Source organism: Ostrinia furnacalis, unplaced genomic scaffold (assembly GCF_004193835.3).
Source record: "Ostrinia furnacalis isolate ACB-3 unplaced genomic scaffold, ASM419383v2 OfSCF3085, whole genome shotgun sequence".
In the NCBI taxonomy this organism is placed as follows: domain Eukaryota; kingdom Metazoa; phylum Arthropoda; class Insecta; order Lepidoptera; family Crambidae; genus Ostrinia; species Ostrinia furnacalis.
In genome coordinates, this window is record NW_021133324.1 from 249,359 (window position 1) to 321,447 (window position 72,089).

The following is a 72,089-nucleotide window of genomic DNA, read 5'->3' on the forward strand; positions in this document are numbered from 1 at the left end:
TTAAATGTGTAGTAACCATAAAAGTAAACCTTTCGAAAAAATACACAGTTATATTACGTTGTCTAGGGCGACGCGACATTTGGAGGATAATAATGGCTACCTGTTGGGGAATCAGGAGACCGGATCAAGGCCGCAAGTAAGTGCTCCGCCAACGAAAGTGCCTGGAAAGCTGCAGTCTGCGACGAATCGCGCCGTAATGCAAAAAACATCACTCATCGTGAATCACAATGATGACTACGACCACTCTGGCAAGAGTGTACAGACCGAGAGGAAGATGGGCTTGGGAAATATTTANCAAGTGCCTAAGTTTAGCCGTTTAGGCTGTGCGTTGATCTGTCACTAAGTCAGTCAGTTTCTCCTTTTATATATTTAGATTCTTTTTTAACAATGTCGTTTATAGAAATTACATTGATGTTTTTTAGTTCTTTTTTGTTTCTTTGAGTAATATTTGATTTTAATATTGATTTGATTTTAAAGGTGGAAGAAAAAACGTAAGAAACTATTAATATGTCTAAGTTGTATTCTTCATCTTCGAGTTCTGCGATATCCACCTCGAGCTGTTTGTCTATCAATTCCATGCGAATTTTAGCCTTTTGTAACGCAGCTTGCATCTCCAACCGTTTTTTTCTCGTTTGTATGGAGGTGACGGATGACTTGCCAGATTTCAAACTTGTGGGAGCGGGTGGCGGTGGTTCCGATTTGACACTGTTCGCAGGCTCGATGACGTTATTTTTTACCGTTAGTACGTCGATCGATGCACTTTTTCCAACACCATATGCAGCACAAAGTTCAGTTCTATCATGCTGAGGAGGATTGTCCGGAACGCATTTATGACTGTCGCCATTTTGTTCCCGTTCGAGCCGCGTAGTACTCCGCGTTCGCACCATTTTTACCGGTGTGTGGATCATTTAATCCGCTGATGATCCGGCTCGAAGTTTTGTTGGCGATCGTAGGTGCGAATCGGAGAAAAACGAACGTTTGTATGAAATCGCGTTTATTCTTAGGTTTTACAACTGTGGCGGCGTGCGGTGCCGCTCGTGGATCGGTTTGAACTGACGGTTCATTCTCAACTGTCGCTTATGACAGGCAGAAATAGGGCCACAAAAATACCCTCCAATATTTAATAAAAACAAACTTATAACTACCGCAGTTTTACATACATTTGCGTGATATGGATTTAAGCAATGAATACACTGAGAAACAATACAAATTAACACTTAAAAATAATATTATGAACGCGTCGCTAACAGTGGTAAAGAACCTCGATGCGATTGAGGTCAAATACGAATCTCTTGGAGTAGTGATGCGATTACTACCAAAATACCAAAAATCGTGAGAAAGAACCTCGATGCGATTGAGGTCAAATACGAGTTTCTTAGAGTAGTGATGCGATTGCTACCGAAATACGGTTCACAAGAACAAGGGCTCGCTGCGTGCCTCCGCACGGCGCGCCTGCCGTGGCTACTGGCCCCGCTGCCCCGTCGTCTTCCCCGTGCGCCCGGGTGGGACCCCGCCGTGGCTCAGTTGCTCCGCAGCTGCCCTTCGCGACCTGTGTCGCCCAGTCCGAGAAACGGTGTCGTAAGGTGAGTGCGTCCATTGCTATCATAGTTACTATTGAATGTGGCTAGGTTTGCTTCGCTGGTGTATTTAAATACAGGGCCTGCCTATCAGGTTTTTTGTTTAAGCTATTTAAATAAAATAAGAAACTATAATATTCAATTGTACTAAAACAATGATTTCGAATAATACCATCAGCGAGACTACAAATATGTATTTCCTTGAGTAGTGATGCGATTACTGCCGAAATACCATAATCGTTATGAAGAACCTCGATGCGATTGAGGTCATATAACTATTACCTATAATACCAAACCGAACCGAACCGAAATACCAAAACTGTAATGAGCCTTTATTACCACTGAAGTCTAAGAATCGGATGATTCAACACAAGGGGAATTTCAGTCTGATAAACCTGCAAAACCGGATATAGAGGTTGCATGGGTAAATTGTTTCAACTTCAGACATGGAAAAGTGATCCCGTTGGCCAATAATGTTTTGGAGGGCTTATGTCAGCTTAAAGGGTAAAACTGGGGTGTACGCACTCCAATTTGGAGATGGGATAATGTTCTGAACGCTTGGGCGAATCTTGGCTAATTGACTGAGGGACGAGTCGATCCAGAGGTTGACTAAAAATGCCTACACATGTTGTCACGTGTCTCTTACGCAAATAAATTATTTGTGTTTTATTCAGTTCATTCTCCAAAAAACGGGGGCTTATCCCTCGAGGTAACTGCTCGAGGAAGCGCAGAAATAGTGATGAAAAAGAAAAATTTGTGTATTAAGATGTATTTTTTATTTGAATGAAACTTTTATACAAGTCCATAAATTAAAATTAGAATTACAATAGGAATAAAGACTTTAATCTAAATCAAGAAAATGTTATTTAAATGTTCAAATATTAATTTAGAATATTTGCCTCGGTGTGGGGTGACCGGTTCACGCACTTCTTTTCCTCAACACCATCCGGTTACTGTATGGGTGCGCGTGTGCAAACATAACCCTGTTGTGCAACAGTTGCGTAACTCTTAAGTCAAGTGATGGAGANAGGTGTTGTGCGAAGCGTGAAGGTCAAACGCTCAAGGTCATTGAGGACTCTAATCGCCTTAAACCAAATGCTATTCAAGAAATCTACGAAGAGATTTTTTTATCAACAACGAGGAAGTTCTTGGCCTGCGTCTCGCCTGATGGAAAGTGATGATCAGTTCAGGCTTACGGTAGAAGCGAGCTTCACCTGGAATCCTCAAACCACAGATATATTTTCTAACTATTCTATTTTAAGTGATTCATTACTAAATCTAGTTTTCATAGTCACAACTTCTCCTAGCCTCTATTTTGTTAAAGCAATAACAGAATTCAAAACCCTGACGGGATCATTACCACATTTCATTCGCCAGAACATGTTCGAACCTAAATTGGCTGTCAAAATGGAACTGAGACTAAAATTGCCCTGAGAATTTGAATTAAACTTGAATGAGTTTACTAATCGTGATTGATGACAAACTGTAGATTAATATTAAGCTGACCAGTTTGTGTACAAAGAAAATATTTAATTTACAAAACTGACGGCCTACGTACGACGCCTACGACGTATTAGGAAAACTGACAAAAAAGAAGTAAGTAGAGGAAATTCTTTTAAATTCTCTTTCTTTACTCCTAAAGTGTAGGAGTGACCTACTGTTGTTCCAGTTCCAGCTATTAAGAACACAATGTAATGAGTTGCCATAGACAAGTCCCTGACAAACCAAAAAATAAGACGTCCTCAACGATAGTACATTAGTCAGACTCTACCATTCATGTCGCAAATGCTGTAACCTACCGTCTGTATAAATTATCTAATTTATAATTCAGGGTAACTTCCCGCATCCTCCATGGACCAAAATAAAAAGGTGGAAGAGTGGCGGCTTGCCTAATGGGGTTAACAAAATAACCTTGCTGTCTTGTACCCCCCTGGACCCCAGTGTAATGGTTTAAGAGTGGAGCTGTCAAGTCAAGACTCGGAAAGTTCTGTTCAATCCCTAATAACTTTAATGGATAAGATATTTTACAGAAATTAGGTCACTGTAAGGTGAAAATGAATAGTTATTATTGAGAATGTGATAGGATCTTTTAAGAAAACAATGAATGTCTATGGTGATTATTCTGTCTGTCTGAACTGCTTTAAGATTTTTGTCGCAAAAACTTTGAAGCAGTTAATAGAGAAAGAAAACGGTTGAAATTTGTACCTATCTACCCATGTAATAAAAATTCAAGTTTATGCTTTAAATCAAGACTTTGATTTGAGCAAATAATAAGCGATAAAAAAGCTTTCTATGGGACGGTTCGAAATCCAAGCGGAAAAAAGTTGAGGGCAGAAATTAGTAGCTAGTACGATCCTAACATTTTTTAGTATTTTGGAGTAGTTATGTCCATTGGATAGATGGAGTCTATAGAGATACTACTACATGTATTTCTATTACGATGGTTGACCCAAATAGCGATGGTGTAAAGATCAAAGTTCATGAGGGCCGCCCTGATCCCCATCAATAATGGAGGTAAAGATATCACAAGTCAAGTTTTAGTGCTTTTATAAAATAACTTATTCTGGATGTCTAGTTTGAAAAAAAATTAACAGGATCGATTGGTTTCAAACATGTCCAGTTATTCGGTAGTTGAGGCTGAAAGCATGGTAGGTACTATTACTTATTCTGTGCTGAAAGGTATCTGGAGCAGATAGCTTCTGATTCTATACAAAGATCACCTTTTTATAATTTACGCGGTATAATACAAGGCACATCAAGCTACTTCTTCTATCTGAATGATAAAACTACAAATCGAGAGGATTTTATCACACAGAATCGTGAAACAACGTCTTTTCAGAGAAAAAGGGTGGAATGGAATCCACACAACGTATTTCGTTGCATCCACTTGAAACTCAATTGGTCAATTATCCTTTTGACTGGAGAACATCACAGTCGACAATAGGCTAGTTTCCTAAAAAAATTTTTTAGTCCGTCATGTTTAATATCAAAAAATATTGGACACATATTATTTTTATTTGTCAATCTAACAAATAATTACATAGTTATGGTGCGTTGAAGTTCCGCACGACGTCACAACGTGCGACACTTTTATGCACGCATTGACGTCACGGGCCTCTTCTTATGAACTTTGGCGCGCTTTATCTCTTTAAATTTTCATTAGTTTGAAAAAGTGAACAATACGTGTAGAGTATTTTTTGATAAGTTAACTGACGGACTAATTAAAACTCTTGCTTTTTGACCCAGGAAACATCCCTATTGTTTCGTAAATAAAACAATGTATTTATTGAAAAAGTTAATAACCTATACTACTGTTGATATAGCTGTAAAACTCTACTGGACGTGACAAAAATCACATTTACGTAAAGATATCGATTGATGTCATGACGTCTGCGACAGCTGCATAACACCACGAAGACTTAATTAATTACTAATTAACAAGCTTCTGAGTACTAATGAGTGCGTTATCATTAATTCTTGGCGCTGTACTTTTCAATTAACATCAGCATGTTTACGTATTTGAGGTGGGTTGAACAGGCCCACTTATTTAAGTACCTGAGGGCTTTAGTGTGAGTTTACATCGTCCTCACTAGTGAGCGCGTTAAAAATGAATGAAAATTTTAGTTCTTGAAAGTTTCCGCTAGGGGCGTTGTACAATCCGTAATCACTAGTGACGACCTTTGATGTAAACTCACACTCAGCCGTCTTCTTCTGAATATCTAGAGCGGGTTCAACTCACATTGGGGGAAAATGTGAATTGCTAATAAAATTATTTTGTATGTGTGTGGCTATAACTAATTAATGCCCGTTTTCACCACCAATCCCTAATTTTAAAGTGAATGAAAATAAAATTCCTGTTATGTGTTACTTACTTAAAAATTAGGGATTGATGGTGAAAACAGGCATAAGTTCCTTAAGTTTACAAATACAAAATCTAGTTGCCTTGAAACTTTAGGATATTTAGTGTTACTTAAAGTAAAGTACAGCAGTTCAGACTTATACATTTTACAGCAAAATATCCCTAACACGTCTGCATAAGAAGCTACAGTATTTGGCTTGATGTGACATCGTGAAACATACCTACTTCGAGGCTGTGCGTGTTACATTTTGTGTAAAATGGATGACATGCGTGAGCCACGTTACACCATACTTAATGAGACACTGCTGTATACATTTGTAGTGTGGCAATATGTTCATAATCAGTTTATTACATCACAACGATAATTTAAAAGTAATAACAAAAAGACCACAATGAATCTACTAATTAAACGAGAAAGTAGAGAAAACGGTATTATCTACGTATGTATAATTTATTTCACGTAAACGTGTTTCGTAATAATAATTTATGTAATACGAATTCCTCATTTGTCACAAGCAATGAGAGTATTCTGTCTAAAGGATTGACAAAATATCAGTAGGATAAAAACTTTTGTTCTGACAAGAAAGGTCGGATAAGTATTTCATTTGACCTCTACCGAGAAGACTTCAATCCAAACAACGTAGGCTAGACAAATAAAATAAATGCCCACTTGGATAAAGTATTAGGCCAAAATAGGCTCAAAATATTATATTTAATGGCTCCAAAACACTCATTTTTCAGTTCCATACACTAAGAAATCATGGATTCTTTACCTGGGCTTTCTAGAATTTCTGCACGAAAGCTAGCTCCTTCAGTCCTTTTAAGGGTCCAATCGATCTCTAGATAATTCTTAATCTTTATAGGGCCGATTTTTCAATCATCAGATATCTTTTAACAGAAGAATAAACTNTTACTACTAATTACCTTGAATTCTATTCTTAAATTTAAAGCAAGACCTTCTGCTTCGCATTTTGATAATGCTTTACTTAACGATAATATTATGTATAAATATTATTCCTTATAAAGGAAAGGTCTTATTTATTTAAATAACGTATTTATCATAGTTTTGATTTCGCTAAAGCTCTCTAAACATCTACCTGGTAAATATGAAAATCTCGAGGATGCAGCGACGAAGTATAATTTATGGTTAAACAAACTTACCTTAAGTGAAGTTTGACCGTAATTATACGAGTCGCTGCATCCGAAGAGATTTTCATTCCCGCCCTACCCCTAAGTTTACACTTAACCCTTACTTAACTTTAGCGAAATCATACTCTGAAATGAATGACGACTCGACGGTTGGAGGGGTCTGACGTAAACGTGCCCCACTACCGCCGGATATCGAGTCATAACAAGTATTTTTTTTGTATTGTATGCTCTAAAATGTTCGATGCCTAGTACAATGAGAAGTGGACTACCTGGTAAATATGAAAATCTCTTCGGATGCAGCGACTCGTATAATTACGGTCAAACTTCACTTAAGGTAAGTTTGTTTAACCATAAAATATACCCGCATCGAATCAGCGGACTAGCTTCGTATTAATGATCGGAAAAGTATATATTTTTCAATTTATGGCTTCTTGCGGTTCGCACAACCATGCAGTGTCAAGTAATAATAAAATACGATTATATAAGATTCAGATGATATTATAATTAATGATAATGATGAAATCACCCCTTTATGAGCAAATATTGTTTGTTTGACTTCTGTGAACTGGATTTTATAGAGTCACTATTGAAAAGCTGAAGGTAGTGATGGAAAATTAAAGCGTTTTTTCATAATAATTCTATGAATAAACTAGCGGCCGCCCGCGACTTCGTACGCGTGGATCCCGTTTTACCCCCTTAGGGGTGGAGTTTCGTGAAATCCTTTCTTAGCGGATGCCTACGTCATAACATATACCTGCATGCCAAATATCAGCTCGATCCGTCCAGTGGTTTGGGCTGTGCGTTGATAGATCACTGTGTCAGTCAGTCAGTCAGTCACCTTTGAGTTATATGTAGTTAGATGATGAGGCCGATTCTTGGATAATTAAGATATATTAAGATAAGATTAGTTTTAACAAACTTCTCATTATTTTTCGCAGTGTATTCTACTTTATTTAGTAATTTGTGGTAAAGTACTTATTTCCAAACGCAGCAACGACATAATTATAGCCTATTATTGCCTGAAAGTTAATATTATGTATATTTAGTTGATTATAAAGATCTACGAAATAACTCTGTACAAAAGAAAATATCTCTCTTTATTAAGCTTAGCCGAGGTTGTAATCTGAACCGTTTTGCTGGCACAATACTAATATAGCTATTTCTGAACGACTGCCGGAGGCATTTTTCAAATACAATCCAAAGTAGGGATTTTAGCTTTGCAGGTATTCGTATGTGGGAGTTTGTACAACAATTCAATGTATTTATTTCAGTAAACTACAATGCCTAAGCTAAAAACACTTTGATATTTAAGACGTTTGAAACGCTCCTGATTTTGTTATAAAAATATTTAATACACATTTCATTTAATGTGTACGTTATTATAAAGTCGTGAAATGTTACGTTACATTGTATATTTTATTTTTAAGAATTCATTCCCTCATAGAAAACATTTAAAAGAGTCCGTTGTTTTTCTTTTTTATGTTTGTAATTATTTACTAATGGCTTCGGGCTATTTTTACATTGCAAGATAATTTTTAACTGCAGAATAATATAACTATAGTTCAATACCATTTCCCACCGAAACTCCATCGCAATACCCTGAAGATCTTAAATAATAATGGCCAGTCTGTAAATGTGCTTCGCGCATCCAATCCACCATGTCGTGCTAAACGGCGAACTGAAACGATCAACCTGTATACATTATTCAGAAGACATAGCGGGCCCGGACGCCACCCTGTATATTCGACCTTCTCCAATATTTAAATGATGAAAATCCGTATACTAACTACTTTTACAGACACGAAAATGGTAGGTACAGGTCGCGCGAAAGTTGAAGGTTGAGGCGAACACATATTCATTCATATTCATGTAATATTTTAAAACAAAACACAGAAATCGGCCAAAATAAAAATATGCAACATGCAAACTCAAACAGGTACCTACATTGCTTGTGTGAAAACCTCAACTCTTGCTATAATGCGACAAAAACTCAATTGTTCGTTAGCCAACAGTCGTGGAAAAGTTTTACTTTTTGCTCCAATAGTGCTTCATTATCCATCACCTTCTACTCCCTTGAGAAAAGAGGATTCATTACTCAGAGTACTGCATCAATAGACTTTGGCAATAGTAAATACTCTTAAAATGTGACACAAATCTAATAAAACAAACATATTATTATTCGATCACAAGATTTTCTCCTTTATAAATTATTTAGAATCTTTTATTGTACTTGTATGCAGAATACTACTTACAGTATTTCTGGGTTCTGCCCTACAGAATGACATACTGCTGAGTGGTTACCACTTAGGTTTAACTATGTAGTTTTGCACTGTACCTAATCATCCTGATGAATCAAAAAACGATTATTTCATTATTTCGTTTAACGAAAATGCCGTTCTTATTGGCTTTATTGGTTTGCAAAATTGCCAGTTCCTATCGGCATGGTCTCATGAAGCACTCTTTTCTCAATCTAAAACCTAATAGATATGCAGGCCACACTCGTCCAGCACCACCGCAGTCTGATTGAGCCGGGACGTGTGGCGGTATGAATAAAGTGGATCACACCTCGACGCCGTAACTCTGCTGAGATTGCAATCGAAAAATCTCGTGATATATTTTCTTGAGTTAAATACTCACATTTATCTAATAGAAAAAAATAAGTTAATGTTTACTTTTCTTTTACTACTTACTTCACGATCAGTCAGTGGTGTTCATGCAGTTTCCAAAGGGTGCCTAAGTAAGTAAAAGTACCTACTCTAAGGATTTGTTTATAGTGTCTGGGTAGTTGTAGGGAAAACAGTATAATTTTTTTACCAAGAACAATAGTAACAAACTTGTCTGGCCAAAATATAGTAAATCATCGGAAACTCTACGGGGGAGGGATGCTCTTGTTTATTTCTCACAATATTCCGTAATAAACATCAACTATGACATTTATGACAAAACTTATTTGCTATTATCTACATTTGTATAGAGTTACAAATCTTGAAATAACATTTTTGTTTATTGACTCATAACATTAAAAGTAGGTAAGTCTATACATAATATTTAAGATAGGTATGCATATTATGATAAAAAAATATGTGATCGCACTTAGGAAAACTAGCGTATTTCTGTGACTCGTTATAAAAATAAAGATTTGTATCTGTAGGTATAATGTCTGCACTCAAATTATACCTAAATTAAAAATGTCCAAACCTTATTATTAAAATATGAAGCAGGCTCTATAATTTTCTTTTTCCCGTCCGCGTGTAAAAGCTCCGCTAAGGTGATTTATAAACAAACTTGATAAAATTGCGCAATTTCCTTCAAGCGACAAGATTTTTATTTTCTCTTGAAAAATCAGTTTAAAGTGCACTTTGTGGCTATTTCCTTTTTAGTGGCAATGCACTTTGCTCACGCGTTTAATGTAATTTTATTGGAGAACAAAGCAATTGCTTGCGAGCGGCCATACCTACGATGCTTATTACGTGGTCGGCTTATGCAAAATGAACATATTAAAGTGGATTGTGCATGTTATGTCCATTTTGCTAGCGTAAGGCGTTTACTGTTTTGCTTAATGTGGTACTTGTGGAGGTTTTCAAAGTTTATGTCAAAGATAAAATACAGTAAAGAAAGAAACAATAAATCATTTAAAAAGGAATACGATATTTTGTTTAAGTTTTCAAGTTTAGGTAAACTGATAGACGTGTCAATCAACGTATAACTTCAATAGTTAGATAAAATGTATTTTAAAAATTACTTTTAAATATTACGCAGCTCTTTTTATTGGACACATCTTACAAAGAAAGATAAAATTATCACTTTAAAACAACTAGATAATGAAATAAAAGTTGAATTACCTATATGAAAGTCATTTCATGAATATTCTGGAAATGATGCAGTAATTAGTTTATTAATGGACTCTGGAACTTAAAATTGTAATTTCGATGGCTCCTACGTATACTGGCGTAAGTGAAAAAAGTAAATTTTACAGGAGAGCCATTTTAGTGGCCAGAACCATATTTTTGGGTCATATCTTCTGACCTACTAAAACGAATTTAATGAAATTTCACATTTAGCCTTAACATGTAATGCTTTTGCTACTGCTGTTATCAATTTTTATATTTTTCTTATATATTTTGAGATTTTACGCATTGCCCTTTTACGTCGTCACATTTCTATAATTTCATGTATATTGTTCAACGTAAAGAGACTTAAATGACAACATAAATAGAATATTTTAAGCGATTACTCTCTTTATTTATGCATGTAATTATTTTAATTGTTATCATGTGCTATATCAATAATAAATCAGTTAGAAAAAGTTGTTTAATGTATCGTTATTACGTTTTAACGCAAATACGCCCATATACTGTGTTCGAGATTTAGTTAGGTCTTTTAACACAATGTGTCCTATTTTTAAAAATTATAAATAACTTGAAAAAATCGAACTGCCTAAGCGGGAATTGAACCCACGATGCCTTAGGCAGTTCGATTTTTTCAAGTTATTTATAATTTTCAAATTAGTTTGAGATGCGACTCTTAACGCTAAAAATTAAATAACTATATAATGTGTCATAATTTATAAATAAAACAATTTGCTAAATATTTTCATGGCTTTATTTAAGATTTGGATTATAAAAAATATATATTTATGTAAGCAACTACTCGTATAGATTGACGAATCGTATGATTGGGCTTTATACGTGGCGTAGTTTTGCACATACGCCTATTTGCCTAAAATTTTATTTTGTATCTAATGGAAAAATTTTTTTTTTTCTTACTGACGTTATAGATTAGAGCAAAATGAAATCATTGCTTGAATAATTGGAAAAAGGCGTAAGGGGCAGTTTCGCCTTTATACGTAGGAGCCATCGATTTATGGTCCACCTAGTAGAGACAAATTAATTTTCGGACAGCATTCAATTTATTTTTATTTGGATGAATAATAAAGTTTTTTTCTTAGGTACCTTAATATAAATTTAATATAGCATTTTGTTTCATCAACAAAATTGTTTTGTCACCAAAATAGTTCATTTACGCTGCACAGTGGGAACTATTATTAGTGAGCAGGCCAAAGCGTTTTACTGAGTATTCTCACCTTTGCAAAAAACTGTAATTGCTCGCCTACGTCAGTGTATTTAAAAACTCAGGTCTTTACTTGTGCAAAAGTTCACTGTTCTTAATACATTATTCATGTCTGATTTGCATGCCAAAGTGGTGACTTTGTAACACGCAATACTTAGCGAAATTACTACGTATGATGAACAAAGTAATTTAACGTAAAATTTTCATTAAGTACAATACTATGTAATTTCAAAGAAAATTGGAGAGATTTTGGGGAACAGTTGTCTAGAAATGAGATAATAGGAAAATATAACTTTACTCAATAATAATAAAATTTAATGAATTCAGGCTAAAGGCTATATTTCACCGGGACACCATGGCGGCGCAACCAGTCGCCGCTACCAACAAAATGTATGCAGCTTTGCGCAACCAAACGGACTCTCTAAGAGCTGTATACATTTTATTGGTAGCCGGTGACTGGTTGCGCCGCCATGGTGTCCCGGTGAAATATAGCCCTAATTCACCTGGTGTCCGTTTGGTTGCGCAAAGCTGCATACATTTTGTTGGTAGCCGGCGACTGGTTGTGCCGCCATAGTGTCCCGGTGAAATATAGCCCTAACTCTCTATAGAGCTATATACATTTTGTTGGTAGCCGGCGATTGGTTGCGCCGCCATGGCGTCCCGGTGAAATATAGCCCTAAAACCCTAACATAATATTTCGTTGCTAAATAGGAAAAACAATTCATGGAAATAAACCTAGTATTCCACTTTATAACATTTAATAATTCGATGAACTCATTGCTCTAAAGATCCCATTTTGTACAAGCTTTTAAACAATTGCTTAAATCTGTCATTTTAGGTAAAATATTTTTCAGCATAAATGAATAACTTCTCCTCAAATCTACGATTTTGGTAGCAGCTGAAAACTCGGGCTAGGATATGCTAAGGTTTTCTTATATTTTCTCTGAAAATCCTGTGTGTAACTTATTTCCAAATAAAGTTTTTACAACTTTACAGTAAGTATTGTAATCATATTTTTGTAAGAGATACCTACATCCAATTAGATTCATTTTAAAAAATCTTTATATTTTATATTAAGCATTTTATGAAGCTGATCAATATTGTATCATTGCGAATACCTTTATGATAACCACTATAGTCAGATTGATATTAAGTATACCTACAAATTTCCATTCATAATTTCCAAATTAATTAATCTGTGTCAGTTATACCTGCTCCACTAAACACTGGCCTAGTTGTGTCGCCGACAATAGATTATAGTACAATATCTACATACCTTCATCCATTAGATTCCAGCCCATAATCTTGGGACATGTAGGTATATCTCTATAGTAATTATAGTAGCTCCAAGATTTCAATCAGGAGCCGCATATCTATGTCCCAGACCCAATATCTCAAGACTATTCATAGATGACAGCGTTAATTACCTCTTTATTCCAGGTGAATTCTGATTCATATAAGGTACGAGCTTTTTCCCGCGGGAAATTTAGTTTGTCACAGATCGTCATAAATATAGCCTATATGTTATTCTGGGTTATAAACAATAATATTGTAAAGTCATCAAAATCCGTTCAAAGTTTTTGCATGAAAGAGTAACAAACATCCACACAAACTTTCGTATTTATGATATTAGTAGGAGTATAATATTATTTATAGTATTACACCTTTTGTAAACATTATGGAAGCAATAAACTATTGAGTATTGAGTAGGATATAAGGATACACCACATCGGGCTATAAATCCGAATCGCAAAATAGGTCTTATTAGTCTGCAGGCAAAGGCAAACAGGACTGACTATGCCCGGTGGCAAGTGAAGGACTTATTCTACTTAATTATTGTGTTTTGTTATTTGGTTTTTATGTATCGTTAAGTTTTGCTACGCTGAAAATTGTGTCAACTAATGCTGTAAATGCATGTGCAGTAAGTATTATCAATAATATAATATTTATCCTATTTTATCATTCATATTATATATCATATTATTATTTGCTATTTAATTTATCTCTGTATATTGCCTCTTATGAACCTCGAAATCTTAGTGCTGATAACTATTGCCTCTTTTGCTTAATCAGTGGTTTTGGTTTCTTATGTGCTCATTTATTAATGTCATATTATCATGGATTGTCAGACCGGGTCGCTTTACGCATACCACACAAAGTTACCGTTTATTTAGTATCTCGCAGGAACAATGGCAAATGATATAAATTTTATCAGCACTGACATTGATACCAATGTCGGTGTTGGTCGAGCGATTCCTGTCGACAATCCTGATATGTGTAGAAACCTGCTAGACCCGAACTCTGGAGCGCTTAACGTAGTGGTTCAAAATATTCGTAGCATAGCATGTAATTTTGATGGCTTCATAACTTATATAACAAGACTTAATATAAAATTCGATATTATCGTTCTGACGGAGTGCTGGCTACCTCATGCGCCTAACTTGCCTAGTCTTCCGCACTATACTCGTTTTGCATCATCTAAATACATAAACCAAAATAGTGGAGTTGTAATATATATAAGCGAAACTATACAGGCGTCTGTATATGAACCTAAATTAGCTGATGCCGATGGACTTGTTGTGAGGATTGGTGACATTTGCGCATTGGTAGCTATTTACAGATCCCCATCTGTACATAATGTTGATAATTTTGTACAGTCATTACATGAGACACTATATGAACTTAAAAATGTCAAAACGCTGGCTGTGACCGGCGATCTTAATGTGGACATAAAAGATGGAAGTGATGATCCAAGATCTTCTAATTTCCTCACTGAGATGTCTATACATGGTCTTTTACCGGGTCATACACTGCCAACACGTGGATTGAACTGTCTTGATCATTTCTTTCTATCTGTTGGTAACGAAGCTGTAACACTTGTATGTGAACCCACCATAACTGACCACTCTCCTGTAATAGTTTCACTAAAGTGCAAAATAAAAGCAAATGATAGGTGCAAAACAATAATCAAAACTGATTATGGTAAGGTACCAATTCTGCTGTCTGGATGTGACTGGGAGGAGGTTATGCGGGAGTCGGATCCTGAGGAGGCCACTTGTAAATTTCTAAAGATTTTGTCAACTGTCTTAGCCCGTTGCACGACAAAATGTGTAATAAGAAATAGGAAGACTATTATCAGGCCTTGGATTACACCTGGCTTGCTCAGATGTATTAAATGGAGAGACAAACTACACCTTAAAGCAAATAAAGACCCTGACAATCTTATTTTAAAAGTAACATATACAAGATACAGGAACTTTTGCAATCGTCTGTTACACAACATAAAAACTGAATACGAAAGGTCTCAAATAAATAAATTCAAAAATAATGCTAAAAAAACATGGGAAGTTATACGACAAATTTCTAACACTGTTAGTGACACAAAGTCTCCCAAAGAATTGCTATCTATAGAGGGGACCCCTTTAGACTCGGTTAATCACGTAAATGGATACTTTAGAGATGTTGGAAGGACCCTTGCTGATAAAATAATCTCAAAATTGAACAAAAGTCAAACCGAATTAGCTGCTTCGATCACAGATACTTCTAGCCCACTGAAATCGTTTATGTTGCTTCCAACCGATGATTATGAGATTATAAAAATCATTCGAACTCTAAAGTCTACTGCATCGACGGGCTGGGATGGGATATCATCGATCTTTTTCAAGATGGGAGCTGAACACCTAGCGACACCGATATGCCACATCTGTAACTTATGCTTCTCTACCGGGACTTTTCCTAGGCTGCTTAAGAGATCAGTTGTTGTACCTGTCCATAAGTCCGGAGATAGAGACAGTGCCAAGAACTATAGGCCGATTTCACTTCTCCCAACCCTAGCAAAAATATTGGAGAAAGCAATTAACACTAGACTGGTCAATTACCTGGAAATCAACAAATTGCTTTCCCCAAACCAATTCGGGTTTAGAGAAAAGATGTCAACCACAGATGCAATTGAAAACGTAATTAAACACATTGTTAATAAACTGGACACAAAAAATAAGTGTATAGCTATTTTCCTAGATTTAGCTAAGGCGTTCGACACTGTCTCTATTCCCATCCTGACTCGCAAATTGGAATGTATAGGCGTACGAGGGATTCCGCTTAATTTATTTCAATCGTATCTTCGTGAGAGGACTCAGTGTGTCTGCATTGATGGTGTGCGGAGTGATAATTTGACTGTTGACTATGGCGTACCTCAAGGTTCAGTACTTGGTCCTACGCTATTTTTGATATATTTGAATGATCTTAGTCAAACAGTCCTAAAAAACTCGAACATAGTATCTTTTGCTGATGACACTGTGCTTCTGTTCCACGGATCAACGTGGGATGAGGTTAGGGAATCGAGTGAGAGCGGCTTTGAGATGGTCTTGAAATGGCTTGAAAACAATATTCTAACTTTGAATTTAGACAAGACAAAATATATGACTTTTAGTATCTATGCCAATACTCAACCAACGAATCTCTCTATAACTGCACATAGTTGTACCGACCGCACTTCATGTCACTGTGGGAAACTTTCTCCGGTGTCATCAATAAAATACCTGGGCATAACTATAGACAGTAATCTCAATTGGAAAAGCCATATTGACACGCTCGGGAAAAGAATTCGAAAATTAATCTGTATCTTTAAAAAAATTAGACATATAAAAGACCCAAACACTATCAAAACCGTATATTACTCATTGTGCCAATCACTGTTAACCTATGGTATAGTGGCATGGGGCGGAGCCAAAAAATCTAATCTCATCAACATAGAGCGTGCACAGAGGGCCGTTATTAAAGTTCTACATTTTAAACCTTTCCGTTATCCTACGGCTAAACTTTATCAGGAATTCGAGGTACTTACGGTAAGGCAGTTGTTCATAAAGGCTGCGATCCTACACCAACATCGATTACCACAACCTACAATTATATCAAGGAGACGTGTGCCTCCTGTTTTTAAGGTACCGGAATTCAAAACTTTGTTCGCACGCGATTTTTTACCCTATCTGGGCCCTTGGCTGTATAACAAAATTAATTCTGCTTTTACTTCTATTCGGGATGTAACGTACATAACATGCAAAAAAATTATAACAACCCTACTATTAAAACTAGATTATGAAGCTACAGAGAAATTATTGAAAATATGAGGCATATTACTGACTATATATTTTATATTATCTACATTATATAAAACTTTATTAATTATTCTATGTACGCTATGATTTAAAATGGCGATTTTGTAGGTAGGTATATTATTACGTTATCATATTATTAAGTATTAAAATATCATACTAAAAAAAAGTATTTTACTTTGGCGTACTCAAATATAATAAATAATATGCATTTATTTCGTCTTACAAATATTTTAATTAGATAAAAATACTATACATAGACCCTAAATTATATTATCATTATATCCTTTTGCTCATAAACTGCATCATTTGGTTGACACAATATTTTATTTTATCACAATAACTAATTTGTTTATAAATATTACACATTCGAGTAAACCTAGCGAATGTGTACTGTCTGTTTTGATTGTGCTATGTGGCTATCATGGACGACGTGCTGTCACTACTCTGCCGCAACACAGTTTTATTACTAGCGCGGAGGGTAGTTGTCAATCTCGCCTACCAATGTACTACATAAATTTTTAACATGTACCTTATTTAACATCACGATTGTGTTTTGGACAAATAAAGTTATTACCTTTTGGCGAAATCAGAATTTTTACCTATTTGCCATTTGATTTACGCAAGTTATAAAAGTTCACAGATTGCTACATGAAATAAATAATGTGCCAAGGTTTAAAGCAATATATAGATGATTAATAAATACAAACGAGGCTCTAAAATTATTAAAATTAATTTTGAATGATGCATATTTTTTAAAATGATTAATAAACTTTACAAAGATGTTACATGCTAATAATCTTTGAGTAGGCACTAGGTAGTTTAGATCTTTTACAGATAAATAATAAATCCATTAAACATTACAAGTAAAAGCAGAAACTTTAATTAGACTTTCTCTTCCAAATATGTTTGATTTATCAATTTAAACTTTTTAATTTAATGGAAGTGAAATTACGGGATTTGTTCCAAACATGCACTCGCGTATAGTTTTTTTTCAACTGTACATACATTAACTTAAGTTGGGCTCATACATTACTGCGGCAATATGCGTCACCGTGCGTTGGTTTTATGAATTCGTAATGGATTTATACAGATGTAATATTAAAAGTGATGATGATGTAGATTTAATACTTGCTTCGTCATTCATCTTAGGGCTCGCTAATTCACACAATTTAGATACAAAAGATAAACGTCCAGGTCGTTAGTGCGAGTGGATCTTGACCTGCAACGTCCGTACTGCAGATTGAGGATTGAAGTAGGAGCTGGCGTCTCGCCAAACCACTGTTTGCAGCATCTAGTATGGACGGACCATCAAGCTGACTGCGGCATCTTATCTTGGTAGAATAAGAGCTATTTTTCAACAAAAAAGTTTGTGACGCTTCAGACTGTAAATCGGACATTATAGACCCGAGTCTTACGCCCGTATTCACAAACGATGCTTGCTTAAGTGAAGCAGCAAATCAAACGCACAGCGTTGAATAGAGCTCTGTGATTTGTTCGTGTGTCACCCTGTGCATTCACGCGTACTGTGAGACCTCATAGTAAGCACATAATGTAACACATTAATAAACGTCGCGTTAAGACCCGTGTTTTAGTTGAAATGGAACGCGAAAGTTTAGAATCTTATATCTCATAGTAATGTTTGTGAATACGGGCGTTAAATTCCTACCACTACTCGTATTTATCAACTTCTCCGTACCGTAAAAAGTGCTTTTTGCACAGCAAAGTTATTAAACGGTCACTGATTTTAGGTACGTTTGTTCTGATTACTTTTTATTGCGCCATTTAATAATGTGGCTATATAATTTGAGCAGTGTAGTCAACTTCATACAACAAACGGGAAAACTTTATAGACATAAACTTAATAGACGTGAAGACCTAGATAGATCGGATAATCATAGCCATAAAGCTTAGACTAAGTACTTGTGCTCTTGTGCGGTTGAAGAAACTTAAGCACCGAAGTAAAGGGTTGTAAAAATAAAATCTTTTTAGTGACCGGATGGTTTTATCCCTTCAGTCTTAGGTTTTAGTTGGTGTTTCTTTTTATTTACCATCTAAGTAACTAATGTAAAACTAATAATATGTATGTGAAAACAAAACGAATTCATTTTCAAATCCTTTTGTGTTTCTAGCTCAGTGTTAGGTATATTATTAGGTTGTAATGAAGATATTTGTATTCAAATACCGTGGCCCATCTGCACACTCGATTATGTTATAATAATATTGCCTTTTTCCCTACATTGAATCAGGTATTTTCAGTAACTTTAACCGACCGAAGAGAATGTAGGCTGAATTTTAATAATACATGATAATGTGGGCTTAATTTTAATAATATCTTCTTTAAATTGTTATTTTAAGAGTCTTTCTCTACAAAAGCCTTTTTTAAAGTTTTCAGCTACAATATCAATTGAAAATGTTTCTTATTACACAGGTACCAAGTGCTATTCTTCGTGGTCACATACGCGGTCCCAATGCTGGGCATGACGTTCTTCTACTCAGCAATGGGCAAAGTTTTATGGGGGTCCGGGTCCATCGGGGAACTGACGCAGCGACAGGTGGACTCGATACGATCGAAACGAAAGGTTAGTTAAGCCTTGGGCAGACCAAACGCGGGGCAGTAGCAGCGCAGTTTGAATACGGGCCCGCGCAAGTTGTAATACAAGAAATTCTTTGAAGTGTGTCACACCAAATTTGAACGCGGGCCCGCGCTCCAACCGCGCCGCACTGCAACTGCCGAACGACAAACCAGGCGGTGCGGGAGCGGGACAGAAGCGGCGCGAGCGCGGGCCCGAGCTGTTGTATTACTATGGCGGCCATATTAGCATGACACACCGGAGGCAGGGCGGTAGCAGCGCGTTGAAAGCGGTTTTCGAATATTGAAATTTTTGACAACCGCCCGCGTTGTAACTGCTTTGAAACTGCGCTGCTTTCAGTGTGCCTACTGCCGCGCTGCAACTGACCCGCACTGCTTCTGACCCGCGTTTGGTCTGTGGAAGCCTTTATTGTTTGGTACAGTTAGCGTCAAATAGTTTGTGATACCCAAAGTGGCCAAAAAGTTGACCTTATTCCAGTTGTAACAAAGACGTGTTGCGAACTTTTTGGCTACTTTGGGTGTCATGAATTATTTGACTCTGACTGTAGTACTATGTATAGGTACTTTAACGGGCAACATCAGAAGGTCGTTTGCTACATCAGTTTTAAACAATAGGGATAACATCAGAGGGATGATTGCAAATTTTATTCAGAGGAGTTGTTGAAGCTTACGTTTTCTTAATAAAAGTTGTGTTTTTCGTGGCTCGAACGAATATTAAATATGCTTTTTAAAGATAGAATGCACAAATTACCACATAATATTTGAGAACGTTTATTTTTTTAATAAAGATGTTATATTTTGTGAATGTTCACGCACCTATCTCAGAAAGTAGAGTAGAATATTTGATTGAGAATGAAATCACCACTTTACGCAGATTACATTTAAATATTACCTACTTGCATTTAGTTGATCGAGCATACACTAAATATATTCACACTAGTGATGCTACATGCCTTTAGCAAGTGGGCAAGTGATACCACGAGTATGTTACCGATCGGATATTGCATCTACCCCGGATATTGGCAGCAGCTCAATTCACCGTATAACTCGTTAGGTATGTGAGGTATGTGTGAATTTGGATAAACACAGGTGCTAGGAACATTCGCTAAATGTTAATTAGTGAATTTACTTAACAGTAACAATAGATTCTGTCTTCCAACCTTGATAACATTATATTATAGTCTTTTTAACCATTTTTTCGATCCAATCGATCAATGTGGAAAGCATTAGGGGAGGCCTATGTTCAGCAGTGGACGTTCTATGGCTGACATGATGATGATGATGATGATGAACCATTTTTTGTTCGTTGATATTTCACTCTTTGTTGTGTTCATTTGTAGTTGTCCATACGCTTAAATTACTATTAATTCAATAATTTTGAAAATCTTACCAAACTGGAGCGTATGTTCAAAGAGTGCGTCTCACTCTATTACTTTGAAGTTATAATATTGAGATTACTTTTTGTTATTATGATAGCAGACTCTGTGTATGTGACATATCAAAGTCAAGAAAGTAGATTGCGTGGGGTGTAACAACCGAATTCAATCCTCGTGCAAAATTTAATGAGTTACCATAGGCATTACGCATTACTAGAGAAAGCTGATTTGAGTACTTTTAACAAGTCATTTAATGTGAAGAACGGAAAATATTTTAATTAAACCAAGAGCGATAGAATGAAACGGGAAAAGGCAGTTATTATCGGAAAATGGACAGCTATTTACAATTCGTTTGGAGACATGGACCAATTGGAAGCTGAAATAAAAGGCATGTGAAAGGAAATACGGAAAGTACCTGTGCAAAGTAAATCACACTGTTATTTGAAGATATTATGAATCTATACCATAATATCAGTATTTGTGAATAAAGAGGTTTTCCGCAGTAACAAAGTCCCGTCAAGTCGCTCGAGTGAGACTCATTAAGTCGTTAGTAGATTTAAGACCCTTTTGTGCAAAGCAACATTTCATTTTGTATCAATAGACATGTAAAATCAATAGTGAAACTTTGTAATATGAATGAGCTTCACGCCAAGCGCTATGAATTGAAAACTCGACACCACCTTTTATTAATTTCTGAATAATATGCTCAACTTTCCACAATATAATATGAGCAACTTTGTATATATTAACTTTATCTACTGTATGTTAAAAATCCTGGCCGCTCCAAAAAGAAGTTATTTTTATAAGAAGTTTTCTATTATGGAAATCGAGATAATGTCCTTTGTTCGAGTATGATTCTCAAGAATTTCTTTTCGATAAATAATGCAAATCAGACCCTAAGCCTTCTTTATTCATATTTTATCATGTTGATGTTATAAATCTAGACATACTCATACTCCTGAGTGGATCAGCTTTTAAATACGTAATAGGCCGATTTATCATGTACCAATAAAATAAGGCTTTATCCTTGGCTTTATTTTATTACCATTCTTTCTGCTAGTATCATATTGTTCGTAAATCTATTTGTACGACTTCTTTTTTTAAGTCTTGTACTATAATTTTATCATTTTTTGAGTCTAAGATACTACTAAATTTAATGCATTCATGGTTTAAGGTATAAAGTGAAAACAAATATGTTTACTTTTGACTCTCAATCCTAATCTCATATGAATATTATGTAAATAAAAGCCATTATAATACAGCAAACAATATAATCGCATTTCGTATGTATACCGTCAAGCTTCTGACACACAGCTATAGTTCCAAAATACTGTACCTCTAGTAGGACCTAGTAGTCCCCCTAGGGCGGCTATAATATAGGGGGCGCTGTTTAATTTTTCATACAAAATTTTTCGATGACACTTTGAATACGCAACGAAACGAACTCGAAAGTTTTTCCTACTAGAGGTACTGAACTGTCCTATCGATGACATTGACAGCGGGGCGCCACCGTCAATACCGAATCGCTGGTTCCGATTTTTGCCATGTTTGAAACCATATAGTTGAACGATGGTAGCGCCCCCCTGTCATTGAGTTTGGCGGGACAGTTCAGCGTGGGTCATCTATAGCGTGACTTTAGCTTGACGTGAGCAAACAAATTGTTTTTTTAATATTGTGTTTCACAGCTTGGGATTTGGAATTATCCTTCTTTAATCCCATTTTATCACAATATGCTCTGTTTTTTTACTGCATCGTGTTATGATTCTTATGGACCCACGACCTCATAAAGGTAGCAGAAAGGCGCGGGATGCAGGCCACCATCAACCGGCCATTGTGGAAATCATTGGGGGAGGCCTATGTTCAGCAGTGGACGTTCTATGGCTGAAAATGATGATGATGATGGTGATGATGATGATTCATATGAGTTAAAAAATCCACCATTGTCTTTTTCTTTTGCCGAAGTCATCAAAAAGTTAAAGCAATCCAAATTAGAAAAGACATCATGCCGCCTACACGCCAGCTGTCTTCCATTGGCTTTACTCATGTGTAAAGTTTATCAACTCTAAAGTTACCATGTTCTTTGTCAACAGGTAGTCAAGATGTTCATCCTAGTGATAGTGATATTCGGAATCTGCTGGCTGCCGTATCACAGCTACTTCATCTACACGCATTTCAACCCCTCAATACTGTACATGAAGTACGTCCAACACGTGTACCTTGGCTTCTATTGGCTGGCGATGGCCAACGCCATGGTCAACCCCATCATCTACTACTGGATGAATGCCAAGTAAGTATTTTTAATTCACTTCTATGTCAGTTTGTTTGCTAACAGAATGTTACAGATCCGCGGTCAGCGGAAAAAATTTGGTGTGCGGTTTGGCAAGCGATTCTCTTACTTCGTTAATGAAAATGTTCTATTTAACTTTCGCGAGTCTAGATTGTGCCTACCCGTGATAAGTCACGTCTAGACTCGCTAGAATATGAAAAGTTTCCTTTTTTTTGTCGCGTAGGAAATTCTTTGCGCACCGTTACCACTGCCGGGGGACAGGGTGGTGTGTGGGACTCCCGGCGCCCTAAAAAGGGGGCTGATCCGTCCTGAAAAGGACGGGGTATACCCACTAAAACTTCCGCGGCGTTCCGTCATCGCCCGAGTGGGGATGTCGCGAGTATCCAGCCATAGCCTTAGACTTCAGCGGATGAAAAGTTACCTGTTCTAACTTCAGCAACTCCAATAAAAAATAAAGGCTCTGTAATCGTTTGAAAATATAACTCTGCAGATCCATTATTATTGATTCTAGTCTGCAAGAACAGTAACGAGATTTATTTTAGGAAAAAAGCATGATCGAGATTTCAATTTTCTTGCGATCGGAGTAGGATATTGACTGTTAGATTGAATTCAAACAGATTTGTTTTTCGAAGAGTCATTTGAAAGTTAAAGTGAGAGACTTTATTTCATCAACTAAGTTTATCCTATAAGAAAATTTTGACTTGCCGATTTAGGTATGACTTAATTGATTTTATTTTGATCTTTGTTTTTATTACACTGTTTACGGTTACGTACTTATTACTTACAAAGTTTTTATTATTACGGGACTATTTCTACCTCTTACTCCCATCGCTGCAGCTCCTGTGTAGCCAGGATCTACTTACATCTTGACCGGCAATAGGAACCTAATCAGTGAAGGTCAAGATTGTCCCGGGGGAAAGTTAAACTGTCATTGGACCCGCAGTCGAACCCTTAACTTCAAACTCCTCCTGTTCATCTGATTAAAGTTTTTATTATTGAGTAACTGAACTTGAAAATATTTGATTGTGTTTATACGAGTTGTTTCCATCTGATAACTTTGAAATTGCGAAGGCAGTCATCAGCCGATCGATCTATTTCCAGTATCAGTTTTCGGATTAATCTTAACGCGCAATCTTTCAGGAAGTCACGAGGTTATTTCTCTTAGTGAAGATGTTATTCCAAAATACAAAAAGATTAAAATGTAAGTACTTCTGTATAAACTTTTCGTCAACCATTTTTGGGCTTAAAGTAACATAGTGTTAATAAAATTTTATTAAAATAAGTAATATGGTCGCACTCACTCAAAATCCTAAAAGCACCCAACGTACGCAAATTTTCGCGTACGTAAATGATGTTAAAACAATATTCCCCAACGATTCGAGCACGTTCGGATCATATAAGAAGGCTGACTTTCATAAATCTACTGACAGGATGTGTATTGGACGGTTCAACCGAGCGATAACGCGAATCGACAGAAATGTCGGCTTCAAAAGTATCCAGTGCTATTCCTACAGGTGTAAGGGACAGGTTAACAAAGAGGTTGGTAATTGGTAATAGAGATCCGATCATGCTTCTCAGAAATTCCGGTGGTTAAAAAATAGTTTCCAAGAAAGACTAACCAACCATGGAGATATTAAAAGTAACGAAAATTTATTATGGTATTTTGTTCAAGTTCTTGCTTAACTGTCGCTAATAGTCTATAATTTACAAGTTTGACAAGCGACAAGGGACGAATAAGAACTGTTCTACGAATTGCTAAAATTATAACAATCGAGATATAAGTCTACAAGTTGTTTAGTCGTGTTATTCTGTAAATAGAGCTCAGATGGCTTAAGGCAATTGATTTTATATTGTTGTCTTACTCAATGATTAACTTAGGGGATAAATTGGATCTTAATTTATTGTGAATAGTGTCTGGCTGAAAAATAAAATGTCTTAAAAAGCACTGAAGTAATGAAAGTGGAATTGACGTCAGTTACAAACCCATGACCTTTTAAGTTAAATTGAATAGGCATCTCCTAAACAAGCTCGCTCATCGATCAAACAAACTTCGTATCTTCGAATGAGATTGTGATCAAAAGTCAGATTCAATACATAAAAGGAGTTTGATCTATCAATGCTTTCGTTGAGATTGATTTGAGTTTACACTTTAACGATCAGGGTAAAGAGGGCTCTATAGTTTATGCAAAAAATCTATACGAGCCGAAATGGACGATTCTGGTGCTCAAACAGAAACGTTCTGATCGTCGATAATAATATTAAATAGTTGATTCATTCTTGCTGATGCAGATATTACAAATTGTACCTACATATGAGAGGTGACATAATTTTGCTATTTTGTAATTGTGATAGGTATTGGTTTGGTCCCTTAAAAAGTACAATTGTAAAATAACTCCTTTTCGGGTCAAACAATAGGTCTTTATGTACACCGTGTATAAATAATGAAATTCTTATAATGTTGACTTCGAGTGTTTAAATAATCCTCGTAACCCACCGAGTCCCGACGTAAATAAACTAAAAGGGTTTCGTTCAGGTTCACGTACCTACAGCTTAAAACGGTTTATTGACAATTTGAAACCGAATAGTTTTATATGAGTGACCTAGTTCTTTCTGCCGTTTGTAGTTTAATTTACGCAGGCGGAGATTAGGACAGATGTAGAGATTTTATTTTCAGAAAAAGTACTTACTTTTACCACGCTACGTTTTCCAGCCCGTAAACGTAGCGTGGGCAGGCCTCCTACTAGGTGGACCGACGATCTGGTAAAGGTCGCGGGAAGAGCCTGGATGCGGGCAGCGCAGGACCGTTCATTGTGGAAAACCTTGGGGGAGGCCTTTGTCCAGCAGTGGACGTCATTTGGCTGAAACGAACGAACGAACTTACTTTTACAGGTTGGGTTTCATTAGAAGTCATATAGGAGTGGCAGTGGTGGGAAAAAGATGTAAAAGAAGTTAGTTCCGTTTAATCCGCGAAAATGCTTTAAAGTTTTTGAAGATGTACGCTTAAACCACTCAACCAATTTGTGAATGAAATTTGACACAGACCCAGGAAATAGCAGGCTAGTTTTTGGAAGCAGGACCCACACGCATTTAATTAAGGCTTTCTGTAATAGATCGGTTTTCTTATGCCTAAGGAAACTTAACCTCATATTTGTTACAGGTTCCGAGCGTACTTCCGTACGGCTATCCTGTGCCGGTGGCGAGAGGCGTTCCGGCGGCGCAAGCGGCCGCTGCCCGAGTCGCCGCCGGACTGTGTCTCGCAGTCCGGCAGCCGATCCCGATCAGGTTTTTACTCGTTAACGTAATTATGAAGTGATATCTTTGGTATCGTTATCAGTGCACGCGTCATGATGTTGTCACTGTTTTTGAGCTAGGTTTAGAGCGCTTTCACATATAGGTGGTTTTGTCGACTGTAGCGCTTCTAAGTCGTGCCGCAGTAGCGCGACTCGTATCCATACATAATGTGTAGCGCAGCTGCAGCTGAAGCAGCTGAACGCTGAGCAGAAGCACTAAAGTCGCGCGACAAAAACGCCTATACATATGTGAAAGCGCTCTTAGGCCTGGTTCAGATACGCGATAATTGCGCAGTTTCTGGGTGGTTTTCATTGGCAAGACACTGAGATGATAACCGTGCGGTTACTGTTTGATTAAAATGTACGAGAACTGCCCATTAATTGCCCATCAACCGCGCAATTATCACTGTGTCTGAACCAGGCCTTAAAGCTTTAACATACCAGCGTTTTGTCCAGCGATTTCCGGCGAGTTATTTAGAAACAACAGTGGATAGAATTTTCAATTGTTTCGTTACACGGCGTATAAGCCGCTTGCATTCTGTAAAATCACCGGACTAATCGCTAGTATGAAAAGGCTTTTACGTCCGGAGTCTGTACTAGCTGATAAAGACAATTGTTTTGGGCCTTTCACAGTACCTATTGTACAAAGGTACAGTCACTACACACCAGACACAACAAAAGTATGATATGTATTTTGTTTTCATAGCATTCAGTAAATGTTATTTATTTTAAACTTGAGTGAATAAAGGCTAACCTTTAGATCTATGTAAAAAGGCCCGTTGTTATTTAATCGACTCTTTGAGCTAGCTCGGATACCGGGGTCTGGAATAGTAATAACATTTGCAAAAAATAACTGAAATACAAAGGGTTATAACGAAGTTTTTGAAGATCAACTTCTGCCAATATTATTACTAATTCTATTGGTAACGTACTTAAATAATACTCAAAGATTGTTCTTTCGCGATTTATTAAATAACATTAAATATTATGTTATCATGATAAAATTAAAAATAAATGCTGAACTAAGAACCGAAGTAAAAGTAGGCTTGTCACATTTGCAGCAAAATGGACGACTGGTTCAAAAAGTTCTTGAGTAAAGACAGTCTTGGCAGGTGTGACATGGTACGACGAGTTTGCGAACTTATAAAATAAAAGTAAACCGAGATTTTTATATTGGAGTTATTTATATGCCGCGCAGGCATGAATTGTTGGAAGCCTATATCCTTCTAAAAGTATATGTGAGCGGCTTCTTGCATAAAATATTAGAATGAACCTCATTCCAATAAACATTAAGACCATGTTTCGTGATTAATAGTGACGTTCGTTGTATCTATTTCGAAATCAATAATTGATGGTCGCAATAACATGCGATAACAAAGCTATAAATTTACAGAAGCTTTACATTAACGTTCAATAACATGTGGGAATCATTTAGGACCAAGGAACTTTGAGTAATATTTTAGTATGCAGATATACTTAAACCTAGCTCTACAACTCATGCGCGTCTTATAGGTTAAATGGTTTTTATTATCACATACAATGACATTTGAGATCGATTCCAAAATGCTTACTATATTTTCTATAATGATGAATTGAAATTTGTAATACGTTAAAAACGGCAAAACCCAATCACTAAGGCTGAGTTGCACCACCTAACTTTGACAGTAACGGTAACGATAGCCGGTGTTTTTTGTATGGAATTTGACAGATTGTTGACGTTTGTCAAAGTTAAAGTAAGATGGTGCAACCCAGTCTAAATGTTGGCGATATTTAAAGTTTGACCTCGGTATTTTTCTTTTAAGAACGAAAACACTTTAACGATCCACATGATAATAAAATAGTAAAATTTCGGAATCGAACATCAACATCATTTTCCTGACACAAAAATAAAATCATAATATCTGTTTTTCCCTGCAATCTTAAAAGTCATAATAACAAAATTATGTATCTACCATTACTTTTTGTATACCCACTGAAAATATATTGTAACTGGTATTCGTTTGCCTTTTTTAAAATTTATTATTCTGTACTTAACCTGATCCCATTTACATAATCCATACTACTCCTATTTTAAATATAAAAAAATCTCTTATAAGGCACAAAAACAGTAACGGATCAATATCAATCACATTTATAGTTTGTGGAATACGATACTTTTTACCACGAAAAAATTCTCAATCCCACGGGAAAATTTAAAACAACACGATCGTAGCGGGCTGATAGTTGTAAGAAAAGAAATACACATACGGTCTTATTCATAATAAAATGCTAATATAGGTTTAAAACCTACATTAGCTAAAACGTTTGATAGGCTTAAAACACTCTTATAAACCTCTGATAAAAAACGTTATTCATAATCGTTTATAAACCTTTGATAGCTAAAACAGAGTTTAATATTTTCTTTCCACAGACTATACAAAAAGAATGAACGAAAACAGCTTTTTTGGTGATTTAACTTGATGGACCATGTAAAATCATAGACAAATCGCAGAAAAAAAAAACAAAAAATTGGCAGCTGTGACGTTTTACTTACTGACATTGACATTTGGCACGAAAATTTAATAAAGTTTTCGGTTTTTTCGATCAACTCCCAAGTTTTATCAAACTTTTATAAAACTTGGGATTGTATGTTCTGGATTCTGTACCTCTTACCCTGTNGATAGTATATTTCTTTTTTTTTGTATCAAAGTGATCCGAATTATTAGACTCATGAGTAATTATTTTAACAAACTTTAATGAACTCTCCAAAACGATAAAAATATAAATATAGGTACCATAAGACTCTAGTTAAGAAGTATCATTAAATTAATAGAAACCACTTGTTGATAGAATAACAGATGACTGTCTTATAAATAAAATAACAAAAAACTTAGGTATATCCGTGTTTCCTAAGCTAATTTAAACATGATTACTGATGGGGTTACAAAAAAGGCTCAGTAATATTTACAGGCATGTTTGCCCATAAACGCGGGTCGCCGGGATGAAAGAATGAAGGGAAAATGCGAGCTGATATAAAATACAAGACCCTAAACTCCTTAACATAAAACATCCAACAAAATATCTTCCGGCTTATATGATCGGAGGCTGTAATGTATCCCTAAATCATGATGACTCATCAGAAACTCGGGGTTTGCTTAATAAGTTTATCTGAAAAGGGTTCCCTGTAGCACGCTTTATAAAATCCCCAAGAAATGCATCATTCTGAAGTAATAAGTCATACCAGATTTTAAGTATCATAATGGTGTGTAAATAATGGTTCGGTATCCTCACTACAGCTCTCCCTGTTTTCGTTTTTCTTAAAATCAAAACCAACACTATTACTGTATATTTTTTTAATAGGATTTTGTTGTATTAAAAACGAAAGGAGTCGTAACTCCAGAAAAACAGCCATCTGACACACTCTCTGGCACACTTTAAGAGGAACATTTTATTTTTATTTGTTTCGAATTGTTTTTTAGGTCCATGATCCGAACAGACAATGTTAAATCCAAAAGAAATGATTCAATGTTTACCTTAAAACCTCGCACCGTACACAAGTTGGATTGTGTATACATTTTTAATAAACAGAACGGGCAATAAAAACAGGCATGTAACAACACGATTGCTGAATCGTAGTATTCCAAACAATACTATTGTTCGTAAGCGCCAAACAAAAAATATCGTTTCTATATCCTTGCAAATAAATGGGAAAGCTTAGGTCTCGATAAATCCGGACCTGAAAAAGCTTTCGATGGCTAGTCAGCAAAACTTTTATGTATTGTTTTTCGTGGAAAACGAGTTTTGGCGTGCTTTGGTGGAAATACAATAAATGCACACATGTTTTTGTTAAACATTTATTTTATATGTAGGTAGGTACTAACTTTTGCTTACAGTTCCATCTCGGGAACTTTTGTTCGTGAAAGAAAAGCTTTCGTTCTGAGAAATGCCCTAGAATAATTATAAAAATGTCACTGGTTTAAAGCTGAGTAATATTGTAAACTTTTATTTAAATTTTTAAACACAGAGATTTATTTGGTTGTCACATTTTTGTGCTTTATACCCTTTAGTTAGACCTTGAACTGAAACTGTAAGGTCTGAAATCTTGCAGTCTTGTTGTACACATAAACAAACTGAAGTGGACACAAAGAAAATAATTACTTCATATTCTGGTTTGAAAAATATTTTACTTTTATAAGTCCGTATAAGCTGAACTGTGCCAGTTTTTTTAACAATCAAAAGCATCACAAAGACGTCTGCACTCCTACAGTCAACATGCCAACGCCTATTCATTCACGCCTGCTGCTCTTTCACAATTTTTGAATGGACGCCAATGAAAAGAAACGTACCGTTCTACTGCAATATCATATAGTAGCTAGAGTAGATCTTTAACAGGCATATTATCGAAAAATAAAGACATTATATCGATAAACATATCCATAGTTCTTTGTCTGGTAGTGAAATTAACAAAATCTATCTATCAAAGTTTTTACCTGAACCAAAAAAAATTATTATGAGTAAAAATATTTTTGGAGAAAAAATAAGGCATTGTCTAAAAATGCTAAATAGAATGGTAATTTCAAAACGGTGTCATTTTTCAATCAGAGATTATCGCTAAATATAAGAAATAATTTAGAGAAAAAATACACAGTTAGGCTGAGTTGCACCACCAAACTTTAACCGTAGCTATAACGATAACCGGTGTATTTTGTATGGAGTTTGACCGATTTTTGACGTTTGTTAAAGTCAAAGTAAAATGGTGCAACCCAGCCTATATGTAACAGATTAATAAAGCGGATTACTATCTATATGCTTGTTCGCTTTCTACAGTAGATTGTTAATCGGCAACCCTAACAGTGATTCAGAGTAACACTGAGCTTAAATAACAGAGGAACAAACTGAAAATGTAAACGTGGCTACTGGCTCTGGATTGAATATTGATTTATTTCAGTTATGTCGATACACTATTGCAGGTATCGCGAAAGTGGGTTGATCATTGCCGAGGGTTAGATAACCGAGATTGCTAACGTTTTGAGTAAAAATACATGGTCTATCCAATATAGCTTGATTAGAATGACGGCTGTCAAACGAATGTGACTAGTGCTGGGTATGTTTCGGTAGTTTTAGAAAAAATGTTATAAAAAAATGCACCCAATTTTTCTTCATATCTTTATTCATAAAAATGACAATTATGATTTAAATTTAAAGACAGTAAAATTTAAAATTCATGTCAAGGGTGTACAACCTAAGTCGTAGTCATTTTATCATCAGTGTTCTTCAGTGGTTTTTTCCTCTCGCTAGAGGGCGGTGGGCATCTCTTCTAGAGCAACGGTGCTATGAATACCCAAAAAATTACCGGTGATTGATTTCCGATGTTTGATTATTTAAGAATGAAATGTTTTTTGGTTTTTAATAGTGAACATTTAGAAAAACGTATAACTTGACTTAAATATGTTAAAAAATTAGTTAGAAAAAAAATTTGTTAAATATGTTAAAAAAATAGTTTTAATTTAATATGACATTTGTCGATATGTCCCAACACTAACATTTTTGTAACTCGAGATAACCTTGTAGAGACGTCGTTAATACTCTAGCTTGATTTTTATAATTTTGGGTTTGGTTCAATTTTAATTTCTGTGATGGGTCTGGGTGTTAATATGTATAATAAGTTTGTAAATACAAAAAAAATGTATTTAAGTATGTTTATATCCGTTTTCTAGTGAGCGGATACTGTGAATGTACGTCACGCGGGGTCACGTGACCGTCAGCGGCACTCAATATTTAAGCGAACTTTGAATGCCTATAAAATCATAACTACTGGGTATTTTTGAATGAAATAAAAACTAATGTATTTGTAAATGTAAAAGCCTAACTGTAACATAGGTTTCAAGTGATTTTGCATACCTAGTAACATTCTCAATTTCGAATTACTACTTATTGGTGTAATTAAACGCTGCATTTACACGAAATTAACATTTTTATTGGAAGCACTGTCGTCGAAAATATTGTTTGTAGGTCAGACGTGAATTATTTCTTGTCCGCCAATATTTAGCTCTCATTGATCGCTACTACAAAGTTATGTCGTTACTTTTGATGGCAGCTGTCATTCTAATCAAGCTATATTGGATAGACTATAAGAGCATTGCAGTGCTCTCTAAATTTTGCTTAAAAGTATGTATTTGTTACAAAATCCACCTAATCTTGAAATGTGATATATCATTAGGTACAAATACAAAGTTTTAAGTTCCCTATTAAAGACTAGCGGCCGCCCGCGACTTCATACGCGTGGATCCCGTTTTACCCCCTTAGGGGTGGAATTTCGTAAAATCCATTCTGTGACGTAGGCATCCCTACATCATAACATCTATCTGCATGCCAAATTTCAGCCCGATCCGTCCAGTGGTTTGGGCTGTGCGTTGATAGATCACTATGTCAGTCAGTCAGTCAGTCAGCTTTGAGTTATATGTATACCTACATATATTTAGAGACTAGTTGTCGAATTACTCAAGAATAAAAAACTCCACTTGAGTAAAACTGCGGGAAAATACTAGTTTAGAATCCGAAAATTGAATCCATGAGTAGCTGTTATACGATCTAGGGTAACATTTTCCATCTCGTTAGACGACATCCCTTGATAACGTTAAATTAAATCGGGTGTCCTATTCTCAAATAATTTATGGCTGCTTTCCTTTTTATACAGAATAATGTTTTTGCTTTGATCTTTTATATTTTTGGGTAAATTCGATATTGATAGCCTTGCGTGTCACTTTATAAATGAAAAATAATCGGCGTTATTTATAAAATAGCAAATCATGTTGCAAATTGATAATGCTATTCAAATAAAGACTAACTTCAAAATGTTGTGTATATAAATTTTATCCTTTCATCCTAAAACCTTTAACTCGCGTCCGAAAATTACGTTAAAATCAATCGTCATAAATCCCTAACTCATTCACAAACGCTACACATCTGGCAGCATTTAAATCTTCGTGCGCTGGTTATATTCCGAAGAACTAGTCTAGATGCTGTTACTACACCATCCTGCTTTAATCTCACTAAACCATGTTTATTCTCTCGGAGTGTATCAGGGCGTGAAGCAAGTTTCCGTGCGCAATTTCCTCTGATACATTGCCATGTTTGATTTTATTCGCCTACGCTCTTGCTTCAAGTCTATGGTAAGCTCCACATGAACACGATAATGGTATATTCACGTTTGTAGCGTGTGCAAGGCGTGCTCCGTACGTGTTAGTTGTTGAGACCACTAAGCGCGCTTTCAATTTAGACGTTTCGTGCCGCGAGCCTGCCGCGCGTCTGCAGTAGGTACTGCGTCGGAATAATTGATAATTACCAATAGTTGGACTGAATTGCACCATTGCTTACCTACTTTAAACGGAAACTATGACAATAAACCGTGTCTTTTGTATGGAGTCTGACAGATTTTTGACGAAAGCTGAGCTAAGGCTGAGTTGCACCATCTTACTTAAACTTTGACGAACTTCAAAAATCTGTCAAACTCCAAACAAAAAGCACCGGTTATTGTTTTTGTTACGGTTAAGATAAAGTGGTGCCATTCAGCCTTAGTGTGCGATCTGGCGAATCCACGGAAACGCGCAGCAGGCGTCCGACACGAAACGTCTAATTGAAAGCGCCCTAGGAGCGTATTATTCAGAGGTTCAAGACTTAGTTAAATTTCGTGCATAAACTGAGACTTTTGATTGATTAAATTTCAATATTTAGTCACGGGACTAAATCTATTACTGAGATCGAATCGAGTTTTGAAAGTTGTTTTGTAACGGAGCTAAGAGGCCCATGTACACACCAATATCACTTTCACATACGGGACACTTGTCGCGCAGGCTACGTGACGTGATGCGTTTGTGAATAACTATTATAATAATCCCCTTAAAGTATTCGGTTCTACAGGTATCGAGGAACTCAGAGACTCAAGAGGAAATGCAGTAGCCGAATGGCCGCTCTCGTCGTCTCGGACTCTGCTCGACCACCGATCGCCGAGACAGCCTTCGCTTGCTAGCTGTCCCAAGTGCCCCCACAGCATGTACTACGATGGTAAGTTACGTTAGTTCACTTGATTCATACATCAGCATCATCATCATCTCAGCCATAGTCCACTGCTGAACATAGGCCTCCCCCAATGCTTTCCATACTGCCCGGTTGGTAGCGCCCTGACCATTGCCACTCGATTCACACATGAATATTTTAAATTTCTGTTGGAGTTGATTCAATTTTCTCAATTTAATCACATGTAAGAGTTTTGACCGAACTATTACTAAGGCTGTGTTCCACCATCTTACTTTAACTTTGACAAACGTCAAAAATCTGTTAAAATCCTTACAAAAAAACACCGGTTATAGTTACGGTCAAAGTGAGGTGGTGCAACTCAGCCTTAATGTGAAATGTTTTTTTTAACAAAAACAAGCTATCAAAACTTTACAGGATTGGCCTCCTGTGGGGTATTTACACAAAACCTCCCTTAATGCGTTTACATAAATATACTTTACGAATGAGTGACCCTGTATTAATTGAGGCAAAAGCTTCTCATTATTTCTTTCGTACACGCTTTTACCTAAAATAATTCAAGCAACAGATAATGAATGGTCCGGTAAGAGAGAGTCCGTGAGATCATTTGTGACTTTTTTACCTAAATGATTATAACTTTTGCAAAAGTTATTGTGTTATCAATTACTTCAATTTTGCCGTGTAACACTATTGTGTAAAGGTAAAATGGTAGCTAAATAGCTTTGTTCATCAAATATTGCGACTATCTCAGATATCCTTTTTATAGCACGGGTTTTGTATAACATAAATATTTGTTGCGGAATCATAAAAGAGCCTGCGTACCAGCAACAATATTAGTAATATTCAGAATTCCACTGTACCAAATATAAATTTGAGCGGTGATTCTAAATTGCTATTACAGTAAAATTGCTGCCATATTTTGCAGGAACCAAAAACGAATTGCCTCTCTTTTTTTATCCGTGGCCTATTTGTAGCAGACTTAATTTAGAAAGTCATACTTAGTTCTGGTGGTGGTGGTAATTTGAATTAATTCTAAATATTTGCTTTTTTTTTTAAAAAGAATATTAGTAATGTGTATTTAACAGATCATAGTCCTGAACCCCTGCCTGTGTTACTTGCACTTTTGCATTCTAGATGAGGTTGTAAACTATCTCTCAAGAATTGTATTCTTGTCACAAAGTAACAGTATAGGTTTAAATAAACAATTCAGTAAAGTAACCTTTATCACACATAAATCTTTCATGAGTGGCCCCAAACACGAGCTTCTGATAACACAACACCTTTGTTTCAGCGTACATTCACGGGAGGAAAGTGTAAATATGAGAAGAACAAACAATCCGAGGTACTAGGCACAGTGAGTGTTTGGTTTTTGTATTCATTAGTGAACACTTCTGTATAATGAGTTTTATAAAATCTTAAAAATTGAATTGTATATTTGAGGAATAATGATATTAATTGCAAGATGATCTTTCTGTGTATTAGACTATGTAAAGGAAACTTTGTAATAATACTGTAGATGTACGAAATGTATATTTATTAATCTTCAAAGATTCATTGGTGTAAATAAGTATTTTAATAATAATTACTAGTATAACTTTCCGGAGACCAGGATAATTATCTTCTGAAACTTAACTACTGCTTTTAAATGAAAACAAAAATGTTTCCCCTGAAAGGGCTAATTTGATTTAGATGTAGTTGGCGTAGTGATTGACATAAAATTTGTTTTGAGTCACAAGAATCTTTGATTTAATTTCTGTTCTGAATGTTTTCATGATTTTAAAGTCAATTAGCAAAAGTCTTTGTTACTTCAAAATGAAGGACATCTTCACAATAAACACTTAAATTGTCGTTTACGATTTTGAAAGCTCTTTTTAGGCGAAGAGTTCTGCGTATTACAAGTTGTATACCTGGTAACAGAAATTTTCTTTGAAAATGTAAAAAGGTATATTTTTGGACTACGAAGCTCGCAACAAAAAGTGGGGTTCGTTATCATTTTGCGGTGCTTGACCGGGTAAGTATTCCGGCATTTCAGAAAGTTACCTATTGAAAACTTTTTCGGGTCGTTTGCAGTGAAGGTAATATTTGCCAATTCTGAGATCTGTTCTCTACTTCGCGGAACTATCTAGGTGTGATAATATGAAAGAGGTATAGAGTCTATTTATCTAATTTATCATGCGGAGTAGATAGATTTGTAACACAAGAGAACCTTAGCAAGGTACGATCAGTAGGTACATTAATTGTATGGCATGACAGAACTTTAATAAACCTTGGTTTCACAATCTCGGTTGCCGCATAGTTAATAAGCACAATGTTTACTCTACATTATTCAATCTACGATAGCAAAAACTTTCGTGGAAAATTCTTTCCAATCTAATTATTTAAAATTCGGGTTAGGAAATTTTTATACTGCGAGGATTTGTTTTTCGTTCTCTAATTAAGTTATTCTGAGCTCAATTCCAGTGTTTTGTGGCAGCTTGACCTTGCCTTAATGATTTGTCTGAGACTTTAGATTTAATATTTGCAATTGTTTTGTTCTTCAAAAGGTTTATTTTGTGGTAAAAATAATGAATTGCGGGCTAAGCTCACAATATTTCAAAGTTTTTATTATTAAATTTCTTCGCAGGTTTTACATTTTATTAGTAAAATGAATTGAGTGAAAGCTAATTAAGTTTCATATGGCTTCTTTCGGCCTACTTTGAACCGTCTCTACTATCATCTATGCGTAAACATCTTTTCTATGTCAATGGCTGTTACTTCCTAATTAATAAAGTACCTACTTAATTCTATCTTTAATATAGGTATTAATTTTCTGTATACTGTGTGAGAGACAGCTTTTATGAGTATTTTCTTTGAGGTCAACCTATCATTAGGTATACTAGACATCTGACAAGGACATTATACTTATACGTTAGGTCCATAACGAATACTTATGGTCGTCATGATAGATATTAAAATTTATGGCTAGGCTTTAGAAATCCTATTTCAAATTGATTCACAATCGTGTCACGCTGTTGGTTCCAATATTCAATACTCTGCCTGTACTCAATAATTTATTGAATTCACAAAACATTCATTAAAAAGACAATCTAATACATTATCTTGTCAACTTTAGTGTTTATTGGTAAATATAACTTTGAAATAATGTTTTATTAGTTCTGCTCACAGCTGCGACTACATGATATATTTTATCTCTCGATATTCATATCTTAAATACTTAATAGGTTTAATATTTGATAAGTTACAGTCTGAAATAAATTTCTTTGTATTTTTAAAGCTCTACCGTCTGCGTTTCTAAACGTGTAGGTGGCTGGAATAAGGTGTCAATTGGTTATATGGCTTAGGTAATTTTATGTGTACTACTCGTTTAAACATTAAATACATTAACATAACGATTGAACTTTTTTTACCGGCGTAATTAATGTACATAGTAAAAATTACCAGTTTTATGATAAACTGGCATCCTTAGCAGTGTATCCTACTATCCTACTTCCTACTATAATATTATAATTGCGAAAGTTTGGATGTCTAGATGTCATGATGTCTGGATGTTTGTTACTCTTTCACGCAAAAACTACTGAACGGATTTTGTTGAAACTTTACAGTATTATTGTTTATAACCCAGATTAACATATAGGCTATAATTTATGACGACATGTGACCAACTAAATTTCAATAAATAAATAAGACGTGGGTAAAAAGCGCCATCTATCGTCATTGGTTAAAATCTTCAGCGCGGAACAAAAATTTTGACTGATATAATTTTCTAATTGCGACTAGTAGTAAAAGATCAAATAGCCATAAGATTAATTTATTCCCGATCTAGTAATCTTCTGCAGTTCCAACCAAATTTACGATCACTTCGTGGAATATCTCAATACGTGTGGAATGGAAATGAAATTGAAATTCCAGATCCGGCAGAACATTCATACATACTCGTATGCACGTATCTTGGCCTAATACCGTTTAGGTTATATTTAGAACAATAAAATAAATTCCTTTAAATACTACACTTCTGGACACATCTATAGGCCCACCTTAGAGTTTAGGTTTCGATGGCTCCTACCGAAATATGATTGCTAGATTGAACAAAAACTGTTGATGCAGTTTTAAACCTGATACATTTTAACATCCTTTTCGATCGTATTGTTTTAAATTTGAATTCAGTGTGCCTACCATGAGTTTACGTTAGGTGAGCTCGCTAGCGAATACGTCAAAAAATTATATGAAGATTTTATTTCTTGAAAGTAGCCGCTAGGGGCGCTGCACAATATGTCATACATTTAAATGTCATTTTTTTACGCAGTCGCTAGCGAGCACACCTAACGTAAACTCATGGTAGGCACACAGAATACCATACGACATGGAGCTACGCCTAACAAGTCGGATATGCGCCTTGTTAAAGGCAATTGATTTTTGAATAAAAAACATGTTTTATCAAATAAAGGTTTAATTTAATAACGCGTGTTGCCTCCATGGGCATCTACCACAGGCATAGAGTTTATCAACCGCTCGATGAAATTTTGAGGGATCATCTTCCATTCCTCTTCTATGGCAGTTTTCAACTCCTGCATCGTCTGGGCAACTGGCTGACGAGCCCTAACACGTCTTTTAGCTCGTCCCACATGTGCTCAATGGGGTTCATGTCTGGGCTTCTGGCTGGCCAGTCCATAACTGTGATGTTCACATCCCGAAGATATTCCCTGACGATGCCGGCTGCATGGGCTCTTGCATTATCATGCATAAAAAGGAAATTTGGGCCCACATAGTCCGCGTATGGTATCACGTGAGGTTCTAAGCACTCACTAATGTACCTTTCAGCATTTCATGTTGGCAGCCGTGGTCCTGTAACAACCTCAAGTTGAGTTTTGCCGCTCGCGGATATACCGCCCCAGACAGTCCATGAGCCACTGCCATAAGCAACCCTCTCTTCAAAGCAGCATTGTGCGAAACGCCTTCCCTTACGTCGGTAGACCTTCTTCCTTCCATTATTGCCATGTAACACAATTTTAGACTCATCAGAAAAGATTACACGGCTCCAATCTTGCTGTGTCCAATTTAAATGACTGCGTGCGAAATGAAGGCGCGCTGTTCGGTGGGCTCGCGTTAGTTTGGGCCCATTAGCTGGCTTGTGTGGTACCATATCGCGTTCTTTTAACCTTCTCCGAACAGTTCGAGCGCTCACAGATACTCCGTGGAAGTCGCGAAGTTGGTTTTGTATCTCAATGGAGGTAAGGTGACGATTTCTCAAGCTGGTCGTCACGATGAATCGATCCTGCCTTTCAGTTGTGACCCGAGATCGTGGCCTTCCTTGGTGACGAACAAAGCCGCCAGTCTCTAGGTACCCCCGATAAACATTTCGGACCACAGATCGACTTAAATTAAGTTGAGCACTCACGTTACTTTGGCTGTGTCCGGCCTGAATAAGTGCCACAGCTTGGGCGGCGACTTCAGGTGAAGTATCCATAGATTATTGATAGAACCTCACCTTAATGTTAAGAATAAGTAATGTTTGTTGCAAAACCAAACATATCAAACACTTTTTCAAGAATTAAATCCAAGTAAACCAATAAAAACCAAGTTTTCTTAGTATTCGATTGTTTGATATCAACAAACAGGCTCCAAATTGTCTTTCGTTTCTTTAAATTCTGTGTTCGAAATTTAAAAAAAGACTATTTAATGAAATTGTGAATGTGCCAGGTTCAAAACTGCATCAAAACTTTTTGCTCGACCTAATATAAAATTTTAGCTAGGATCAAATGAAACTGACAATACAAGGTGGGCCAGTAGATGTGTCCAGAAGTGTATTTTTTTGGTTGATTTGCAATAATATGTTCGAATAGGTATGTATGATATTTTACGAAATAAATCTTGAAAGTACGACTATTCAGTCGTCTCTATTGGAAAATTCCACAACCCAGGTCTAACAGGTAGTTATGTAAAACTTAACCTTTTGCTATTCATTTTGTCACCTACATACTATTCATACATGCATACAACTCAAATACTTAAGAATAACACACTGCCTAAGCAGGTGGTTACATAAATCATGTTATACGAGTATAAGGGTAAACATTTGAAGCATGAAAGTTTATATAAATACAAATTGTGTTTGTATCATTTCCGTTGGAATATTCCATGATTCACAGTTACCAGTTAGAGGTATAAATTAACCCTTAACTATTATCCTTATTTTGATAAACATAACTGATATCTTGGGTCAAATTTGACCCAGTAACTTATTATAATTACATTCACGAAAAATTTTTTCCACACAGTGATTGGTTTTACCTACAAACTTTAGCACCACTTGCTTAATTATTATAGTGGATACTATGTGTACTGATAAAAAAACGCGGTACTAAGGTACTCGCTCACTAAGGCACTGTAATTTTTCTACAACTTATTAAGTCGATTGCGAGCAAGCAAGAACCGTAGACGTGCTACAAGGTATGAGTAACTTCACAGTAGCTAGTAAGTATATCTTTGACCACTAGTTAGCCAAAGAAACCGTTTTTTGCTAGCGCTAGGATCATATTGACCCACGATTCGGATTAAGGGTTAACTTCAGTCTATTAAATAGAAATTCCAGAGGTTTCCATAACAATACAATTTAATAAGTTTTGACAATAGTCACATTTTGAAACCGGTTCCCTTTAGACTTTGTCATTGAAAATATATTGATATTCTAAATTAATACACACTTTGAATAAACCAATTGTTGTCAGCTCGCTTGCTGAGTTAATAAATACAAACAATGATTATACTGCCTGCCTATTTTAGGGAAAATAATAAATCCTTTCCTCGCTATGTACTTTGTTAAATATTTACGTCATCTAAACAGGGGAATTACCTAATTAAGATAATAATATCATGTTTAAATTAATCTTTTGTTAAAAACAAGTGAACAATGAAAAACCACCGATGAATTTTAATAATTACAAAAAAGGTGCTTTTGTAACGTTCCTTCTCGATGTTGAGTATAAAGGAATTAAGAATATAAGAACTAAATATTTAAATTAATTAATTTCTAGATTTACTTAATAGGCAGCTGTGCGAATAGACATAAGGATTTCCCATCAAAGGTAATTTTGCTTCATGTGACAATTTGAAAATTTTTTCCGTTTCTTCTGCAAAGGCTTCTATTGTCAAATGTCGTATTGTATTTTATTTGTAAAGATTTTCAGAAGACGAGCACACAGACATTTCTATTGGAATCTGGAGCAATTCAAATAAGCTGTGGAAATTGTTGAGTTTTTGCGCCTATCACTCGATGAAGATTTACTTATGTAATTATTGTGTTAACGTCATACCATTCTTTGTATATTGATGGTTTCACAATTACGGATGGTGATAATTCAGCTTAGTACGTCCCAAAAATATTCAAGATAACTTACCATTTTCTATTTAATATCAGTTGACTCATATACTCTTCGTGAATAACATAAAGAAAAAATACTCTTTTAAATTGGATGTATCGCTTTTCCCGAAGGAATAAAAAAAGGAGTCGTTGAACTTTTCCCAGTGTCCTTGTTTTTATAAATAAACACAGCTCCAAAAAGTAATAGGTAACCGTTTTCGATCTAAAGTTTTGACAAGTAAGGATGTGAACTAAAGAACTTTCAGTGAGTGAGGCAGACCGTCTTCGTTAGACAGACGACGGTGTATCGAGACACTTTGGAAGTTGTGTACTACACTCACGAGCAAATATATGGGATCACCCTATTTGTTCCGAGCGATCATAAGAATTAAATGACTAATAGAAGATCAATAAAAATGGTACCATTTTAAATCTGATATTATAAACTTGAAATTGATACCATAGATACATACATAGTCATTCAGTTCTTAAGATCGCTTGGTACCCCTTTGTGTTCCATACTTCTGCTCGTAAGTATAGTATTAAGTAATTGATTTTGCAACGAAAATGTAGTTTCATTTTATTTTGTTTCATTTTACGTATTTTCTGACCCGAATGTAACGTGGATCATTAATGAATGGTTTATTCCAATGTGGTCTAAATTAAATTTTAATGTAGAGCTGCCCGTCATTAATTTAGTTTAATTGAGCTCAATAAAGTCATTTTGTGAGAACTGTCCAAAATAATCAACATTTTAAGCGCTTTGATGTCATCGAAATATTTTTCTATGACTCTTCAAATTTAATTGCTCACTCTGAAACTTAAAGCTTAATAGTTAAGGTTAAGGTTTATTGAAAATTATCTTGTGATTCAAAACAAAAGGTCAATATGTACTGACTTCCCTTCATAAATTACTGAAAATCTTGTGACATCACATAAAATTTTCTTAAATTACTTTTTATTCCTGGATAGTCTCTCGTAGATTACAAATATTGAAACGCGGCCATGACGGAGCACCATGTGATTTCACATTTTTAACAAACATCAATAACAAAATTTCATCTCAGTTCATAATAGAAGGATAACTAAAATTGTAAACATACATACCTACTCCTATTTATGCCTAAATGTGTTTGTATTTAAATTACAGTTAGGATACATTAAGTTATAAAATAAAGGATTAGATTTAGTTTAGTGTCACCAAAGTTCACTAAATTAAATATTTAGGCTCTATTGAAATCTGAATGTAAATTATTTGGAACTTATAAGACTAATAATATGATTATCAACGATTTTATCTAATAGATAGATGATCTCATAAAGAATAGTTTTGTAAGTAATGTAGGTATAACATTTTTGTCAATACAAGTTTAAAATATAAAAAGTATGTGCTCAGAATTAGATTATTTATTTGTATGTTAAGTAACGTTTGAAAAATGATCTAGGTATGTAATTTTGAAATTGCTTTGATACTTTCATCTCTACGAAAAATATTTGTGTACTTATAAAATGTGTTTCACAATAATTGTAAATACTTTTTATCTGTATAAATGATAAATGTTCATGCATGTTTGATTTGTATAAATAATTGTTAAAATATTGATGTGAATTATGTATTGAAACGAAAGATGTAAAAATATTTTTCGACCAATTAAAATCCGAATTTTTTAATAATTTGCTGACTTTTTATTACCCTTGGAATACGCTGGATGCTATCAAGAATGAGTATAGAATAAACACATTAAAATTTTAGCTGCGGTTGGCAGATATTTTTGTTTACCCTTTTTGTACATCCAATACCTAAGCTAAGTGCTGATTGGCATGTGTCGATTTAAGTCTTATAGGCTTTTCCAATGTTTGTATAGGATCCATTTGCTGACTAAAATGGAATCGTATACATTAAGTTGTATAGTGGATACCTATCAAGTGTTGTACAATAAGATAGCTGGTATTATGGTAGCGGGTGAACATAATCTGAGTACTAATGGGTATCTACCTCAATAATGATTTAAAATATAGCAGCATAGCATTTATTTAGACATCTAGGCCTCTTTCCTATAGGACAATGATAATTTCCCTTGCAACTAAGAAATTAATTAATTATTGTCCACTGGATCAGTGCGGAACGCGAGTCATTGATACCTAAGTCTATAACCGTTGACACTTGGTTAAGCTTGAATTTTTTTAAAACTTAGTGCTGACTCACATACCTACCTACCTTACTATTACTCTGTATACAGAAATGCACTAGGCATTTTTTAATACAAACAAAAAATTCAATTGACATTATCTTTCAGTTACACACCTAAACGTTTTAAAACGTTTTCCTTTTAGACAGAGAGAAGGTATTTGGTTAAATAATCTTATTAATTAACGAGTACAGAGTAATTTTACTTACCTCGGCATCTTAACGATCTCGCTTTAATATTCAGCATTAAGGGGCAAATTATCTTTCGTGTGTTTCGGAGTAATGGCTACAATAATTCTTTAGGTGAGTGCTTGAAAATATTTTTACAATTTTTTGACAAATCTAAAACTGGCTTAAAATCTTAAAAGTGACCTTTTTTGCAATAATAGGTATAATAGGTAGGGATAACTAAATTTTAGAACTGAATATTAAAAAAATAATCAGTTTTTTTTACAATACCAAAGAGGTCAAATTCGTATTCGCAAACTTAACATATCAAATCTAAATGACATCTCACTTCCTGCTTTGCTCCTATGCAAAATCTAAAAATGATACCATTTCAAAATTCTCTTTGGAGGGAAATATCATACAAAATGAGATTTAAATTGTATCCATGCCTGCACACCGGAATACTCATGCATTGCGGTGACACAAAACTAAGACAGGTATTATAAAACTACTCTGAATTATAAAATCTAGAGTCAAGATTAGATTTAAGTCGGTGGGTAGGTAGGTAAGGAAATCAATTACTCAAAAAGGCTGAGTTTTAAGCTATTTTGGTCTCAATTTATTCATGTAAATGAATGTATACGAGTTCAGTGGAGACCGAGTTTTGGCAATTGTAGTGGGGTGTGTAATGTATGATATAACTACATATCATATAATACTTAGAGGATATAACATCAAATTATATAAAATCATTTAATATAATAATTATTTACTATAATAAACGAATGATATAATTTTAAAACTAATAATTTTAAGACAAATAACTATTAACTGATATAAAATGGTTTGATATAATGAATGTTTTCTATAAAACTTACAATGTATACTATTTAAAACAAATAACATTCAAATCATATAAAAATAAAATGTCGAACAATCAAATGAGATAAAATTCTTTTCCTATAAAACTTAAATCATATAATTATTTATAGTTCAATTGTTATAATAAGCATTGCATGCAGCAAGCAAGCAAGCAAACAAGCAAGCTAGCAAACGAGCAAGCAAGCAAGCGAGCAAGCAAGCTAGCTAGCAAGCAAGCTAGCATGCAGGCAAGCATGCAGGCAAGCAAGCTAGCAAGCAGGCAAGCAGGCAAGCAAGCAGGCAAGCAAGCAAGCAAGCAGGCAAGCAAGCAAGCAAACAGGCAAGCAGGCAAGCAAGCAAGCCAGCAGGCATGCAGCATGCAAATTTGACTAAAAACTTGAGACTTCTGTCACGGCTCCGGCACTGCGGGGCTCTGGCGGTCCCTCGCGTGCTAATCGTCGCAGATGGCTTTCGCTCGACACCGCGTCTTGCGCGGCGCCTCGCTTCCAGCCACCTGCTCCTCAGCCCGCGGGCCGCCTCGCCCCTCCGTGCCTACGCGCTTCTAAATTACACTCTAGGGGTAGGGCAGACAAGACTACGTGGAGTCGGTTTTACAGCGATTCGTTTTTGTCACTAAAGTCATTTATAAGTCAAGCTAAAGAAGAACATACTAAAAGTTATATCTATCAGAAATTATATCAATTAAAGAGTATACCAAATAGTCGTTATAACAAATAATATTTATTTTATGTAATGGTTATATGAAATATTATTTATATTAAACAAAATTACATCAAATGAGTCTTAGATTAAGTAAGGTTTATATCAAATGTCTTTATGCGTTTTGATTGGTATCTGAAATGACATTATTAGAAATGATTTATTATATGAAGTAAACATTATATGTTAAAAAATTATATCAAGTGTTATTATAACATACGTTTATTATACAATATGAACGTTATTGAAATGAATTTATATCATATAAACTTATATAAACTGTCACGCACCCATTGTAGTGTAGAATGCCCTCCAGCTGGGTGCAGTGATGAATTGCGAAAAATAGCTGGCAGAAGTTGGATCATCATCATCATCATCATCATCATCATCAGCCACAGGACATCCACTGCTGAATATAGGCCTCCCCCAATGACTTCCACATCGCTCGGTTGGTGGCGGCCTGCACCCAGCGCCTTCCTGCTACCTTTATCAGGTCGTCGGTCCACCTTGGAAGTTGGATGCAACAAGGCGACGACGAAGAAGTAAAATGGCGCAGGACTGTCTTAAAGGACCGATATAGGCTAAAAAGGTAAGATATCCTTCATATTTATTCTCTGAATAGGAGTTAATTAAATATTAGTTCTTGCAACTCACGAAGGCGTATGAGCTTTACTTGTGTGTGTTACGTGTACATTAAAACTTAAAAAAAACGAACAGTAGCCAGCCATCACACATGAAAAGCTCACTCGCCTCAATGAATTGCAACAAGTATACTAACCTGTAATATAGATCTAGTATAAGTTGTCTACAAAACATAATAATATAATCTTCACAGAAGAGATTATTTACTGTAAGTAAGTCACGGTTTAATGTCCGTGAAGTCTTAAAGCATTTCCACTTACAAAAAGATTCCGGGAGCGGTAAAGTTTAATAAATAGGGAAAAGACCTCATAAATTCTGATACGTTAATAAATTGTCGACATTGTTTTACTTTGGGAAATGGCGAATGAAATTAATGAAGCCTCCAAGGAACTCGTGGATCCACCAAGCCCTGTAACCTATGAATTATTTATCATTGGGCTATCAAGATTCAAGATAACAAGAATCAATACGCATTCCGTACTGAAATTGTTTGTTTACAATTCCGTGTTTTCACCGAAACTCTCTAGTCTGGATTATACAGGGTGTTTGGCGCATCGTGTGCCAAAATGATTTGGCGGATAGAATGGGTCATTTCCTATATTTTCAGCCCCCATAACACGTTCCATGCCAGGCGGCTACTTTTAAATTAATTTTTTTATTAATTTCACCAAAATACCCAAATCGCATCATTTAATTTCGATTTAAAAAAAAACTACTAGGCGTAGCCTCAAAGTAAATATTTTGTTTTGACGTGCATTGATGTAGGGTTGCATCAAATCTAAATTTACTGGCAAATATCATCTAGTTTTTTTAAAATTCAGCTTTAAAGTTTTCCGAAAAGTTACAAATGGACTGAACATTTAAGTTTATATGGCTATAATTTTTTTTTTAAGAGAGATAGCGATCTTCGGATTTTATCAAAACTTCTGTAGTCTATCCCCATTCAAACGGTATACTAATCTTGTTTAAATAATAACAACAACTTCACAAATTCCTTAAATTAGTGCATTGACTCTACTCGGACTGATTTGCGAAATTTGTGTTTATAGCCCCTTTTTGTGTGAATAGCACGTTAAACACCTAACAGGTAAAAATTATTTATCTTATGCAATGTAAAAACCTTTTTCCTATCGTTTTTCAATGTGGATTTCTAACAATTATAGACGATAATAATTATTTTGATCGTTTATTAATTATTACAAATTTTGTTCAAAATGTCCGCCTCGGCAACGTATAGGTACACTCACGACATCTTCTTTTAATTCCGACTGTTGTCGTACGCAGCCACATTTCTCTTTTTATTACTACAAAGGCGTTTTCTATTCGTTGTTGTAGTTCTTCTATTGTTTGAATCCGTTACGTACACCAGTTCTTTAGTTTGTCCTCAGACGTAAAAATCTAACGGAGTTAGGTCTGGGGAACGTGCAGGCCACTGTATAGGGCCATCTCTTCCAATCCACGAATAGAAGACGCCTTTGTAGTAATAAAAAGAGAAATGTGGTTGCATACGACAACAGTCAAAATTAGTATACGTTGCCGAGGCGGTTATTTTGAACAAAATTTGTAATAATTAATAAACGATCAAAATAATAATTTTCGACTTTAATTTCAAGAAATCCACATTGAAAAACGATAGGGAAAGGTTTTTACATTGCATAAGATAAATATTTTTTACCTGTTAGGTGTTCTACGTGCTATTCACATAAAAAGGGGCTATAAATACAAATTTTGCAAATCAGTCCGAGTAGAGTCAATGCACTAATTTAAGGAATTTGTGAAGTTGTTGTTATTATTTAAACAAGATTAGTATACCGTTTGAATGGGGATAGACTACAGAAGTTTTGATAAAATCAGAAGATCGCTCTCTCTTTTTAAAAAAAAAATTATAGCCATGTAAACTTAAATGTTCAGTCCATTTTTAACTTTTCGGAAAACTTTAAAGCTGAATTTTTAAAAAACTAGATGATATTTGCCAGTAAATTTAGATTTGATGCAACCCTACATCAATGCACGTCAAAACAAAATATTTACTTTGAGGCTACGCCTAGTAGTTTTTTTTTAAATCGAAATTAAATGATGCGATTTGGGTATTTTGGTGAAACTATTAAAAAAAATTAATATAAAAGTAGCCGCCTGGCATGGAACGTGTTATGGCGGCTGAAAATATAGGAAATGGCCCCTTCTATACGCCAAATCATTTTGGCACACGATGCGCCAAACACCCTGTACTTCTAAGGGCTGATTTTTCAATCGTCGGATAACTTTAACTGAAAAATAAGTTTGACACATTGTCATTTTCAGTGTGGAAAATATGTCAAAATGACAAATTTATTCTTCAGTTAAAAGATAACTGACGATTGAAAAATCAGCCCTAATACGAATAAAAGAAGATTAAAGCGAGATAGGTAGATACCTACTCTTTATTTCACATCACACAAAAAACGTGATGGTGGCATTATTAGTGATCTTAACGCTAGGATGCAATCTCTTCCAGATAATTCTCGGGGAGTACCTACAGTTTTTAGAAATACCATAAAAAATATGTTTCAATTTCTTGCCATAAACTTTAGTATTTTAACACAACTATTTATTGTGATTTATTCACACTTTCTGCATTTGTATACTAGTCGAAAGGGGAAGTATTTCAAAATAATAGGTTTGGGAACCAATGACCTAAATTGTTGTATTAACCCTACAATATGATTTTCATAATCACAATAGTTCAATTTATTAATTAGTCAACATTTAAACTTCTTTATTAAACTTAATTTTCACTAACGTTAAAACTAATTGCATGACCGGAAATCAAGTTTTACAATAACTCATTTTAAATTAATGTCAGACCAAAGTTTGTCGCAAGTTCCTGAACTAAGAAAAAGTATTGTGAATAGAATTTTTATCTTTTCGACCATAAAAAATATCTTTGTGCTAGAAATGAAATGCTACGAAATGATAGTACAATTCGATACGGAAAACGTATTATGAACCGCAAAACGAATGGGAAATACAAAGTGGTTTAAGTGTTCAGTACTATTCTCAATTGATGGAGCTATTTGTTAGGTTGATAACGGTAATTAACGAGACTAGTCTGTTATAAATAGACATAATCATTTAGGTGTCACAAGTATCAAAACTATCACCTTTAATAATTCGATTTAGACGGACTGCGGTAAGCAATATTAGCTCTATGATTTTACAGTTTTTCCTAGGAGTCACTTTCATCATCATCATCATTTCAGCCACAGGATGTCCCACTACTGAACTAGGTCTCCCCCCCAATGATTTTAATAAGTATTGACAGAAGCTTCTTTAGTTCAATATTACATGTAATGTACATAATGATGTGCTATAAGCATTTTTAGGCAGAAAATATTACTTTAACTTTAAGAAACGTCAAAAATCTGTCAAACTCCATACAAAAAACACCGGTTATTGTTAGAGTTGAAGTTAAAGTGACCTGGTGCAACCAGCCTTAGTATTTCTCGCAAAAACCTACAATAATTTTATTGTTACATTCGTTAGTGCGCACAAACTTAACGATATTAACTCATTACATAAGACCCTACATTTGAGCGCAGCAGCTGCTTCTGTTACTTAAATAAATAAAACTCTCTATGAACAAAAGTCGGTGTTGCGCACCAATTTATTGGTGATAAGTATTTCTTACATTTTTTTTCATTGTGATAAGGTTGTAATCTCCATTTTGGCTATTCAAGATACCATAAGGGCTAATAACAATATAATTTATACCTGTCAATTTTACTTAAATAACTGATTCAATGTTAGGCTGAGTTGCACCAACTTACTTTCACCGTAACTTTAATATAATCCGGTGCTTTTTGTATGGAGTTTGACAGATTTTTGGCGTTTGTTAAAGTCAAAGTAAGATGATGCAACTCAGTCTTAGTAACTAGTTGTAAGTTAAAAGTAGTTCCATCGAACTTAAATAGACGTAGAGTCAAAGTCTCCATATATTGCAGTAGACCAAAACAGTGCAGGCAAAGTTTTCGACGTCCCTAAAGGAAGGCACTATCGGAATTCGATTCGATTTGCCAGAATTAGAGGCGACTGTACCCGAAACTTGTGGAACAAATAGGTTAAGTCGGGGTTCGTTTGACTGCAACTAGATGTTGAGGTCACGTCCAAAATACTAAGTACTCACGTTTTCAATGAATAATTTTACAGTCCACAAATTTTAATTAGGTAGGTGTGGACTCGACAATATACACGGTGGAATTTTGTGATGCCACCTGGAGGGAAGTACTCTTAATATTGTAGATAGAAAATCAACTTAAATCTGCTAAAAATTACACCCTGGATTTTTATTAGATCGATTGTTAGGGTTAAGTATAAGAATGGAATCTCTTTAACATAACTTAATAAATCAAAATTAAAGGAAAACCATGAAATCTTAAATTATTTTAATTATGTTACAGAAAATTGTACGGTATAGTAGTGAATTTAAAAAAAAAGTCGAAAATCTTTGAATGCAGTTCTTTTTCTTTTCAAAAATAAAGGAATGTTTTCTTTCAGTAAAATTTTCTTTTCTAGTATTAAGAGTAGGTGGGTACTTCTCATTTACACTCAAATTTGATGGTCACACAATAATACTTCATAAACGGTATAAGTTAGAACAATAACTTTGAAATCAGATGATAAAATATCTATTTAGCTACATACAAAATAAATTTTATCGTAATACAAGCAAAATTAATACGAAAAAATCACATGAAACGATAAAAAACGGGGTCATTTTTCGCGTTCTCATCGTGTCACACCTTCGGTTGCAATGAAACATTTGGTTACTGCATTCACAATTTTCATTCAATTTGTGTGTAGCATATACTAAAATCATCGTAATTAAATATACTTTCCACACAATAGTAAAAAAAAAATCTTCTTATAATTATTTTGAATTGAGAAAGCGAAATACGTTGGTCACACGATTTTAGATACCTAAAATTTTGAGTAATAATACAAGATTGCCGGTAAACCGAACACCAGCAACCAATCACAGCGTTCTATTCGGTTAACGTCAGTCACGCTTCGACCATTGGGGAGGTGAGATAGGTCGATCTTCGCTCCGCGAAAAAAATACGTAACTTTTTGTGATTATCCATAGACATACCGTCGCTTGCTTGAACAATATTTTCTACCTCTAAAATTTAAACAATTTAATTGAAACTTTACAGACAGACAGACAGACAGACAGACAGACAGACAGACAGACAGACAGACAGACAGACAAAAATTTTACTGATTGCATTTTTGGCATCAGTATCGATCACTAATCACCCCCTCATAGTTATTTTGAAAATATATTTCATGTACAGAATTGACCTCTCTACAGATTTATTATAAGTATAGATATATCAAAACTATTCGCTGACTAATTTCTGGGTGGTAACGAGAAAACTTTGCTATCAATTTCAGCGTAAGTTGCAGTTTTACATGATAGAACATTTTAATTTTCGCCATGCCGAAATTTTAATTAATAATTCTTCGTATTCATTCAACAAAATTCATTCCTAGAATTCAAGGCAATATGCTTTTGAAGCATAAAATAGCTTTTTGAAATTTAAGTTTCAGCCAATTTGAACATCGATAGTTTCTAATTCAGATCCTCTAGATATGCACAATTATATTTGGATACTAAAAAGGTTATTTTTTTTTGCTGAGTCGAGAGGCTGGAAGTCATCGAGTTTACGAGCGAGACGATTCGTAATGACTCTCGAAAACAACTTGTAGANGGCGATGAGAAATAGCCAGGTACTTTCCCTCCAGGTGGCATTACATTCCACCCTGTGTATTATGTGGTCACATAAGTCTTACGAGACAAAGTGTAACCTATGTTGTAGGAAGCTACTGCAGATCTAAGATTTGCTATAATCATCATCATTTTTCATTTTCCATTCTAAGACATTTTAAACACAAACGACGATCGACTTCAATTAATTTATTTTTATCAGACCGCATTTTTTTTGCGTCATCAATTACACTGGTCAACACATGTTTTTTTTCCTTTAATTTTTTTTTCTGTTATTGGGTATTTCTATGGCCCTGATTATGAAAAAAATACTGGGAGATCGCCAGCAGCTTTACTTTTTAAAATATAGAGCTTTATTATTTTGACAAAAAAATACGAAAAATTATACATTGTGCTAATAAAATTTCAATTGAACACTAGCAAATGATATTATATGATTTCCTTGAATAGGCAAGTTTGAGTAGATCTCGTTGCAAACTGCAGCAATGGTCTGCCATTCATATATGAGCACCACGCCCCTGATAACCTTCTTTCATTGTCAGAAAATTCTAATGAAAACTTTTATCCTGCTCCTCACTAAAATCACCCACATTTTGTGGAAATCGATGTTAATGCGAGTACATGAAGTGTATTTTTATGCCCATGTTGCACCCTAGCTCTTGCAAGTTGGATAGCATGCTCTCAACAATCTCTTTTTGCTTAGGAAATTACTTATAACAAAAAAAAAACATTTTAAGCTTAGGACTGGACTTCACTTATTGATTTCTTAAAATTACGATCATTCACCAGTTGCCTAATGTGAGTCCCATCAAAAATTACCAACTTTTAAGTTTTCTGTGCTTAATCCTGAAAAATTGCGTGAAAGAAAATTAAAACATTCGTCACTTTTGTCAAGCGCCTTCACAAACTGTTTCAAGATGCCGAGCTTAATATAAAGTGGTGGAAGTACGGTGATACGGTCTTGGCTAACTAAAGGCACGTTTATAAAATTGTTTGTATCAACTTTAGCTGAAGAGCTAAAAGTTGTGTGTGCGGGAAGCCGCACTGGTCAATTTTTTTTGTAACCAATGCTATTGTTTGTTACGACTATTCCAGAGACACATGGAACGGGAATTTTGTGTAGCCCCCTTGTTGGCCTAAAAGATGTTACCTATTCTCAAAACACAAATGACTCATTTGTGGTCTTGATTACTTAATTTCAAATATTTATATTAAAGTGTCGATGTTACGCAGTTTTCATCAAGTCCGATAGAGGTTTTCGATGTTTTTCAAATATTATATTTACCACAAACATAGCAGAAACCATCTGGATTAAGCACACATCATTTTCATAACGAAGCAATATCGAAAACACCAACAAAATATATTTTTTTGTCCAATTAAATCAAAAATCTAAGTAAAAATATTAAATGAGGGTAGATAGCTATAACTTAAAAACAAAAGCTGTTGGAGAAAAACTGTTGCCATATTTAAAAAATATGCGTCAGTTTGAGATAGAAACAGAAAAAAAATCACAGGAAACAAACAATTTTATTTTTTTTGTTGACCAGTGTTATTTAATTTTATGTAGCCTTTACCTATGAAAGACTTTTTCCCAAAAAGTACCCATTAATGAAATATTTCACAAAAAAGATCAATCGTTCAAAACTTTATTCCGTGGCCTCAATTAACAATTTTAAGATTTATAATTTTTCTCGCAGCGCAAATTCAATCTCCTTCACCAGGCTACACCTTAAATGAAATCCTGTAAAATTAACGTCAAAACGAACGAACACAACTAATTGGATTCTTTTTTATTGAACTTTGAACGAAACGTGAAGTGGTTCTCATTCATAATTTAATTAAAATAATACGCTACAGATTTCCGAACTTGATCATGGTTGAGTACACTTTATTCTAAAGACGTCCATTTTGAGTAAACGGGAAACATTTTAACAAAGGTGAGTAGTAAAGAATACTTATTATTATTAACTCATTCCATTTAACTTTTTACGCGTTTCAGTACAGGAATTTTCAAAATATTAGGTACAATAGCTACCCACTTTTTCAAAGCGATTAAGGCTGAGTTGCACCACCTTATTTTAATCGTAACAATGACAATAACCGGTGCTTTTCGTATGGAATTTGACAGATTTTTGACGTTTGTCAAAGTTAACTAAAGATGGTGCAACCCAGCCTGAGTGTATAAGTGAAGCAGTGCAAGAACTCATATTTATTGTTGTCAGTTTTTAAATATGTTATCATATTTTGTTTTAAACAGATGTTCAAGTGTGTAACAAAAGTATGGGTAAGTAATAATTATATGACTGCAATCTCTTCAGTTAATTGTAGTTGAACATACTTAAATAGTAAGAACCTGTTAAGTTTGCTTAGAGCCTCAGCTCTAAGTGTACAGACAGTGAGTTCAAGCCACTTGCCATTCATTAAAGAATCAATTGGTCTATATTTGGATCTTTCATTTAGGTACTTAATCTTTAATTAAGGTTCAACAAATCACAAGTAATGTATACTTACTTTGATAAATTTGTGAGGAAAAGTCTTCTTGGAAATTTGTTCCTGTTAAGGAGCGTCTTTTTTGTGAAAGATTGAAAACCAAACTGTTTTACTGATTTTTCTTCGAAGCGGCTTTCGTTGATAAATTTGACACTAGGCTTCTTCGTGTTCTATCGCGTTTGGATCTGTGTGGGTAGACAGAAACATTCATGGAGCTGGAGCGGTATTAAAATTAAGTCTGAAATATTAGGATTGCGTTCAATGACGTCTGAAAATAATGGTTTGCTAATTTTCTCCTTAGATAATCCTGTTATTTAAAATTTTTTTGAAATGCAAAATTATTAGTATCACCTCTTGTCGCTTTTGTAACTTTTTACTAGTTTTAGCGACAAACTTCTGACAAGAATATTAGCAACTAGCGGCCGCCCGCGACTTCGTACGCGTGGATCTCTTTTTACCCCCCCTTATTCTATCTTACGCGGTTCAGATTTTTTCATACAATTTTTTTTCCCGCTAACTCCCGTTCCCGTGGGAATTTTGCAATATCCTGTTGTAACTAAGCTTTAAGTTTACTAAGGTACCTGCATGCCAAATTTCAAGCGTCTATCTTACGCGGTTCAGATTTTTTCATACAAATGTTTTTTCCCGCTAACTCCCGTTCCCGTGGGAATTTTGCAATATCCTGTTGTAACTAAGCTTTAAGTTTACTAAGGTACCCGCATGCCAAATTTCAAGCGATGAAGTAAGGTTCAATGAGTTCAAAAGTTAAAACCAACAGTTTAGGGTAAGGGCTGAATTGTATTATTTAAAGGAATTTACGTCCTTTAAATCATTTATTTCCCCAAAAGTCGTATTCAGACGACTAAAAATGTTTAAGGTAAGGGACATTTTTTTTAAAGATATCAACATTTCAAGTATACCAATCGATAGAGCCGAAAATTCTGAATCCGTTGGTATATATAACTCATTTTGGCCAAAATGTCCCTTACATTAATTGATACTTCCACCATCGATTTGTACGTTTGGACCTTACACGTAACAAACTTGCAACTATAGTAACTTGTTTTATGGTTTAAACTCATTATGCACAAGTTAGAAGTACTCAACTCGAAGGTGCAACACTGTACCACATTTGGAACGCAACTGCTCAGCAATTGATGGGGTAAGCTTAAGTTGCCGTAAGTTAAACTGAACTGTACAATGAAAGCTTGAAAGATCGCACATTATCTTAACAACAATGTTTGTTTATAATTTATGTCTGCATTAAATCATCATCAACATTTTAGCTGCAGGATGTCCACTGCTGAACATAAGCCATTTTCACAATACTGCATCCTCTATTACAAAGAAATGACAAGATTGTACGTAAGTTCCTGATTACAACGAATGCAGATTACAACCAGGTGTGATTGCGGTCAAATACCTGCCTTGGCTAGCATAAAAAAAAAAGATTATGTTAAGTACCTATCTATCTAAGTCTATCTATATTTATAAAAGCGAAAGATCATTGACTGACTGACTCACTCACTCATCACGAAATCTCAGAAACTGCAAGTGCTATATGAGTCTCAAATTTTGCATGGCGGTTCCTTTTAGAACGAATTTTGGAATATCCCGTCTTAGTGAGCACCTACTAAGACGGGATATTCCAAAATTCAACCTCTAAGGCCCAGTTTTTTGATTTTTAGTTAAAATAACTAATTGTTAAATTTTGCTACTAATGGTTAAATATTAACAAAATGTAAACAAATAGTTAAAAAATGTACTAAAAGTCAAGCTAACCTTTATAGTTCGAAAAACATTTTTTTCTGATAATTAAAAACTTGTCATTTGACATGTGTCAAATTTGACCATTGGTTATTTTAACTACGAATCAACAAACCGGACCTAAGGGGTTATGTCGCGGGTGGCTGCTAGTAGAATATCGGAGCGGATTCAACCAAATGGCTAATGTGTAATCAACCTTATCTAAATATCTCTGTTGAAGTACTTACCAGTACTTAACAATCATTTAACATTCAGTTTGCCACGCCTATTCTAACAGATAAATAAACGCTCACTAGATAGGTCCCCTTTAGTAACTTGGTACTAAATACTTACTACTTGGTACCTAATACTTGGGTGGAATCTATTTGATAACATTTCCATTGTGACGTCACGACGTCCATTGATGTCCAGTACATGAGCGTAATATTATTAGTCGTAAAACGAAACTGTCCCAAGATAAGAGATATCGAGTAAACGAGACTTAGTTTCATCAAGACCGGTAAACACGTCCCGATTAATATGCGGGAATAGTGCCATGTAAATGTTCCTTGATGACGGGAAGAATAACACGGGATGGCCAGGAGCGTCAATTTAAGGAATATTATTCTGTGTGATAAGGAAGAAGAAGATAGTGGTGATAACCAACTAAATCGTTATGCCGTTACTTCTTCTTCTCATTATTCGGTTCGCTCTTGGCACAGCTGTCTTGGTGACGTTGAGGCGTTGTTCACATCGGTTATAGAGGCGGATACAACTCTCCACACGATCTCCCGACATCTCTCTGTTCGTTCAGACTGTCTGGTGCAGTCACATACGCCGTCTCCCACTGTCGATTTCACTTGGTCGGTCCAGCGCATAGGTGACCTGCCAAGCGATCGCTTTCCTTAGATTTTTCCTTGGACGACCAGTCGCTCTATGTCGTTATGAAAGTTTATTATAAAACATTTATCTTAAGTTAGCAGGACTTAAGAAGGTGTGTTACACTGTGACAACATAAACATTTACTTGGCCAGTGACATAGTAATTATGGGGCTTACAATAAATTAAGAGAATATACCTACATTATGAGTACAGATAATGTCGGCTTTATGAATGCTAAAATCTGCAAACGGCACGGGAATGCTTTAAAATATATTCTTTTATCTACACTCAAATTTTAAGTACCCTTTTCAGAGTTCTCGCTTTATTGTACTTAACCTTTTCTTTATACTGTACTGGTTACTCGGCTCCTTGGTATAAAAACCCCATTTTTACAGAGAATTATGTCACTCGCCTCGTACCAGTCCTATTTGAAAGGGAAATAAAACGGTACCAAGCTCCAGAGTTAAATAACCTTAGCCTGTATCATTTCACAAGCGAAATGTTGCCAGTAATAATGGGAGCGTAAAATGTGAAATAAAAATAATTTCGTGAAAATTTCTACGAAATATGTAGAACTCTTCCTATATTTTTTCCATCGCGGTAAGCAGATTATGAAATATGTTCAAGGTAAAGATATGTTTCCTTTTGTGGTAATGATGGGGATTTGTTTTTTTTTTATTTATAATGTTTTCTAAGAATCATTTTTATTTTTTTCTATCATCATAAAGTCATGATTTAATGTTCAATTGTTATGTTCGATTCTACGTACACAAATTATTTCATCATCATCATCATCATTATCTCAGCCATAGGACGTCCACTTCTGAACATAGGCCTCCCCCAATGCTTTCCATGTTACCCGGTTGGTAGCGGCCTGCGTCCACAACCCACAAATTATTTACTTATAATCGTAATATTTGCAAATTATTCGCTTCAGAAATTCAGTGTTTGGTTATGTAAGAAACAAAGGCACATGTTTCAAACATTTCTGACTATAAAATAATTATTATTTGACAAACATGCTTTGATGTTTGAATACGTTTTTCACAGATCATAAAAATGTAGGTACTTGAATTTTTTTGCCGGGTTTTTTCTAGCAAACCTTTGTGTTATCGTTTCATATTATATTTGTATTAGTACAAGCAACAAATATTTATATTGCAACAAAGGAGATTGCAAGCGACTGCTGGAATGTAGAGATGAGTGCTCTTTCGAGTAAAATCTCAACTGAAAATATTTAAAAAATGAATTGTACCGGTAAAAAAACAGCATTCAAAAATACTGAAATGTTTGAATTCAATAAATTTCAGAATTCAGAACATGAAATTCTATGCAATGGCACTCTTATCGCCAAATCAAACGAATGGCCGGAAGAAATTCCAAAGGAAAATTCTTTCCTCGTAAATTTGTTCGGGGCGAAAGCTTTTAAAAACCGACTACGACAGTAAACTCCTGCAAAAACGTTTTGTGCCAAAATGTGGCGCCTAAGATGGGAACAATATTATTATATTTTCTTTCCTTCGACATCGACGTTAAATCGTGATGGGTTGTCATCAGGCATTGTAAGTCAATAATGCAATCGGTGTTCATTGTGCCCTCTGAAAATTATGTTATCTGTGAGCCTGAAGGTAGAGTGATAAAAAATTTGCTTTTATTATTTCACAGATCTGAAAAAATCTATACTTATCTATACTAATATTATAAAGCTGAAGAGTTTGTTTGTTTGTTTGTTTGTTTGGTTGAACGCGCTAATCTCAGGAACTACTGGACCGATTTGAAAAATTCTTTTTGTGTTGGATAGCCCGTTAGTTCCTGAAGGCTTTAGGCTATATATCATCACGCTAAGACCAATAGGAGCGGAGCACCAATGAAGAATGTTTCAAATCAGTGATTTTTTTCCTTTTGAGAGCTGACGCTGCGTAAACGGTTAAAGTTACGCAAAAATCATGTATGACAGAATTGTTCCCCTTTAAAAATTCTAAAAAAAAGTCCGCGATAGCATATGTCTATCTTTTAAGGTTGGCTCATAGTAACCCTTTTTATGCAAAAAGAAATCTGTTTTAAATTAATGCATTATTTGCGGAGGTTTTTTCATAAACATTATATTAATCCTTATCCAAATAAATAAGTTATTCACCACAAGTATTTAATTTTAAACATTCTTGCCCTTTACACCATTCGATTTCAATAAATATCTTAGGAGATATCGCAGTTTTAAAATCACATCGCAGCAAAATAATGATCAAGTACTACGCGCGCTACTGATGGATCAATGCACAGCCTAAACCGCTGATCGTAAAGACCTGAAACTTGGACGGTGTGTTCTTTGTATGACGTAAGCATCTGATAAGAAAGGATTTTCCAAAATTCTACCCCTAAGGAGGTAAAAAGGAGGGGCAAAGTTTGTATGAAATAACGAGATTCCTTCGTCCAATCTACTTAAAATTTTGCATAAGCATTCTATAACAGAATTAATGGAAGTCGTGTTTCGTATTTTAGTGAAATGCACCCCCTAACTATGATAAAAAGGGGTAGAAAGTTATTTTAGTGGTGATTTGCTTCAAAGTTGATATTAATTACTCATTAGTGCATTTTTTTACAATCATGACGTCATGTTAACGACTACCATACTCTAGGGGCCTCCACTTAACCTCGGAGTGGGTGCCCGCTGCGTGCGCTCGCCCAACAATGCATAGTAATGCATGAAAGTCATGCCGCGGGCACCTGCTTGCGCTGTATACATAAACTCATTTTCGCGCGAGAGTTTTGGCGGAGGCCCTTGAGGTAGTGGGAGTAGTCTTGAGGAAAAGCTCCTTCTCCCACGGCCAGTGGCATGCTGGAAGCTTGGTGATTCTAGCACCCGTAGGAAAATATAAAAAAAAGTTTACCAATAATACTGCGGTAGGTGTAGTTTTCGATTTCGTTGTAAAAAAATAATACCACCGAGTAACTTTCACCGGATCAAAGGCCGAGCTGCATATTCATAAAATATAAGAAAAAATATTTTCATGTTTATTTAACCTGATTTTTATATTTTAAAAGTATTCAAACATTTAGATAATAACGTTAAAACATTTAAAAATAATCGTATGAGAACGTTTTCGACTTCTCCACGGACGAAGTCGCGGGCAAAAGCTATTTGTGAAATAATTAGACTAAATTATTAAAAGTGCCTACCCAAAGTCATTATTCCACGCGGACGAAGTCGCGGGCACAGCTAGTAACATTATAAAGCTGAAGAGTTTGTTTGTTTGTTTACTTGAACGCGCTAATCTCAGGAACTACCGGTCCGATTTGAAAAATTCTTTCAGTGTTAGATAGCCCATTTATTGAGGAAGGCTATAGGCTATATACCATCTCGCTACGAGTAATAGGTGCCGAGCAAAAATGATTTTCACGCGTACGAAGTCGCGGGCACTGCTATTATAATAATAAGATAGTGAAGGAAATAACATAATTATCGTCTCAACCGTTCTGTAGATTTGGAACTCCGATAATGAACTAAAAATCGTCAATCATCTTCGATGGTCCGACCTTTTACAGCAATTGATTTCAACTGGAACAATTTTTCATTTTATTTATAAGGAAAACAGAATACAGCTTTGTGTAGGTACTTAATACTAACAAGTAGGCTTTGATACAATCTTTATTATCTGGGGGCACTGCCGTGCCATCCATCGCATGAAACCACGTGTAAATTAAATTATTTAGTGCGATGGCCAAGTCAATATATTTATGTAAAACGTTAAAGATTTCCTGGCCTGGACTTGGTATTACATGGATCTCACAACTTTTTACCGTAGAACAATTACTGAGTTGCGAGACTTGGTTTTTTTGACAAGTATTGTTTTTGATGGGATTTTACTTTCACTTCACCACATTAATGGATTCACAAATTCCAAACCAAAACATAATAGGCTTAAGTACTTTCATGTAACCTTAATTTACATTTGTACTTCTTTCCTCATAAACGAATGAAATAATATTTCCTCTCATTAGTCAAATTACTCGTAGAATCCTTCATAAAAGGCCTTTAGAGAAAATTCAGTCATGTTCCAAGTTGAAAGAATTGTTGAAAGAGGCGGTGTATGTTTTACGCTAATTTCTTTATTTGTCATCGTCAATTTATGTCGCTTTGTCGAAATAATATATCATCTTATTACTAGGCTTTCAAGCGTAACTTACAATGTAGATAATTAGACTTACTTGACTTAAGGTCCTATGTTCCCTAGATGGGGCAGAGGGCGTCCACAACAGTCCTCCATCGCGTTCGGTCTTGAGCTTCGCGCTTGATCTCGCTCCAAGTCTTGTCGATTTTATTCGCCTCGTCTGCTACAGTGCGCCGCCAAGTTTGCTTGGGGTGACTAGGTTTGTAGAAAATTAGGCTTTCTAGAAAACAATTTTTAGATTCTTTTAGAAATCTGATACCTTAACAACCCGACCGAGTTAACTGCGTACCTGGCAGCTGTGACGTCACATCAACGCTTTGGTACGGACGGGGCGAACGCAGGGAGGTGTGCGGGTGAGTGCGAGGGAGAGTCGCAGTGAGGTGCGCAGTAAGCTGGATCTGGTTGTAATCGGCACAGTAATTTCTATTCACTTATTCTATTTCTAGAAATATTATGCCTATATCAATTTGGTATCTTAGGCCCAGAACACATGGTGAAACGCAAATTGCAACGAAACTGCAACTTCTAGTTACTTTTGAGTTGCAGTTGAGACCAGTTTGAAACCGGTTTGAAATGGTCGCGTCATGTGTGGTCTCTCAACGGAATCTATGGCAGAAACTTAAAAGTAACTAGAAGTTGCAGTTTCGTTGCAATTGCGTTTCACCGTGTGTTCTGGGCCTTATTCTTTGTTTATCGGTTGTACAATGAGTCTAATATCTGGTCTAATTAGCCCAGATTGTGTAACCGTTTCACCCTGCGGGTTAGTTCCATTACATAATGTCTAATAACACCGTAATAACTGGCAATAACTTTCTTTAGCTCACGTTATCTTTTGTGCTGCTACACTGTAAACGACGTTGAGTAGTGCCTTAGAGAATAATACTAAGATACCTAATATTGCCTTAGTTGGAAGATAATAAATGATAATGCTCTTTTGTTTTCGTCACTAATGACATGACAGATAGAAACTGTGTTTGATTGTTTATGCTATTAATACAACGGTAATTAATTCGAGAATAGCCTACATTATGTCACTAAGACTCCCCGCAGACCAGACTTTTAGTTGGGCGGTAGTTCGAACTTAATTTGTATTAAGAATCGGCTCCTATGTACGCACTTTCATACACGTCGATGGGTGCCTGGAATAAAGCCACAATCGACAAAACGCAATTTTACAGGAGAAGAGATTTAGTGAAAATTTTGAATAATAACTAAACTACAAGGCGTATCCAAAAGGTTTGTATATCAAACGATGCGTTATTTTTTCTGGAGTAACATATAGTGTGCATAAGGTTATAGTGCTTAGAATATACCTTAAAAAAGGTAGAAATATATATTGCCGCTTCATACATTGAAAGTCGGTTCGGTAAGAGTCCATTGTGGTTTTATTCCGGTAAAAAGTTCGAAATTAATCATACAGCAATAGTGTATTGCAGCGTTGTACGCTGATCTGAAGGATGTAAGGTGAATACAGTAATAGCGGTTTGCTTGAATTTAATGATCGACTTGGAAAATGTACTGGTGAATGCTGTGTACATTGTATGTTCATATGGTCCGTATCGAAATGAGTACAAAGTTGAATATCTCGAGTGTTTCGTTAATATCTTTGTATAAAGTAGTGGAATTTATTAGTACTTAATTATAATATTATAATATTACACGCTTTTTCCCGCGGCTTTTTCGTAGTTAAGAAGGTATCATTAATTTTGTAACTTTTTTCCAATTTCATGACCTAGTAGGCTTTAAAAAGACTTGTCTTTTTTTCGGGTTGACTTATCTCAGATTTCTGATTTTTGATCAAATCGCTATTAATTACATATCTTTGAAAAAAATATTCACCTTCCTATCTTTTATGCAAGATTCAAAATTTTTGCTAGAAACGTAAAAAATATGCTTTTAGCAGAAAATTATCAAATTTTCAACTTAAATGTTTAAATAATAAAAAATAAGAACTTCCATAGGTTCTAAATAATTTTTGAAAATTGCGCAGTTTCCTGGAAATTCATAATAATACAAAAAAACATGTACTGAATAGGCCACTTTTCCTGTAATATCCCCACTAAAGTGGTAAGTCGGAGATTCCGCTAAATTTCAGATTCTCCTCACACCAGTAGGCATTTTAAGGGTACTAGTAAAAAATGTAATAACTGCCTCTGTAGTCAAGTGGTAAGAAGTAAGCTCCATAGGTCCCGGGCTCGATTCCCAGTGGAGGCGAAATTTTCTACTCGGTTTGGTTGAACGTAGGGTTTGATCTAAGTCTGCCTGGCTACCTTCCTAAGTCTGTCACCATAACAATAATGTTAACAACATTAGGTACTGTGTTCCAGCAGTTGGAGGTAGGATAGCCTATTGGTTGGTTGAAGTTCCCTTCCACCTTCAGCTTGATCATCATTTTCTATCAGGTGAGATGAAGGGCAAGAGCTTCCTGGTTTGTTGATAAACAAATGTTTTGTTCAGTTATTGTCTCTAAATCTGTTCTACGTAATGTAAACTGTTATTTCGAACCTATGGACGTTCTTTTTTTATTTAAATTTTAAATATGAATTTTTTTTAATGTTCTTTTAAAAGCATATTTATTTTTCATGTTTTTTGTATTTTGCATCAAAGTTAGGAAGGTGTATATTTTTTGCAAACATCTGCAATTAATAGCGATTCTGTAAAAAGAAAGAAATTTGAGATAAGTCAACCCGAAAAAAAGATAAAAAAATTTAAAGCAGTAGGCTTTAATTATTTTTAATCTTTTTTTCGGGTCATGAAATTTTAAAAAGTTACAAAATTATTGATAACTTCTAAACTACGAAAAATCGTAGAATATACGTGGCGGTAAAATCGAACTAGGCATGATTCTCACCTTCACCAGAAGTATTATTACTTGAGAAAGTTTAAAGTAACTGTACAAGTAATGTATATTGTGGATTGGTATACAAAGTTTATTTCGGGGAACAAAGCCGCAATGGCCGTTACTTGTAGAAGATTGAAATAAAACTTTTAACATTGCACATGGCATGATTATTCCGGTAAACAAATTTTAAAAGATGTGTGGGGAATAACGATTCAATATCCATAGTGCTTTTGGAAAATCAGGCAGTTACAAAGATAAAATTCTAAAAAAAAATCACAAGGTGTATAGGAACCCGCAGATTCCAAAAAACACTTAATCGGAAAACTGCTGCAATGGCTATTGCGGCTTTATTCCAGGCACCCATCGACGTCTATACCTAACGATAAACAGCCCGACCCAACTATTGCCCGACAAAAACTGTGGTCTGCTGCTAGGCTTAGTCTGTCAGACTCATTTCAAACATCCAAAAAAGTTGAGAACCAACCTAAACTGAAAAATAATACTAAGTACTTTATTTGTTTATTACTTATTTGTTATGACTGTTATAAATACTAGTCAGTACGAGTATAACAAGGAAGTAGTAGCCCAAAGGCTTAACTGTAGTAAAGTTAGACTCAGAGATTAATTGATTGATTTGCAATAACATAATATTAGCTTAATTGTCAGTACCTACCTCCAATCAAGTTAACTAATTAAGCGTTACATAAGCAGAATATCTCGACGAACTTACTCGTGTATGAAATACTTGAAAATATATATGTGTATGTTGAATTTGGATTCCTCGGGGGCAATACGGATGTATCCGCTAAGACTGGCACTTCGCCAATACAAATGGGTTACGTGATTTGCCACTTCATTGCATACATGTTTCTGGGTGGTTTGCTTGTTTACAGATTAGATAGAAACATTTGATGAGGTTTTTAATTTAAACACAAATGCGAGCGAGTTGTTCTTAATAAGAATATTGTTCTGCAGTCCTTATAGTTGACTGGACATTAAGGTATCTCTGGCACCTCAAGCTCGTTGAATTCGTGTGCGATAGCACAGGTACAGTTATAAGGTGTAGCACTTTTGTTACTTATCATGACAAGTGATTTCAGAGATTTCTAAAATTGAGTTGAGTCTATTCCATTATATATTTTTTAAATGTAAAAATCATATTAGAAATACGTCAGGAACATGTTCCCTTCGCATACGTACGTACGAGTATAATAGGTTTTACTTACTACCTATTTGAAAAATAATGTAAAAATGTAGGTAGTTTTATTCTTCGTTTGTACACTAACCATTATAAAAATATTTCATTCAATACTAAAGACCGTGGAAACTTCATAAAAAAGGCTTTCTGTGCAACAAGTATTCCATTATAACGAGGGGAAGAATCCTTTAAACATTCTGAAAAACTTCCAACGGACGTGGTGCAACAAAAGACTTTATTAGTCCGCGAACAAAAGGTGCAGAAATTGCTTACAACGAGATAGTGGAATGAGCAATTCGCTCGTTACTCCGCTTTGAAGGGTTAGGCTGTGTTTCCACTAAATCCGTACCTACTGGGTATTAAACGTAGCGAGATGGTATCGTATAATGAAATGAAACTTAGGGTTATTTAATTTTATAGGGATAGCTTGAGGTACAGTCACCGTCAAATAGTTTGTGACACCGAAAGTGTCCAAAAAGTAGACAACAGAACCTTATTGCAATTAAAAAAAGACGTTTTGCGAACTTTTTGGCTACTTTGGGTTACACGAACTATTTGACGCTGACTGTACCTACGAGTATTTGTTTCCCTTTAACAATGTCAAAGCAAATGAGAAAATTGTGTGGATAAATCAGAAACGAGAAAATAATGTTCATTATTACGTGCTTGGCAAGAAAGGCAGTCATACTGTCAAGATATTACTGAGTGGGTGACCTTTTTGGCAACATAGTATTTTTTTTTTTATGTAGGTATGTCTTTGTTGCCTGTATCTGTGGTTGTCAAAATAAAATTATTTTCTTCTTTCTTTCAAAGCAAAATCCGTGTGGCAACATTGATTTTTAGCTGGGACCTTTTCTTCATTATGCAGTTGAGTGTATGATACGCACGATAAACAATATAGGTCGTTACAAACACTCGTACACATTTACCTACATATAGACTAGAGCATTTGTATGTAATGTAACGTTCTTACGAATGGTACAATACCGTACCTCTAGCATGAACAACTTTCGTCTTCGAATCGTTTGCGTACTCGATAAAATTTGATAATCAATCTTCGAATTAAACGATAACGTGACAATTTTGATTCTCAAAATAAGTTTCGTGCAACCACATCTCATACTAAATTCACTTTACGACACGTTCACAAGGGCGCTGTTGTAGTTTTCTTACTAAATCTTTTGATGGCGATTCGAGTACGCAAACGATTTGAACTCGAAAGTTTTTCGTGCGAGCGAGTACTGGTAAAATGTACGACGTTTGGTTCGTGAAAGGGTGATACTGACACTAGAACATTTCAAAGAGTGTCTCATTGTTCTATTACAAATAAATGCTCTAGTAGTCTAGTCTATACTCACCTACATTATAATGAAAATAATTATTATGATACCATTATCAAAGCTGCGCTACACATTTAGGCTGGGTTACACTATCTTACTTTAACTTTGACAAAAGTAAAAAATCTGTCATAATCCATACAAAAATCACCAACTACTTGTAGTTACGGTCAAAATTAGGTGGTGCAACTCAGCCTTAATGATTCAGTTACTCTCGCATTTTGTGTAGATCTTTGGTGGAAATGCAGCTTTACTCGCAAGTTTCAGAAGCACCTATGAGCTAACTTTGCAAGAGTAATTTTCAATGTAACGGCTGAAGTAATAGTTGACCGAATAGCGATTCTATTTCATTGACTATAAAGGCGTGTGAGCATCAACGATAAAATAACTTTATCGCCACTTCTGATGTCTACAAACGTAAGGTGTTTTTAGTTCTAGCTCTAAAGTGGAAGTAAATAAGTGCTTGGGTGTTCTGATAGTAGGTAAGCGAGTGTACTTTTAACTGAACTTACTTGTACCTAGAGTACCTAATCTAAATAGGAATTGAGGAGTGATTATTCAAGTACGGGCCTACTTGTTGCTGGTTTGATTCCCGCAGAATAGCATTAATGCTCAAAACTTCATTGGCGTTTACGTCAAGAATACGCTTAAGTTAGGTAAGTTACATCAAATGTGTTAGTGGGGTTATCCCACTATCCCACAATACGGTCAAGGTCAATCCACCAAAACTTGTAAAGTCGCCCACATAGCCCCGAGGCTACAGTCCACGTGTAAATGTAATTCTTATGGACCCCTCAAACCCTTCTATTTGACCCATAATTTGATATGAAACCATTTTGTTACAGACTAGCTTTCTACCCGCGGCTTCTCGCGCGTGAACTACATTATCTACATATTTTACGGAACCCTATTTTTTTCCAAAATAAAATTTAGCCTATGTTACTCGTGGATAATGTAGCTTCCGAATGGTAAAAGAATTTTTAAAAACGGTCCAGTAGTTTTTGAGCCTATTCATTACAACCAAACAAACAAACAAAGTTTTCCTCTTTATTATATTAGTGTAGATAAAACCACAACGTTTCAAATAGTTAAAGCCTCTGAAGTATAGTTTCCTGTTAAATTGTGGCTTTACGCCAAACGGTGGGTAGAAGAAGGGGCAGTGGGCTCAAACAGCGCAAAGAAGTAAAAATAGTAAGTAATTTTAAAAGAATTTTAATAATACTCAAATTTGTCGGCCGTTTGGTGTAGTGGTTCAGAGCGGACTACTATGTCGAGAGGTCCCGGGTTCGATTCCCGGCCGGGCAGAAATTGAAATGGTGAATTTTAATTTCTGTGACGGGTCGGGGTGTTACTATGTATAATATGTATGTATTTAAAAAAAAAAGTATATAAGTAGTATATCCGTTAAGCTAGCACCCATAACACAAGCATTAAGTTGCTTACTTTGGGGCTAGCTGGCGCTGTGTGAAATTGTCCAAAGATTTATTATTTATTATTATTAAATTAATATTAAAAATATTTTAGTTTCGAAAATGATTTAGTGAACCTTTTATGAACTTTAAACAGCTAGGTCCATTAATTTAGATTTACCTAATAAACACTTTAAGCAAATTATCATACTATAAAAAAATGTGTTAAAAGTTTTACCTTTTTTGTACACACATTCAATTCAGATAATAATAATATATTCTCTCTATGAATAAATCAGTGCTCTACGTCGAAGATAATCTCAAGTATCATTTGAATTATTCCACTATTTAATGTTGATCGGATTCTCAAATAAAAGGACACCTCGAATAAGGTATGAAAGGGTACTTATTTGTAGTCGACTGAACCAAATTCCATACAAAGGGACATCTTTATCTCCTACGCATCAAAACAAAGTGGATTAACCTGGATTTCAATTACCAATTAATATCACCACCTTGTAAATGTTAAATGGACTAAATACTAGTGTGGCAACGGACCGCAAATCTAAGCCCGACCTATGTTAATTAGACCCTAGGGACAGTCAGCATCAAAATATAGTTCGTGACACCCAATGTCCCACACTGTGTAGAATGAATTAGAATTATCCAAAACTTTCTTGTTTTATTTTTCACGAATTTAATTCTTGGTATCTCTTTCGATTCGGCAAACTAATCGAAAATTCACTCGTAGAATCTACATCAAATGAAAAATAATTTACTCTGTTACAACCCTATTTCTACATTCTAGCTTCTTTTAAAAATTAAGTAGGTATGTAAGACTACTACATTAATTTCCATTATATTTTATGTCCAAACTTCATCCTTTTTGAGTAAATAAAATCATTAATTGAGTTACCTACATGTCCGTTACACGTGTCTATTTGTCCTCATTGCCTGAGATCCTTGTTTAGATTTATTTAACCGTGTATTGCTGCTCAACAAAGTAAATGGGTTCCTTTGGTGAACCAGCTTTTAGAAAACAATTCAAAGGGAATCGTAAATTGCGCTGAATGCGTTTTCCAACAAAGAAATAGGAAGGAAACTAAAGATTGAAACTGTTATTTCTCTGTACAATGAAAGAATAGAAAATTGTAAATATTAATTTAATTCATATTACAAATTAGTAAGATATCTAAGTTGTCTATAAAATTACTGCGGCATTTTTCCAGTCAGTGGTGGAAAAAGATTCACAAATCTTTATATAAATTTCGATTTAAAGTCATAATACAATATTTTGATAGTTTAGGTATCGAATAGAATCAATTTAGGTAACAACCTACACCGATTAGTGAACATGTTTTTTAAATATCACTTCTGTAGTTCCAGAATAAGGCTGGGTTGCACCATCTTACTTTAACTTTGACAAAAGTCAAAAATCTGTCAAACTCCGTACAAAAAACACGGGTTATCGTCATTGTTACTGACAAGGTGAGGTCGTGCAACTCAGCCATAATAACATAAAGAGTCGACCTATCTTTGAATGTCACAAAGTTACAATAACAAAATTATAACAAGGGCATAAGGTTAAAAATACTTAGTAAGAAAAGAAACGAGTTTTAAGGTTGCAGTAATAAATAAGTGCTGTATTTTTAAAACGTTTGATATAGAGACCCTTTTGTATCTTATTTCTCTAACTTCAAATTGGTTTTTGTAGCGAATCCATAAACGAGATAAATTAATTCCGTTACTATGGTAGACGACCGAAGATTATAGAATTATGAGAAAATGCTAATTTTCCCCATGGAAGTCACGTTACGGTCCACGGTAATTAGAAGTTCGCGAGCAAGTTATATTGTAAAGTTTGTTTGATAATATTAGTTTAGTTCTAGAGAATGAAATGAAAATGAGTCTAGATCAAGAGATGAGAAGTGAATCCTGCACTATAAAAGCTGATTTCAATATTTTGCTATTAAGTAATTTTAATTTTCACCCGAGAATGTAGGTAAATGTAAATCAGCACTAACTAATCATTTACAGTAACTAAAGTTGTAGCTGTATAATTCTCCATTATAAAATTCACCAAACAGAGTCTTAAGTACAAAATACCTAGAATACAAAAATACAGTTAAAATCTTTAAATGTTTGATCCCTTTGAAGCTCTAAACGACATATTTTTCACATTATTCAATTTGCCTTTTGCTACGAAACCATAAACAAGATAAATGAAAGCCGTGATTATATCAAAGAAGGAAGATTTGAGATTCTGAGAATTACTGAATTTTCACGATAAAAGTTCGCTATCTACAGCAATTACGAACTTTGTAAACCAAGTTGTGGTTAGGAATAAAATGTTCGTTAATAATATTAGTCCACTACCTAACCTATACCTATTGGGTACTTAGATAGAATAAATTACTTAGGCTTTTGCATGAAATCACATTAAGGCTGAGTTGCATCACCCAAATTTGACCGTAACTATGACGATAACCGGTGTCTTTTGTATGGAGTTTGACAGATATTTGACGTTTGTCTCTGTTAAAGTAAGATGGTGCAACCCAGCTTTAGTGGGTAGGTAATGAACTCAGTACATCCCTTGCTATTACTCGTAGAAAGTGTAGCTCTACTATTTCTGCTCTTACAAAATGCGTATTAAAACATTGTAATCAATCAAATCTGAATAAGCATTTTGGTGCATAAAACTCGTTCATTTACTGTCTATAAACAGGTTGTCAAGAAGATTCTAATTTTAACTGGTTGCAAATTAGCTCAAACCAAATACAACGTTATCTAATAAAGACAAAACACACGGCTATTTCCAAATAGCTGTCAACACGGAGGTAATTAGCGTTGTCCCGGTGGAAAATGACAGACGCCAGCCACCAACTTTGGCTGGATCGAGTTGAAAATGTTCGTGCAGCTGGGACATAAGGCTCGGAGTTCAATGAAGTTTGCTAGCTAAAGCTGTTTATACACTCGACCAATTGTAGTTGACACCGTCCAAAAGTCGATTCGGTATTAGCTGTTTTAAGGTGATTTCCCTATTTATTTTGTATGGAAAAAAGAGGTTATTGCATGAACTTTTTTCTAACTACATAAATTGATATGAATTTGTTGAATATCAAGTAGTTACTCGATCTTCCCATCCCGTTTGGTCAGCGTGGTGTAGGCCAAATCCCTCATTTGCTTCTGATAATTCATTATTTTATTATTGATTAAATTGATATTAAGATACAGATAATGAATTATGTTTCATAACTTTACTCAGTGTAGAGCACTAAAAATCGAAGCGTCTTTTCATATCGTCGACAGTACATAGTACACATTGGTTTGAAAATAGCACTTACAGCTACTTGAGGTACTTACTTCAGTATTTAGCTACATTTTATTAGAGGCCGGTAGATCTATTCTCATAAATAAAACACTGGATACTCATCTTTCACATTATATTGCCTTATTTTAGATACAATTCATCACTTAGCACAAAAGCGCGCGGAGTCGTCTCCGCGCGTCCCTCTATTCTGACGTTTGATTCTCGTGTGACATTGACATATTAACGTCAATGTCACTATGACAGCAGCTCATTGGCTATAACGATACCGCTATTTTAACGTTTTATATTTTTCACAATTAACAATTTGTAAACAAGTGAGAGGTACGAGTACGTGCTAGATACATTATTGTGTGCGAGTCTATATGTCAATGTCAATAGACGGTGTAAATTCCCGCTCATACATTAGTCTTCATGAGATCTTCGCATAGAATAAGTGGTATAAGTGTTATACCGCATACAATTTCTCTAAGGCTGAGTTGCACCATTTTACTTTAACTTTAATAGACGCCAAAAACCTGTCGAACTCCTTATAAAAAGCACCGGTTACCTTTAAAATTAGGTGATGCAACTCAGCTTAACTCTGTTATTTCTAGTGGAAATGCAGCCTGAATGCCCAGGACACACAGTAAGCAGCACTCACCCTTAGGGTAATTC

At 35.2% G+C, this 72,089-nt stretch overlaps 1 protein-coding gene across 1 annotated transcript; it reads left to right on the forward strand.

Moving 5' to 3' along the window:
- The first annotated feature begins 1,386 nt into the window (after nt 1–1,386).
- Nucleotides 1,387–34,330, forward strand: LOC114357241 (tachykinin-like peptides receptor 99D). The gene is made up of 5 exons (XM_028310764.1): nt 1,387–1,583; nt 19,198–19,348; nt 22,826–23,022; nt 26,180–26,320; nt 34,197–34,330. Exons 1-5 carry the CDS (start codon nt 1,387–1,389, stop codon nt 34,318–34,320), a joined length of 810 nt encoding a protein of 269 aa, XP_028166565.1. The 3' UTR covers nt 34,321–34,330.
- Nucleotides 34,331–72,089: the final 37,759 nt, after the last annotated feature.

Coding starts and splice junctions, on each gene's coding strand:
- LOC114357241 (XM_028310764.1), top strand. CDS start 1,387: ATGCGATTGCTACCGAAATACGGTTCACAAGAACAAGGGCTCGCTGCG. Junction 1,584..19,197: donor CCGAGAAACGGTGTCGTAAG/GTGAGTGCGTCC, acceptor CTTATTACACAG/GTACCAAGTGCTATTCTTCG. Junction 19,349..22,825: donor CGATACGATCGAAACGAAAG/GTTAGTTAAGCC, acceptor CTTTGTCAACAG/GTAGTCAAGATGTTCATCCT.